We start from the raw sequence: 72,089 nt of genomic DNA on the forward strand, positions 1-72,089 counted from the left end.
AAACTTGGGATTTTAACCCCAAAATTGACCCTAGGGGACCTATTCCCAACACAGAGCTTGAAACAACGTTCTGAGATGAGTTTTAACATGGTATATGAAATACAAAGAAGCTACCCCAGTAGATAATACCATGAACTTGTTAGAGATCAAGTAGACCTTGTTAAAGGAATTTCAGAACACTAAGCCCGAATCTCTATACATTACCGACATCAAAGAAATTTAATGAGTGTAAGGAGAACCAGTATGGGACTATACCTAGAGGTTCAATATATTGCTCGATAGGTTAACATTTAAAATTCTTGACACACAACACAGGGAATGGTTTATTTCAAGACTCCTTCTTAATATAAGGATACCTCTCACTCAGCAGAGAGTGAAATCACAGTTAAAGACACTAGAAATAGTAATGAGACTAGAGTGAACTCCACGTGGAGCACAAGGATTAGTAGGAATGGCACAAGTTCAATTGCAATTAGTAGTGTGGACTCTCTAGTTGCAAGAGGTGGAGAAAGGGGAAGATGTATGCCATAATTTCTAGTGCACTATGTGTCGCAGAGAAGGATACCTGAGAAACAAATTACAACCTATGGCTAACTATGGTGTGATAGGGGCACTAGATCCACTTCTTAGAGAAGGAAAATCAGAATACTATGAGTTATGTTGGAAGTGGGTACATAATCCAAGGTCTTGCTACTTGATGGAGAAATATCAAACGACCTACCACACTCCATTCTATAAGTTATAAAAAAGTATAAGCCATGACATTCAAGCAAGTCACACATTGGATCTAATAAAAGAGAGTACATCTGATGCATACCAAGTCCAAGGAGGGAACTTGTAGGCAGTGGAGACCCAAACATATCAACAAGGAAACTTTCAACCATAGAGAAACACACATGCAACACATCAATAGTGTCAACCTGCGTGCGATGAAGGGTTTGGGACCCACAACAGAGGAGGATTTAAAAGAGGAGGTGGCAGAATACTGACATGCTTCAATTGTGGAGAGATTGGGCATGTGAAACTGTTTTGTACTAAGCCTCGAGTTCAGTACAAGTTATGTGCAGGTACTGTTATAGTGCAAAGCATAAAATAAAGATTTCCCTCATCTTATAGCAAAGATATAGGCAAAAAGAGCAAGAAATGTGCACATGGTCACAACTAAGAGACATGACCTAAAGGACCACGCTGCGAATATCAAAGTAGTCACAAGAGGAGGAGCACACACCAAAGGTGATGGGTGGTGAGAGAAACCAGAGAGCCCACAACGCTTACTACATTCTTTGCAAAGAGGAGAAGAGGTAATTAGGAAAGCAGTACCACTTCCTAAGTTCGATGCGAAAAAACAAAAGGAAGTTATGTTTGAAACACAGAGGTATTGTGATGAAAGAGAAGACCCAAAAACTTCAAGACCTTGGCCAGAATTGATGATCCGGATTTAAACAGGAACGCAACAAATTACAAAGATAACCATATACACAAAGATGCAGCGGAAATAATACTTCATTTCATTAATGGAAAATACTGAAATATGCTTACAACCAGAAATGGAAACAAACTAGCTAGGGCGATGGTAGCTTATCTCTGAGAAGAGATGTGATGGCTACATGCCTCTGAACTGTGTTACAATGAGGCTCGAAGGCCTATTTATTGTTGAGAAACAATGAAAAACCCTTAACATTCCAAAACCTAACCCTAGGAGATGAAACGCCAAACTGTGGGCCCCGTTTGGGGGTAAGTTGGTACATCAACTTCCCGGGGTCGTAACTTTGGCATATGATCTTCGTTTGACGCATACAATAGCTCATTAGAAAGATCTATCCGAGCACGATCATTCCATGGACCCATGTTGCCCCCGAATTCCCAAAAAAACGTCGTTTAGGGCCTCAAAACGGTTCCGGAAGTTCAGGACCCGAAAAACTGCTAAAAATAGTAAGTTGTGCTACAATTAAGGAAACTGAAAATGCTGAGAAAGACAATGGTGGGGGTCCAGGTGGACTTGGCAGGTGGCCACCAATATCCACCTGGATCATTCCTCCCCCCTTAGGAAACAATGGTCCCCATTGCGTTGAGATCCTCCATGAGATGAGGAAACTTCTGCTGAACTTGTTCCCTGGTGAGCCACTTGCCCTGCTGAAGGAGTTGGCCTGCTTTGACAACTCGATACAGCTGGATATTCTGTTGGTGAGTGTTCTTGATCTGTGTGTCCATGATCCGATCAGTTGCAGCTTGTTCCATGCAATCTGGATTTAATTCTGTGGGTTTGAGCGGTTCTGCAATGTCGGATGTGTCTAGCAATGGTGGAAAGTATGGCCGAAGGCAGTCCACATTGAACACTGGGTGCAGGCCAAGGAATGGGGGAATGCTGAGCTCAAATGCATTGTCTCCCATAGCCTTAGTAATGGTGTAAGGACCATATCGGAGTGGTCTAAATTTCCGATAGGCTCCAGTAAGGCGTTCCTTTTGCAAATGCAACCAGACTTTGTCGCCCACCTGAAACTTGTGTGGCACCCGATGTTGATCATGTCGCTGCTTGTACTTGGCATTTGATTTCTCAAGAATGTCGTGGACCTGCTGGCGAATATGTTGGATGCGCTCAATGAAGCTGGTGGCCTTATCTGTTTCGGACTGGACATGAGCTGAATTCATGTGAGTAGCTGCAAGTGGCATGGCCACATCAATGGGGCACAGTGGCTGGAATCCCAAACCCACCTGAAAAGGGCTATGGCCAGTGGAGCTGTGAAGAGCTCGGTTGTAGCTGTGCTGAAAATAGGGGAGGCTCTCGTCCCATGTGCGTGGATGCTTTGAGTTATACATGTGCAGAATGTGCACAATCATCCTATTGACAACCTCTGTCTGGCCATCAGTTTGAGGATGGAAGGCTGTGGACTTCGTGAGTTTGGTGTCCAGCATTGACCAGAGACTGGACCAAAATGTGCTGAGAAACCGACTGTCCCGATCTGAGATGATAGACTGTGGGATCCCAAAGTGCACCCACACTCGTTCAAAGAAGAGTTTAGTAGTGGCTTCTGCTGTGATATTCTTCTTGCAGGCCACCATAATGGCCATCTTCGAGAACCTGTCGACGACCACAAAAACACAGTCATTCCCATGCTTAGTGGAAGGAAGGCCTGACATGTAATCCATGGAGATGGATTCCCAAGGTCGACTAGGGGTAGGCAACGGGGTATAGAGGCCGTGCTTCTTAATGGCCAGTTTGGCAATGGCACAGGCAGTACATGATCGGATGTACTTCCCAACATCCTGTCGAAGATTCGGCCAATAGAAATAATTTTGCAGTACTGCCACTGTTTTCTCGACCCCGAAATGCCCAGCAGCCCGACTGTAGTGTGCTTCCCAAATCATCTTGGCACGCTCGCTTGAAGGAACACAAAGGTGACCGAGGTGGCATAATAGGGTATCCTGGAGGTGAAAATCTGCAACCTGCCGACCCTACAAGAGTGTCTGGTATGTGTGGCCGAATTCTGGGTCGCTTTTGTAGAGAAGTGGCCAATCAGAAGTCTCGTGCCCACAAGAGTTGAGCACGGTGGTTAGCGCCATGATCGGTGGTCGACTGAGGCAATCTGCAACATTATTGGTGCTGCCCTTTTTATACTTGATATTCAAGTGAAACTGTTGCAAGTATGTAGACCACTTCTGATGGCGATCATTCTGCAATTTCCCTTGGGTCTGTATGAACTGAAGAGGTCGTTGGTCTGTGTGGATGACCGTTTCCTTCCCCAAAATGTAATGCTTCCATTGTCGGCAGGCCTGTACAATGGAATACATCTCTTTATCATAAGTGGGGTACTTCCGGACTGTGTCTGAAAGTGTTTCACTGTGATATGCCACTGGATGTCCATGTTGAGTAAGGACTGCCCCAATAGCATAGTCAGAGGCATCTGTCTCGACCTCAAATGGTTGTTGTAAATCTGGTAACGCGAGCACTGGTGTCGTGCAAAGGCGATCCTTCAACTCCCTGAATGCCTTCTGTTGAGATTCAGACCAAAAGAATTTTGCTTTCGCCCTGCCCTTGGTGACTTGACTCAAGGGCCAAGAAATATGAGAAAACCCCAACACAAACCTGCGGTAGAAGTTGGCAAGACCTAGAAAGCTGCGGAGCTCTGTTAGAGTGGTTGGAGAGGGCCAATCCCGAATGACTTGGATCTTGGCTGGATCGACATGCACCCCCTGTTCATCAATGATGTATCCCAGATATTGAACCTGGGTCATGCCAAAAGTGCATTTCTCCAAATTGGCACATAGCTGGTGTTGCTGCAGTGTTTGGAGAACCTGTCGGATGTGGTGGAGGTGCTCTTCCCAACTCTGGCTGAAGATCAGAATGTCATCCAAGTATACTACTACAAAGGAGTTGGTGAATGGCCGCAAGATGTCATCCATTAGCCTCATAAAGGTTGCAGGAGCATTCGTCAATCCGAAAGGCATGACCAACCATTCGAAGAGGCCCTCCTTGGATTTGAAGGCAGTCTTCCACACATCGGAGGGTTCGATCGGTACCTGGTGATATCCCGACTTTAGGTCGATCTTGCTGAAATATTTTGCCCCCTTTAGTTGGTCTAGGAGGTCATCAATTCGCGGGATCGGGTACCTATTACGGACAGTGATCTTGTTCAGCGCCCGATAGTCAATACATAGTCTCCACGTCCCATCCTTCTTTTGTACCAACACGATCGGGCTCCCACAGGGCGATGAACTCGGACGGATGTGACCTTTCTGCAGGAGCTCCTGAATCTGCCTCTTGATTTCATCATTCTCCAGAATGGAGCGCCGATAAATTGGTCCATTGGGTAGCGGCGCACCTGGGGTCAGATCGATGGAGTGCTTGACTTGACAGTGCAGAGGAACCCCTGCCGGGGAGGTAAAGATGTCCTCGTACTCCTCCACAATCTTGTCCATCTGTAGTTGTCGTGCAGAGGGGCCCCGTTTGGAGGCCGCGACCACTGTCTTCTTCTTTCCTTGAGGGCGTATCATCAGGAAAACAAATTTCCTGGTTTTGGAAATGATCTTACTGCATTGTTTTGCAGTAATCAAAGAGAGGGCGGCAGGTGGTGCTACCTCTGGTATCCTGAACAACTTATTTCCCAATGTAATAATAACAGCACGGGGCCTTGATTCATACACATCATGTCGCTTCCACAAGTATGGTTGTCCTAGTAATACATCACAAACTTCAAGGGGAGCAATGTCACACAATACCTCATCCGTGAAGGGCTTGATGTTGTATGGAAGGCGACACTGCTGGCTCACGCGGAGATCTCGTCCTTGGTGAAGCCACCCAATGGTGTATGGTTGTGGATGTGCTGTGGTCGGTAAGCCCAACCGCTTCACGATCTCTGTCGAAATGAGGTTCTTTTGACTCCCGCTATCAACAATGAACTGTATCGGGGAGCCCTTTACCCACATCTGGGAGTGGAAGAGACGCTCCTCCTCCTCTGGATCTTCGGGTTCATTTTTCTGGATCTTTGCGGTAGCAACAGTGGCGCTGGGGTCCGCATCAATGATCTGCTTCCCTTTTTCATACCCCTTATCGGGTTCTGACTCAGAGTCGGAACATGCATCTGATTCTGAAACCTTTAGCTCAGCCACCAGTGACTGCTTGGCCCGACAATCACTTGTGTTGTGAGTGGAGCTCTTATGGAACTCGCACCATTTTCCAGTGTCCTTTCTCGGCTTCGCGGCGCTGTTCTTTGCTTGCAGCTTCGGCTGGTTGTCTTGGGCTGTCCCGCCTTGGCTTTGTCCTTTGTTCTGTGGTTTAGGGGCACCTTTCCCCTGCTTTGGATTCGCAGATCCAAAGTCTCGCTTCTTTTGTTTAAACTTCTGCTCGACCTTGACGGCATACCGGTATGTTGCACCGAGCGAGGGGATGTTTAGGAATTGTATTTCTTCCTGGATGTACTTGTGTAGGCAGCCACGGTATTTGAGTATCAAATGTTGCTCCGAATCCTTGATACCCAACTTTGTACGAAGGGTATGGAAAAGATTGGTGAACTCCGGCACGTCTTGGTCCCTTCCTTGCCGCAGCGTGGTCCACTTTATGTATTCATCCTCATAGCTCTCGACAGGGTAGTACTGCTCCTTGATGGCATCCCGGAACGAATCCCAGGTGGGTGGGGCAGAAAAGAGTGAGCCAGTACTTTCATCCTTCTGCTCGCAGTAGGTTTCCCACCAGTCCTTGACATGGGGGGCTGCTTTGAGGAGAGCAAAAACAATCTTTTCCCGACTCGAAAATTCATGAACAGAAAAATAACCCTCTAGCAGATTTAACCATTTATCCACGGCATCTGCGTCTATCTGACCCTCGAATATGGGGATTTCAAAATTAACTTGTACCTTAAAGGGTGTGGCGTTTCCAGAGTAGCTGCTGGAAGCCGATGCGTTGCTTCTGGGTAGCCGCTGAAGGATCTGGGCAAAGCTGTCCATCATCGCGTTCCGTTGTCGCTCGAGGGCTTCTTCGAGCAAGATTTTGATGGGATCTCCTGCCCCCTCGTCTTTCTTCTCGTCCGCCATGGGAGGCCGTCGGGATTTGCGAGGCTGGTCTTGCAAAGGTTCAACCAGTTCAAGCCCTAACTCCTTATATCCCGACCTTGTTGGGGACATGCAAAGAAAAACAGAGAAAAAGCAGACTGCTCTGATACCACTGATCCGGATTTAAACAGGAACGCAACAAATTACAAAGATAACCATATACACAAAGATGCAGCGGAAATAATACTTCATTTCATTAATGGAAAATACTGAAATATGCTTACAACCAGAAATGGAAACAAACTAGCTAAGGCGATGGTAGCTTATCTCTGAGAAGAGATGTGATGGCTACATGCCTTTGAACTGTGTTACAATGAGGCTCGAAGGCCTATTTATTGTTGAGAAACAATGAAAAACCCTTAACATTCCAAAACCTAACCCTAGGAGATGAAACACCAAACTGTGGGCCCCGTTTGGGGGTAAGTTGGTACATCAACTTCCCGGGGTCGTAACTTTGGCATATGATCTCCGTTTGACGCGTAAAATAGCTCATTAGAAAGATCTATCCGAGCACGATCATTGTTGGAATGGGCAACATCGGTCCATTCCATGGATCCATGTTGCCCCCGAATTCCCAAAAAAACGTCGTTTAGGGCCTCAAAACGGCTCCGGAAGTTCAGGACCCGAAAAACTGCTAAAAATAGTAAGTTGTGCTACAATTAAGGAAACTGAAAATGCTGAGAAAGACAATGGTGGGGGTCCAGGTGGACTTGGCAGGTGGCCACCAATATCCACCTGGATCAATTGAAAACATTGGGAAAGGAGGAAAATCTAGAGGGCCAAGTCAATTTTTTTTCAATAATGTCTAAGAATGCTAGGAAGTTCTACAACAACTCAAAATATAACAAACCTGATAAAAAATTGTATAGATGAGGCAAAAGAGCCCATCTCATCCCCACTGCTTGAGAGAAAAGTGAGACAGGTAGAGAAAAATAAAAATAAAATGAGAGTTCTTTCTAGCTAACTTGTTCTCTGAAACAACACTGGAATTGAAGCCTCAAGATTCCAGGTGTAAAATATTTGAAAATGTGAAGCTTATGGAGAATGGAATAAACAATGTTATGAAAACAACTCACGAAAAGATAGAAAAGATATTTGAACGCCTTAGAAATCAACCTCTTCAAGGGGGCAACCTCCTTTACATTACACAAATGAACAATTCTTGGATGATACAAATGACAAGACCTCCTTTCTATATATAGGAGTCTAAGGTGTCATAATATAATTAGAGCCGGCATAACAATAATAATGTAAGGGCACAATAATAACAATACTGGGCTTCTATGGGGCACAATAGTAACAATATGGGGACTACATGGGTACAACAATATAATAAGGGTGTTGTACTAATAACAATAAGGGGTTACACTAGTAGCATAGGGGCCTAACATGCCCCTCTCCTTCAAAAAGTGTTGTCCTCAACGCTTGAGTAGTTCTTGATGATTCTGTATAAAATTCTTGTCCTCCCATGTGGAATCTTCAGCAGGTAAGTTCTTCCACTTGATGAGATACTATGAAATTGATCGATTTCATAGCTGTCGGGTTCTTCTTTCTGTGACTGCTCCAGGTTCCAATATGATTTTTCCTTCCTATTCAAGTTAGGCAATATTGTTTGAATTGGGATCTTTTGCAGATTTTGAATGATTGGCCACACTTCTTCGTCCTTCTTCCATTCATCCCTTACTTCATTTATCTAATTTGGTTGGATAATAGAAATAGCACAAAACAATTCTTCCATGTCCTCATCCTTTCTTGAGAGTGCATCTGCAACAAATTTTTCTTCCCTTTTCTATAGATGATGTCAAAGTGATAACCCAACATATTTGTGACCCATGTTTTTTGTTCTTCTAAAGATAATATTTGTTCTAAAAAGTATTTAAGACTATCATGATCCATTTTTACCTTGAAATGTCTTCCCATTGGGTAAGGTCGTCATTTCTTAAGTGCGTGTAGTATTGCCAACATTTCCTTCTCATAAATAGCTTGCTTGAGATGTAGCCGTAAAAATACCCAATCACCTACATCACAAAACGTTTCACTACGATGTTGATCTACCTGTATTTTCATACGATTCTGCACCAAAGTGGCGTTATCCTTTAAAATTTGGAGAACTTGTTATTGATGCTCGATGTGATCTTTCACTGCTTGAACCTTTTTCTTCTTGATATGTCCTTTTATATTTCGAGTTTGAAGAGTGGTAATTTATTCCAATGCTTTACAAGATATGGACGGATTCATTTCTTGATGGTTGATGTGATCTTTCACTTCTTGAAGCTTTTTCTTCTTGATATGTCCTTCTATCTTGAGAGTTTTAGGAGTGGTAATTCTTGCCAATTCTTTACAAGATATGGTCGGATTCATTTCTTCTTTCTCTAGGGTTGGTTCCTGGTGTATATACTCTTCTTTTGATGTTTCTTGATCCTTTTCTTCCTCCTCTTCATAATCTACGTAAAAAAAATTCTTTTCAACACACTTATGACCTTTAGTGCATTTGCTATCACAATTGTAACAAAGCCCTTTTTCTCTTTTTTCTTCTAATTGTCGTGGTGTCACCCTTGTAGGTTGTGGAAGGCTAGGAGAAACAACATGTCCCTTATATTCAATTTTTGAAAGTCCTCAATGTGCTCTTCCATTGAACACTTTTGTTTGAGATTTATCAATTGGCTAAAAGAAGGTGTTTCTCTTTGTATCCTCATAATGTGCTATCATTTCCTTCATGAAAATTGACCACGTGACAAGTGGTTTATGAGAACAAAGCCTTTTACACCATAAAAATTGATTTGGTTCTAAATAATTAGATGCAATACATACCTTTTGTAACAATGGTACACCATGTAGATCAAAATATTTCTCCATCTGTAATATCCAATTTACCAGATCCTTTCCATCAAACTTCCTCATATCACTTTTTCTTGATTTTAGGAGCTCGATCTTGAAATGACTGCAACTTTGTAATTTCGGATCTTCCAGTTTTGAAATCATGACATGCAGTAGCCCTCTGCATCCTCTTTCCAATTTCACCAGTCTGATCGAATTTATATTCTCCAAGAAAGAGTTATTCACAATCTCCCAAGATGACCTGATTATATACCTTTTCAGAAGAGCGAAATTGTACGAAGTTCCACGTGTCACTATTTTGACCTTAGTATCTGAAAAATATACACAAGAAACTATAGTCTGTCCTCTTTCTGCAACTTCTTATGAAATTTCAATCTGATGCTGAAAACAAAAGTTATGACGATTTTCCCCAGGTCACCAATTTGGAATGAAATTCGGGAGTCTGCCAAAATGCCAACTTCCTCAGATCATATATCCGCAAATATTGTGCAAAAAGATATGAAATTCAGATCCGAGGTTCATAATGATTTCATCCCAAATGATTTTTTTTTTAGTGTTTGAAACATCGGAGAAAAAAAGTTATAATGCAAATGCCACGATGACCTGTTTGGAGCAGCAAAACCCTAGAATTCAAAGCTCTGATACCAAATGTTATGAAACCAGCTCACAAAACGATAGAAAAGATAGTTAAATGCCTTATAATTTAGCCACTTTGAGGGGTCAACCTCTTTTTCATTACACAAATGAACAATTCTTGGATGATACAAATGACAAGACCTCCTTTCTATATATAGGAGTCTAAGGGGTCATAATATAATCAAAGCCAACATAACAATAATAATGTAAGGGCACAATAATAACAACAGTGGGCTTCTATGGGGCAAAATAGTAGCAATATGGGGACTACATGGGTACAACAATATAATAAGGGGGTTGTACTAATAACAATAAGGGGTTACAATAGTAGTATAGGGGCCTAAAAAACAACAAGTCCATAGATAATTTGATCATTGTAGTAACCAGAGGAGATGAAGATATCAAAAGGTCTTATTCCATTATAGATTGAGGTGGTCATCATTTTCAGACTTGGACGAGTTGAGAAGATATTCTTTGTTGTATTTTACTAGAGAAGAAGATGACTTATTCCTTCAATGTGAAAATTCTTTATTTGCCTTTTTCCATAACTTTAAGTTGACTAAGAAACAATGTTGGAAATGGAAACAAAGATGGGTACACTCAATTTGCAAGCAATTTTGCAAAGTGGATATTTATAAACACTTGTAGCATGTTAGATTAGAAATAGATTGTCTTAAAAGATGGATCTATAGGTGGTATTCCTCGTGAGAGCACATTTGTTGTCCAACAGGGTCATTTTGATATGCTGCAAGATGCTCATATTGATGAAAGAGCACAAAAACTTGTGCAAAGGTTCCCCACAATTCTAGGTTTAAGAGATGCAAACTTTCTATCTGGATCTTATCTGACACAGATGGAAACCTCAGCCTATGTTTTGAGGATAGAATTTTGGTGATGCTTTCAAACTCATAATACCTAATCAGAGATAGAGGTTCTCTAGAAAGAATAAGTATGATCATGCTACATAAGGTGTTTTCATGTCAAAATAGGAATTCTTATGAGCATGTACCCATATTTTGCTTTAGTGAAGTTGTGTGTTATCACCAAAAAATTCTCACGTAGCCATTTCTAACTAGGTGGATCGAAATACACCATGTGGATTTAATTTTACCATAATAAAATCACTTTCATTGTGGAAAATACTTTAGTAAACCACTTTTATTATCAAAAAAACCCATGATAATAATTAAATAAATCATTATTTATTTAATTTTCTCTAGGAATTATTATTTGATAATTACTCATTGTCCCATTTGACTAAATCCTTTAGGAATATTTAAATAAATCATTATTTATTTGAATTTCCTTATTTTTGTTATTAGAATAATTATTAAATCACTATTTAATAATTATTTTTATTTCAGAGCTTTCTTGTTTCTCACGAAATAGTTAATAAATCATTTTATTTGTTAATATTTCTACATAAAGGAATTTAACCATTTTGAATTCCTTTTCCCTCTCCAACAAATATAATAAAGTATTCCAAGTAGTTAGATCTTAATTTAGTCAATAATATATTAATTTTCCATTTTCGAGATTAACTCCATACTTTGACATATTAAGGAGGGTTTTTCATTCATTCCTCACCATGATCATTGTCATCATCAATATTATCGTCATTTTTTCTTGAGCTCCCACTTGAGTTCTTCACTTTGTTTGGGTTTTTCACATGATTGAGAGAGAGAATATATTTTTGAAGCATCAATGATATCAAAGGACCCATCCCATGGAGGGGGAATCACAAACCAATCTTTAGATATCCTTCGCCAAGTTTTATCAATAAAGACTTATTTGTTTAAAATCGTCTTTCCACTAGGTTATTATTTTGGATCTATCATTCTGTTGCTATTTATTTCAGATCTTGTTTTCAATTACTACAGATTTTCCATTTGTGTTGCAGATCTAGAATGATAGCAGCTATTAACTTGTTGTTAGGGTCACTTGTCACCTAGTGAATTAAGTGAGGGTTTTTGGTACATCTTCTAGGAATTTTCATACTAACATTGTGACAGACATTTCAAGCTACAACCATTCATGTTTTATGCTCTTTTTTTTTTGATGATAATGAAACACAAGGGAAACGAGAATTACACAAATGATATGTTGAGGTGACTATACTGAGTCATGGACTTCAATCTAGAAACTCCACCTATATATTAGTGAGATGGTGGGATTTTTAGGTTCTCACATGCTCTTGTGAAGAGAATATGTCACCAAGTAAGAGCCAGATTTTATCCACTAGCTTGTGGATAGCTTTCCCTCACAAGTATGTAATGGATGAAGAAAGATGGAGAAAGTTTGTACTTGAGGATGATAATCTTGAAATAGGGGAATCTACTAGAGTTGATACAATATTATGAGGATGATGGAACTTGTTATAATATTTTATGAATGATCAATGTACTGGTGAAAGGTTGTAAGTCATGAGGTTTGGAGTCTGGACTATGAAGATAGTAAGCAAAAGCATCGTGAGCCATGGAGTTGCAATATGTTGAGAGACATTGAAACCAAAGAAGATCTAAAATCCTACGATGTGACTACCACAAAAGGAAATGAATTTAAGGATAATGCAAACATTAGAAGTATGAAAGAATATTGAATAACATCCTACAATTCAAATAATGGTAGTTATATTAGGAACGTGTTTAAAAGATGAGGTCATGTGTTTGTACCAGCCAATATATATAATAGTTGTGACACTAGATAGAGTTTTAGACCTCACAAAGAAAATGTCTATGACTTAAGGGATTGTACAATACTTATTGTGAATGATGCAGATAAAATTTTATCTCCAAAGTTACAGCGATTGGTTGAGAATTTTATTGCATCCTTACAAACAAATATGAAATTCCATTATACTCAGCTACATTATTCCTTTGTAGATGACTGGAATAGGGTTCATTTTATGATCACATTTTTCACAAAGGCTTCAAATCTGATGCTTTTGGTTGATGTAAGTTCACCCACATATTTGGAAACAGGTCGACAATTTGAGACAAAGTTTCATATAATTTCATTTTACGACGTCAGGGAATGGTTTGAAATTCACTTCATCTACAGGTTTGGAAGCATTTGTAGAGGTTGATATGGGACATTAGAACTAAGAATTACTTAATGGACGATGAATTTTAAACCCATACACTTTGCAAACATGTAACCATCAATGAGATTAGATTCAAGGAGATCATGTGCGCTATGAAACACATCACCAAACAAGACAAATTTAAATAGGGTAACCACTTAGATTTAGCAAGTCTTGGTCGCTGTCGTTATGAACGTGTTTCAAAGGCCTTGAAGTCCTGGGTTCTTATTATACACCTATAGTTGAAATCATGCTTAGCACACTTGTATGAAGGGAACAGGTTCTTGGTGTATTAAAAGAGCCCTCCCCCTTTACGAGAATTGTTTTTGGGACATCCTGACTGATATGAATTAAAACCCATCTGAGTATATGTCAAATGATCATTGACTTAATCAAGGAGAAACATATGATCTGTAAACAAGTTCATAACCAGTAGATATGATGTGGGTTGGAGCGATTTTAGTTTGGCTTGAAGAGAAGAAAATGAATTTAGAAGATTTGTACAAAAAACAATACTTATATATTTATATATATCTATGGAAAAAAAAATCCTCATTATTTAAGGGTTGACTTGTAATGACGAATTCGTTGGGGCATAATTGAAATTAACATTGGAACTAGGGCTAATCTTTGTATCCTTTCATTTTGATATATATTTTAGGAGTGTCTTTTGGAACCCTTTGTTGACCATGATTTGGGGATTTTCCATCCTTTGGAAGGCTACGACCTGAAGTTTGAAGGTCCACTTGCCCACCTTTTCAGTGAAACTTGTGGTTCACATTGGCGAAGTAAATAAATGCACACCTTGGGTGATTCATTAAGGTTGGACAGTCCTCCTTGAAGCCCACATTTTCCACTTTAGAGTGGTCTTGAAGGCATTTTCCCTTGTTTAGGGATTTATTCCACTCATTCATTATGGAGATGTTGGATTTCCATATGGTGGAATGCAATGTTGAGAGGCCTTTGGAGGCAAGATGCTACTAGTGAAAGCCCTTCTTTGATAGAGGTGTCCCTTTTACAAGGGTTATTTTTGATGTAAACTTGTACATGTCGCATGAATAGCTCATATTGATTTTAATGTAGATTAATTAAATTATAAAGGCATTTTTCACTGCCAGAGGCTAGATTAGGGGCTTAAATCCCAGTAAATTAATATTTGAATTTAAAGTAAATTAAGCATATTCTCTATATATAGAGATTCATTTCCTCTCATTTTCTCATGGGTGGTCTGGAGGGGAGATTCCTTAGAAAGTCTAAATTTTTTGAGTACTTTTTTCTTGGAACTAAGGTGCCTTTATTGAAGAGACTAATAGTGGATGCTTTCTCAAATTTGATGGATGACTCATGGCTATGGTTTATGGATGAGTATTTATTTACCTAGAAAGTGTTTTTTTTAAAGTATTTATGGATTTGTTTATTAAATGTATTAAGTGAAAATGTGTTTATCAAGTGGTGGAGGTGCATTTTCCTTATATGGTTTCTGAATAGATCCTAACTTGTAAAAGTTATGAAGGTTTCTATTGAAAAACCTTCCCTTTTTGTCTTAAAAGCTTGTTAAAGGACATAGGAGGATCTTCCAGGTTTAGTAAAGGACATACCTAATTATAAACATATAGGAGGATCACCTAGGTTAGTAGTGGACATCATTATATATCACCCAATATCCATTGTTTTCATTCTTTAGAAGAGACTTGGTTGACCCCATATGCCCAATGAAAAAACTAGTCTTCAATCCTCCCATACACTCCATATTCTAAGACCATTCCAAAACCATTTTGTTTGATTTACTCTTTGTGCTGCCTTTAGCTTCAATACATTAAAATCTTAGAAATATTCTTGTGGTCTATTCCACCAAGTATAAAGAGCTCACCAGATTTAAAGGTTTCCATTGGCGCAATATGGAACAAATTATTTGAAGTTATTACTCATTCCTAAAGAAATACTACCAAACAAGTTAGACTCTTGACATAAACTTTGTTCTTATAACAAAAAGATATTACATCCCAGCATAAATATCAATACAAAGAAATTGATAAGATCCATAAATAACTCAAGAAAATTTAGCTACATGTAGTGGAAAATTTAAATCCAACCAGCTATGGCTTGTGAATGTGTATCTAATGAAGAAATATAGTCACTCATGTAGTGATGAAACCTGCAAGCAAGAAAGGTGTGCATGAAGAAGGTCATTTTTTAGTATGATGACAGGGGCATTGAAACAATTTTTTGGTTCTATATCAAGTTGGTCAAATTTGATTCATTGAATGTGAAGTGGAGGAAACAGAAAAGAATCCCATGATTGGGATATCATCTAACTTGTAGGAAACACATATTTTGGTCACACCCTAGTACCCAAAATGTCAAAAATTTCCAAAAGGTATATGAAGCACCACTGGTCTATATATACAAATCCAAACTTGGAAACAACATATGGTAAAACTTTGGAAATTCCATATAGTACAACCAAAAATGTTTTCAAGGCATCTCAATGATTACTTGTGACATTTTAAGTTCCTTTTTGGAAGTTTTCAGACCCACCCCAGTGCCCATGAGGGGCATGGGATCCATAGGGAAGTATCACCATGCCCACACCAATGATTCTTTAAGACAAAACAAAGATACAGAATTGACGTCTAAATATTTTATTGCCTTGGTAATTACTGGTAATATTAAATTAATTAAAAGGTAAGATAAATGAGAATGTCAACTTTCACTCAAATATTTAACATTGCCATTAATTGCTTCAGGATGTTTTATGGTGGTTCCAACCTCATAAGACTTCATATGGGAAAGTATAATTTCACATGAGAGTATGAGGTTGGCATTGATCAACCAACTAACTCCCAAATATCATGTTCTTGGAATGCATATTAAGGAATTTGATTTTTGGCCTAGTCTATAATATGGAGAGAATCTCTTTTGTCTGTGACAATAATTTTGTGATTTGGTATTACAAAGTGGGCTAATTTTATCGGTTGGTTGAGATACGAGTGATTGGAGCGTCATACATAGGTGTCAAGTTGATTCCATAGGCTAGCCACCTTTGTTGCATCCCTAACTCAATGTCCATACTTGGTTAGATACCATATTCAATACCAATGAGTTTACAATGGGTACAAGTTCACTAGAGAAAGTGATAATCAATCATCAAGCCTATAAACTTATACACTTTCTTATCCTATATGAACAAGTCTCATGGAGGAAGGAGGGAACAATGAGTCAAGGAGTCACTTCACTTGTGGAAGTGAAGGAGAAAGGTTTGTAAGGGAGCTTCCCTTTGTCTATGTAACTTCCTGGAGAAATGGTTGTATTTGAAGCTCACTTTTAGAATATCTAGGAGATAGAGGGATTGTTCCACCCTAGGCTTAGGCTTAGAGGTCAAAAAAGTCAACGACTTGTGGGAGGACGGAGTTTGAGAACATATTCCAGGTAGAGTTTTATAGGGCTAATTATTAGGGGTCAAAGTAAAAATCAAAATAATCCTTGGAATCTATGAATTAGCATTGGTCACTTCGCAGATTGGGCATGATGTCCCTCTAGTCATTGGTGAACCTATGGATTTTATATGTTGCATCAATTTTCAACTAAATAAATCAAAATTCCTTATGAAATAGCCTCTTATTGATGAATTAGAATGGTGTTGGAATCCATTTGTAATTAGTCTTGAAATCTAATGTAGACATAGATGATTATGCCCTTTTTTATCAAGAGAATTGATCCCAACAAATGTTTCTTTTGGTCAATTGTATACAAGTTGAAGGTTGAGAATTCGTTATGTTGTACCCACTTATCATTTTATCTTTTCAAAAATAATATGTGTGTGTGTGTGTGTGTGTGTGCATGTATGTGCATGTCTCTGTGTGTGTGTGTAGGCGGGTGTGTGTGGGTGTATGCATCAAAAAACAGGAGAAAGGAAAAAAAGGATGTATATAGACGCAAATATTAGTGTACTGTTAATTTATTTTATAAAGTATACGCTATACATGTTTTTGATGGAAGCATAATTTTTAGGACTGGAGACTTTATAAAAGTGGAACGCAACAATATAAGTATGGATGGTGCACCATCCCTGTTGGGCGCAGGATCCCCCAAGGGAAGTTTTGGGGCTTAAATCCTAGTCTTTGGTTAAAAGTTCTAATTCTGATGTAAAGACTCCACATATTATCGGCGCGGAGCGCGAAGTTGTAAATGAGACATAGGGTTTTCCACCCTCAATTTTGTAATGTAATGTCAACTTTAGAGATATACCCATGGTCCGTGGACCATGGGATTGTATAAATAGAGCAAGGCTCTAAGAAGAATAATAAGAGAATAGAATTGGATGGAATGACGAAGAATTGAGTCTTGTCTGAAGTGTAGAGTCGAGTCTTTGTGTCGTAGAGTAGGAAAAGGCTCTGCAGCTAAGTGTGCAGAGGCCTAGTAGTCCACAGCTAAGTGCACGAATCCCTGCGGCTGAGTGCACAGGGTGAGTCAAGTTTGTAACTACTGAAGCATTAATAAAGAGAAGTTTTACAGTAATTATGTGTATTTATTTCCTATTTTCTATATCAAATATATTGGGTATAAATTGCATTTCTATTGTCTATATGGTGCGCAAACATATATAATTGTGTTGATTAAGTAAAGATGAGATAAGGTATCTGTTTACACAAAGTTAACTAACAATTGTAAGAAGATAAGTAAGATACACAGTGTAACTTGGGGAAAAAGCATAGATCGCTGCCCTAGCAGCGTGAAAGCATCTCAGCCCTTGGTTAGGGTTGCGCAAAAGGTGATCCTAACATATCGCAAAGGTCTCATAGGTTAGGATAGTGTGCGAAGTGACTTGCATGAAGGTAGGTATAGTTGGACTAAATCAACCCCTCAGATGTCTCCAGGGTGTGGAAACTTGGTTCCAACACCCCCCCATACTACTTCGGGTGAGACTTAAGTCCGCGCACTGTGGGCTAATGCCAAAAGGGCTAGTAGTGTAGGTATTTGTTTAGCTAATTAACTCCAAACCTAGGTCACACCCCCTTAAGCCAACAAATGGTTCCATTGTCGGGACTGGAATCTGCATAGAGATGACTGATATTGTATCATTGGAATCCAACTAAGAAGGAAATTAAAGGTTTGTTGGAGAGGAGGATTTACGAGTTCACGACTGTTGTAGAGGTAAATCCCCTATGGGGACAGAGGTGATCCCTACTAGCCCAGACCGGGTCTATCAACAATCATACAACGCTACAGTGCAAGTTCCTAATTGAAAATTAATAGACCAGTGATGAAGGCCTACTTGGATTCCAACGCTAGTGCTTGTAGAAGAGGTGGTGCTCCCATTCCTTTGCTTCGACAGATCACAATCCCCACGATCTCCGCGAATGGACACCTGCACATACAAGAAACGATGCAAACACAAACATAAAATCCAACATATTCAACTATATATCAGTCAGAAAGGATATAACTCATCATCATCACAAATAACAATAAGAGTGGGACCATAACCAATAGTCGTTCATTAACAATTCATCAAAGAAGAATACTACCAAAGTTCTGACGCTAGATTCTCCTTTGGCTGGGTAGTCAGCAACACATGTCTTGCAAAGCTTGTTGGGAATAGGGACAAGCCTCTCTCTCTTTGGTTATTGGACAAGAATCTCCTTGCTTGGATTTGGCCTTGTGGGAATTAAGAAGGCTCTTGCAGCATGAAGCTCTTGGAAACTTGACAATTCTTAATCTCTGGAACTATCGAACTAGCTTTTGCCAAGGAAAATGGACAAGCTTTTATAGATGGAGGAAGGGGAGTTGGGATCATCCACAATAATCATGGGATTGGCCATATCATAAAGGAAGCTTCCATGAGAGGTGGAAAACCACTTCCTCTCTATGGAAATCCGTAGCCAACCCACCCAACTCAAGATAGATTCAGTCCAGGAATTTGTTAGGATGAAACTTCTGCCGTTTGTTTGTTAAAAAACACCTCTGATTATGGTTGGCCCGGGTGCAACTCTGTGACAGAGCACCAATTGGTGCGCCCTATTTGGAGGATTTTCCCCTTGGCGCGAGGGCTGCACTATGGAACCGCGCCAATGGAAAAAGAGCTATTTTTTAGGGTTTTTTAGCAGGAAATGTCTTCAAGGAAAACAAAGCTCATGTTCAGGGGAATGCAATGCAAGTGTTTGTAGGCCATGTCACTTCTCATAGGTCTCGGAATGGGTCCTCCAAGATGTGGGAGAGGGGTAGTAGGGACGGTGACAAATTGCTGTGTAACAGATGCCCCCTAAAGCATGAGGCCCGAGAGAGAGAGGGGTGAAATGCTTTATGAGAACATGTCCAACCGAAAACACTGCTGCCAGAAAAATTGCATGGAGAAGTACAACTGATATCTCAAATACATGATATATGTGGTATGGGCGCAGCCATCCATAACAGAGTACACAATAATATAGATCCAAGGTATGGGCACAGCCATCCAGTGAGGATCGATAAATAGACTCAGGCATGGTCGCAACCATCCATTGAATGAGTCATGTAATAATAATAATAATCCACAAAACCGCAGCCTGGACCTTAACAGACAAAATCCAGGGTCTTGCGCTCCATCTCGATTCGAACAAAGTATAAGTTCAAGCATGCGAATATAGGAGTCGAAGTCGAACATGCAGGAACATCGTTTGATTACCAGCCAATGGTGAAAGCTGTTAACAGACGCGAGAGGTACCACCAATAATGACAATGGCCCTCAAGGTACTATAGGTACAGTCTACGGCATACGAATCAGTGAGCTGGTGTCGAACACCCGTAGAATCATCCAATTGGAGGCCAATGATGAAAGCCTCGCGTTGAATGTGAAGAACCTGCCATTGAGGCATGCAGGCTCCAAGGCACCAGAAGGGAGTCTCTAGATCAACTTCCTCGATAATGAGCTGAAGTCGACAGGAAGTGACCTTGATCGAAGGTGGGCCATAGTGTTTCCCACATCATCGACACGAGACAGAGGAAGATAAGGTTGTTGTGAATCAGGACTATGTGAGTTATCAGAGGGAGATTGTTATTTCGTAGAGATCAACTTCTCTTGAACATATCGTTGGCACGACAGTGGACTTGGCAGTATTTGACATCAATCGATCAGAGATCATGGCGACAAGGGAAAGAGCAGATGAGAGGTCAAACAGCATCACCCAAACCCACAGAGGAAAGTGAAAAATGAGATGAGATGTCCCCACCCAGACACGAATGCAGAAAAGTGCCATGTTCAAGAGCGACATACTGCCGACACGACAATGATTGTGGTTCTATTTTCCCCACCATTTCTGGCGAGTACCCCAGTTATTTTTACCAACAAGATTGACAGGGATAGCATATGCTTGTAAAGTGTCATTTCGACGAAATCCAATGTCATCAAGTTTTAACGAGTCTGACAGAGGAAGAACTCGACGTCTTTTCATCTTTAAAGAGTTTGAAAAGACAACAGAAAAGTAAACTCTAGGAGTGTCCTTTTTCGTAAAGTTGTGTCTCTCGAGCCCGAAAAAGTAGAAAACAATGCTTGAAAGAATCGCTCGACCATTACGATCAAGGAGCACTTTTCATGATTAGTGACTTCGACCTGAAAAAGTAAAAAAGCGATCGAAATCATGTCGTTTCGTAATCGTGAACGAGCCTGAAACGACAAGGGCCCGACAATATTTTTGTCTTTACACGGTCAGAAAAGAGTTTAAAGATGACCACCTCTTATTTACGTTTGGCGAGTCAAGAGGAATAACTCGACGATCTTTTCACATTTAGAGAGTCAGAAAAGAGCTGAAAGATGACTCCAGAATGAATTTTTCATGTATTTACCGAGTCTGAAAAAGTATAAAATACAACTCGTTTCACCGTCTAAGTTGCATAAAAACCTGATGTGTTATCATGAGCACCACGCAGATTAGACACCTAGGGTTCATTAAACTATTACTAGGATGGACTCGACGACAGGTTTATCATTGATTGTCTATGGCAGCTAGTCACTCTTGAACATCAACACTTTTGCTTCTTGTCAGGTTGGGACATCCATACATCGTCATTTGGCCTTCCGCGGGTTTGGGTTATCATTCTAGCCTCATTTCATGTGATTCATGCCGTCTCCATCGTGCCTCTAATCCATCGGTGCCTAAATTCTGCCACACCCCCTTCCTGAGTCGCGTCGCTGATATGCTCAAGAGTATAATCCTTCTGCAGTTTACACCCTCGCCTTCTCCTCTGGTACTCTGCTCTGCCATCTACCACTTGTTCCTTATCTCGTGTCATTGATGGGGGAAACATTATGGCCCTCCTGCGACGGTTCGTCTCCTGTCGACATTAGCTCATTATCCAGGAGATTGACTTAGATATCCCTTTTGGTACCTTAGAGCTTGCATGCCTCAATGGCAAGTTATTCGCACCTGATGGTTGACTTTAATCATTGGTTGTCAATTGGGTGATTCCACGAGTGTTCAACTTCAGCTCCTTTTTCATACTTCGTGGATTGTGCTGGACAATACCTTGAGAGCCATTGGCATTATTGGTGGTTTCTCTTGCGCTTGTTAACGGTTTTCCTCATTGACTGGTAATCAAGTGATGTTCTATCATTCTCGACCTCAACACATCTATTCGCATGTTAGGATTTATACTATGATCGGATGGGTTCAAGACCCCAAACTTAGATTACACGTGTTCGGGATGCGTGGATTGGTTTTATGATTACATGACTCATTCATGAATGGTTGCGACCATACCTGAGTCTTCATGGATGGCTGCGACCATACCTTTATTATTATCATGGTCTCAGTAGCTGGGTGGCTGCGTCCATACCACAGACCCATTTCATATGTCTTTTGGATGGCTGCGCCCATGCCTAAACTACATGTAATTCATTATCAGAGATATCAGTTGTACTCGCATGCAGGTTCTTCCAGATGGTGTTCCAGTTCAGTCAGTTTTGTAAAGCATTTCACCCCTCCCACTCTCTCGGGCTTCACACTTTAGGGGTAATCTATTACACAGTAATGTAATTTGTCATTGCCTTCATCCCAGTCTTCCTACTGTGTCATGAGTTCAAAATCATTCATGCTCATGCTCTCTGATGTTGCCAAATGACACACTTTGCCAAAGTTTCTACATCATCGTGTCTGTTGTCCAAATAAACACGCTGATGGACACTCCAAAACAATCCAGAAGCACTGCCATCGCGGAAGTACACGTGATTCCCGCGATGGCCGATTTACATATGATAGCGCAAATGTTGATTTTATTTTCCAGCGATGACATGACCTTCTCCGTTATGCAGTAGCGATGTCAGCACGTCAGACTAGTTATGTACCCGTGATGATCCAGTTTGGGCGAGTTTATTCTAATAGTCGGCCTTCCAGATGACTCTAGACCTGGTTTTTGGCATTGTTTATGTCACCCTCCCTTCTCTGGCATTGCTATTCCGTCATTTGTGCTACCTTGCTTGGAGATAAGCTCATCTTCCCACCATTCATGGAGACTCCTTCTCCTATTTAAGCTTTCACCATTGCTATGAGCTGCTAGTTTTGGAATTCTTAGTCTTTGGAGTGTTGTTGATAGTATTGTGAGCTTGATAGATAGCTGGTGTGACAAGTGTGGGATTGTTTGAGAGCTTGAGGAAGGTTGTGAAGTGATTTTATCTCGCGTGAAACTTATGAGTGAGAGAGACTTGTATTGGGAGATCCATCTTCAAGGGTGAATGCTTGAGGAGCATGCTGGCTGGACCCTCCTGAGAAGGCTTGTGACGTCAAGACCTGGGTTGTAAGCTTACTCTATTTTATATTTAATACAATCAATGATTTTTTCCTATGTCTTGTATGCAATGTACTAGATAGCTCATGATTTCTTGACTTTATGGGTAAATAGTTCTTTGTTGTATTCAGTTATGTGCTTTGTTGTATTTCCTTGCTTTGTTTCAGGTTGATTACTCATTAGGAGAAAGAAGCTGGAGCAGTGCAACAAAACTCCATCGACCACCGGTTGAGGTAGGCCTCCAACTTGAACTATTTAAGGAGAATTGTTGTTGATTTGTCCTTGTTTGTGACTAGACCCACTCTAGGGCTAGAGGGGTTGCCTCTGTCCGCAGAGGGAACACTTTCCTGCTTCACAACGACGTAGGAGAATAGGAAGTCGTGACTGACAAAAGAAGAGTGATTAGATTGCTACCTATACACAGATATCCATGAATTCTTCTTCGCGTCGTTTCCTATTGAGCTGTACGAGTGCATTGTGAAGCTAGCAGATAGCCAAGGAAGGTGGAAAATCAACAATCCTATTATGTGGACCCCAGAGTTAGTGTGAAGGTTGGAAGCATTGGAGGATAAGATTGCGTGCGTTGTTGATCATTGGCTCAATTAGATTGTAGTAGGATTCATTACTGAGTTTGTAGTTGACACCTCAGTTAGCTACAACGAGGCAGAGTGACGCTTTCTCAAGGGACCATGAGGTAAGTATGTAAATTATCTTAATACTTGGATTAAAATGTTATTGTGCGAAAAGATGGTTATGCAATTACTTTGATGTTCGGGGCTACGCAAAGTGGAAAATCTTATAGGAACGAAAGAAATAAGGGACCAGAAACTAGCCCCTTGATTTCATCTCCGCAAGGGGATGAGGAAGAACTCGCGAAGGTCTCACCACAAAGTGCGATCCATTTTATAAGGCAAATAATTTTGTGAATACCACCCCCACCCACACCACCACCAATGTCACTACCTTCACCTCCATATTCACCCGTACCACCTCCGCCACCACTGCGAGTCAATATGGCAGCACGTTAAAGTTTCTTGTGTTCAAAGGATTGGGAAATAAGGATCCAGACCAATTTTGGTTCATGGTAAGAGTCGTATGGGAAGTGCAGGGAGTTATAGATGATAATATAAAGAAAGTGACACTGGTTAGTGCCCTGCAGAATCGCGTGCTGAACTGGTATATTAAGCACTCCAATGATAATCCAAATGTGGGAATCGTGGGTATCCAAGAAGCACTAAACATAGAATTTAGCAGGCCAAAGTCTAAAGCACAGTCGATCATTGGATTCATAGAAATTACGATGCTACCAGGTGAAACTCCTTGGGAGTTAGATCAGAGGTTGAAGTGTACAATTTGTGAAGCTAATATGAATCTGATAGATGGAAACCATCGCGAATGGTTTGTAGCATCGCTAATGCCACATTTAATTAGTGCGCTATCGCAGCAGAAGTTAATGACTCAGGCAGAGGCCTTATAGATCGCGATGAGGCTTCATGAGACCCCAATGCGAGATCCTAACTTAGGAGTTCAACATATCCACATGCAGTTGAAAAACTTATGCCTTAAGATGCAGAGTCTGAAACAGGACAAAACAGCTCGACCAGAAGTGCGCGAAGAGGTGTGGTGTGTAAAATGCAAGGGTTGGGGTCATGATAAGGACCACTACCTGATGTTTGCGGATTACCTTGTGGGGGGGGGGGACTAGTGACATTAAGGATGGAAGCACAAGTAGGACCTAGTGCGATGCCTGCCTTGTGGTGCATGATTTGTCAAATAGGGGGAAAGCATGCTACAAACAACTACTATTTGTTACAGAAGAACACACAAAATTTGTAGCAATTGCTCTGTAATTTTTGTAGGTCAGTGGGACATTATGAGCATACTTGTAGGAGTTATGAGTTGATGATGGATAGAACTCCCACCTACAAATTTCAGTTGAATCACGACCCATAGACCAAAATGTAGGAGTGGCGCGAATCGGATTTCAGGGGCGCGGACGAAGCCGAGGCAGAGGAGGACCTGGAAGAGGTCACGGTCATTTGATATGCTACAATTTCGGAGGGATAGGACATTATGCCGGTGATTGTATGAATCCAACGTGGTCATCATGTTTATATTACACCTTGTTTGATCATGAGACAAAAGATTGTCCTATGCTAATAGCTAGGATACATGACAAAGGAGTGCTACCACCTCCCCCGACTCTGAACCTGAAGATGATGAGGTCTGATCAGTGCGAGGAAGATCCAAATGTGAACATTGGGCTCCGAAGTGGAATCGTGACTGGAAATGATAATGGAAAACAACCCAAAGATAGTACTTTGGTTGATGAAGCTCCAGGGAAAGAAGCGGAGTTTGATTTGGAGCGCACTAGGGAAACCTTCATGGAAGCTAAGAAGATCTTCACTGATGCCTCCACTTCAAGAAGCAAGGATAAATCGGAGCCTAAGATGGACCCATCTATGATCACGACGTTCCTAGGAACATGCATGAAGTTACTACGTGATAGTAAAGCTGTAAAAGGATTACAGGAACTCATTAATAGATGGGCTGGGACCGTGCCATGAGAACTACTCGTAGTTCGGAAGATTGGAAAGCATAAGACAAGGACAAGAAGATAAATGACTTTAATCGTGTAAATTGGAGAATATGAAATGGACCAATTTATATTGGATTTAGGGTTGGATGCGAATGTTCTGTTGAATCATACATGGGAGCGAATGGGGAGAACTGTGCTACAATGGTCTCCTATTCAGCTGTGAATGGAAAACCAGTAGAAGATAATACCCATGGGGCGATTGCAAGGACTCACTATCGATATTGAGGGAGTGAGTGTGCTAGAAGACTTTGAAGTGATAGAGATTGTTGATGACAACAATCCCTATCCTGCACTCTTAGAAATTGATTGGGTCACTGACATGAACGGGGTGATTAATTTGAAAAAATGCAAGATGATTTTTGAAAAGAAGTCACTATGCGTAGTTATACCTCTGGACCCTACTAAAGGATTGTGCTATATAGAGTCGGTTCACGACTATGAAAGTGATGATGATTTGGACTGCATCTATAAGATAACAACGTGAAACTAGGATTGGGTGAATCCCATTGTGGATGAACAACTTGCATGGGAGCGCGAGAGCTCCTGCACTTCATATTCAGATGAGGAGACAGAGTGATGGAAGAACCGATTACATGAGGTAACCACACTGAATTGTAATATGATGGCAAGATCATTGCTCTACATATCAACAAAAGTAAGAGACCTGCCTACTTATGATGGGCTAAGTGAGGTAGATGCCTTCTTGGACAAATTTGAAAGGGAGGTGCTAGAAAAGCAACGCTTCCAGGTCTTGAATTGGGTACTACGCACTACGCTTGTGAGGTAGTGGGGTACGCATAAAGGGAGCTTTGGTGACTGGCACAAATGTAGAAGGATGATGCACATGCATTTTCGGAAGCCTAGAGTGCGATTGGTAGGTAAATATAATGGGCAAGATTATCCATGCGCACATCTAGCTAGGTGGATACAAACATATGGAAAACAACCTACATGGATGCACATGAACTCCGCGCTGAGAGGTATGGTCAATAAGCGTGTGTTGTGGGGGCAGATGTATAGTTGGATCTTAAGGTTTGATAGGTAGTATGTGGAAAGAACAATCGCGTAGAAGGATATCCACGCGGAAGCAGTTGATAAGGTGTGCAATGCACTGAATAAGGTATGCAACGCCAGCAAAGTGGTTGGGACTTGCATGTACTCGGACATACACCTTTTGGTTTGGATGATAGAGTAGAGGTCATAACACGTAAGGAGTATATCATGTCTAATATGCACATAGTGATGCTCACAGGGGTAATGGAGTGCGGAGCCCTAGAAGAAAGGATCGCATTGTTAGAAGAGCTCGAAGACGAATGGTTGGGACTTGATGAAGAGATCTAGTAGGGTGATCTTAGGCTCTAAGAACTCATGAATGAAAGAGTTCGGTCGAGGGAGAAAAGTGTCATGCCGGAAGTGGAAGTCAAGAAGCTTAAGGAAGGAATAAAGAAGGACTTTCTTGATAGAAAGATCGTAGTAATAGAGAAGGATGCGCTCGATTACATTGACAGACTTGGGGACCACCGCTGAGAGTTTCTCAGTTCACTACATGGGATGGGACCATATGTTATTCAGGAAATCACAGATGGTGGCGCGGTGCGGTTGGTGAAGTTAAATGGTGAATTCTTCCCAGGAAAATTCTATTGCAATCGATTGAAGCTATACACAAGTGGCCCGACCAGTTGACTAGCTGTAGGAAGGATAGTCTTAGCACTCCAGGCAGCTGAAAGGAGGCGTGGGACTATAAAATACTCTGCCCGAGAGCTACGCGATGTCAGGACTGCACGCAGTATCGAGGTGTCACAGGGTCCACGACAGTGCAAGGGTAGTTGTGCTGCTGCATGGGTTGGCTGGAAAGTGACAGTTATAGTCACTATTCACGATGTGATGCTTGGTTTGAGACCAAATGGAGTGGGTGATGGACATTTAAGGTGAACTCTATGGGCTAGATTTGGGAAAATATGCCGCTAAGGGAGCATTAATGGACCATATTTGGGGGGAATGGTTGAATTCGAATTCAAAAGGCGCTATAAATTGCAAAGGGCTGCCCAACAAATAACACTTGGCCATTTCAGAATTAAGCTATTACGCGCCCAGAGATTTATGAACCCAGATCTTTTTGATCTTTTGAAGTTGAAGGCATTGTTTGAGTACTTACCTAAGCCGTTGAAATATTTGTGGAACAACAATATGGCAGCGTCTGAAGAAGCCATGGATATCAGATAGATGACCACTTAAGAGGCCGCGTAGGCCATGACGATAGGATATGCCCCAGAAAGTGCCTGGATAGTCGCAGAAATCCCTAAATCGCCGTGCACATCGAGACCCAAGAAAGATAAGAAGCCTATCATACCAGTGCGCGTGTCCCCTAGAAACCCGCTGAGAACTAAACTTACCATGGAAGAAAAGGGGAAGGCGATCAGTTTGGAAGCCGATGAGGAGGAGGAAGACCTTGAGGAAATCCTGGTGGAAGAGGAGGAAGACGAAGAAATGGAGGAAGAAAACCAAGGTGCGGACCCTCTGGCCAGGTTGCCCACGTATATTTCTCCATGGAAGGGGAAAGCAAGGGTTCCCAAGGAACTAGATGAGAGAAAGAGCTCTCTGTAGACTCCGCTGCTATCTGATGATATCATTTTTGTTGGAGTGCACTTGGGATGGGTGCTTATTCTAAAATTTGAAGACTGGGATCTCATGGACCACGAGAAATTCCCACATTTGGCAACTGTGCAGCTAATGCAGCCAAAGAAAAACATAGTGGTGGGAGTTATAGAGTTGGAGCCACACAAGTGGTTGCGATGAGTAGAGAAAGCATGGTTGTTAAACCTGCTCTGGGTGTCGCATTACCATCGCGCCCCAGTGACTATCTTTGTGAAGACTCATCCATAAGATATTTTGTATCTCATTTTTGTATAAATACCTCCCCATAGAATGTATTTGGGGTTGGTGATTTTCTTTCTAGACTACGCTGTAATTTTTGAGACTCTCTAATACAAATGGTTGTTGAAGTTCATGGTTTCCGCACCGCCTGAATGTGTAAATGATGTTCTGGGACATACTACAAAATTCTTGTGTCATTCAATGGAACAATAAGTTATTGTAAACTGTGTTTTATGTATTCTGTGCTTACAAATTTCATATATGTTCCATAATCTTAGTAACAGAGAAGAAGAATAGCCCAGGATTTGTTTTAATGCACCCTGTGCTCAATCTCTGATATTAATTATGTTTTCTTCAGGATTAGTCATAAATATGAATTCTTAACTGCTCATGTTTGCACTAATTCCTTCACTTTGAATACTATTTAGGAACTCTTAATTGCTCCTAGATAATGTTCATACATTTTCCCTCTGCCAGCATAATGAAAGATTCTTGATTTCCTTTCATTCCCTGACTTCATTCCATCGATTTCCAGATTTGAAAATTGTTCCTAGACTGCTTATCTTTCCTTGTGGCACTACTATTCACCCTAGTAACTCTTTCAATAGTACACCATCATTAACTCCATTGCCCAATAGTATAGACTGTTTTGGGCTTGCATCCCAGTTCTGCCTGAAATCACCATCCAACAAACTTAAAACAAAACCCTGTGCATCATAACTAGCTTAAAATACACCAAAACAAAGCTAAATTATAAAGAGAGAGCCCTCTCTGGTTGTAGGTAGGCTAGGACCTGCAGCTAAAAGATTGGTTAGTGGCTACCTCGGCTGTATTCCCTTCAAGAGGCAGGGAACAACCTGAGTGATAACACTCCTGTCGAGGCATCCTACCCATGCAGTCTGGGACTCATGGGAAGTACCTCTAATCTTATCAATGACTGGGGAAATGAGGATAGGGACCATAGTAGTACCGATGGACACTTCATTGTAGCTACCATACTCCATATGCTAGGATGACCTTCATTCATTTGGGACCAGTGGTAGGAGTTGTACCCACTATGACACTAATTTTGGGTCGGTTGAGGACTGGTCTGGGACCAATGGTTCAAAATCTGAGACTAACTTTGAGTCAGTAGAGGATGGTATGATACATCCTCGATCATTGATCTAGAATCAATGATACTAGTCTGGGACCAGTGGTAGGAGTTGTACCCACTATGACACTGACTTCGAGTCAGTTGAGGACTGGTCTGGGACTAGTGGTACAAACTCTAAGGCTAACTTTGACCCAATGGAGGATGGTATGATACATCCTCGATCATTGATCTGGGATCAATGATACTGGTCTGGGACTAGTGGTAGGAGTTGTACCCACTATGACACTGATTTTGGGTCGGTTGAGGACTAGTCTAGGACCAGTGGTATGAAATCTGAGACTGACTTTGAGTCAGTGGAGGATGATATGATACAACCTCGATCACTTCTTCCTCTTCATAATTCAGACAAAGCAAAGTAGAGCAGAACAAAGCAAAGCAAAGCAGATCAGAATAGGGAAAAGTAGAACAGAGCAGATCAGAACAGGGAAAAACAAAACAGAGTAGAGTAGAGCAGGGGCCAAGCTGTATAGGGCAATGCATTTGATGGATGAATAGTAGCAATAGACAGACGAATTGCAGATGGAATTTTCCTTAGTTGAGAGGGAGTGTTAAAATTGGAAACTAGGGCCAAACTCCATGTGGGTCATCTTATTCATGGTTGATAATATTTTTATTAGATTCCTCTCATCGAGAGGTGTAGGATTGATCTAAAGATCATCCGTTTCCGATAAGTATTTATGGAGATATGAATTTATTTTGATTATGGAATAATTATCAAGCTAACCAACAACTCATGTAGGCTCAGAAGCCCAACAGTCGCATCTATTCAATCATCAACATTTGTGTATAAATATAGGAGGAATTTTCCTCATTTTCACTCACTCATCTCATCACATCTCTCTCTCTCCTAAGCATAAAAGAGGCTCTTCTCCTACTGTGTAGAAAGAGACTCTTCTCTCACATGTGTGGAAGAAAGATGCAGAATTTAGGGCTGCAACTATAGATCGGAATTTTGACCAGCATTGACCATCAGACTCTCTCTTTTAACTGTGTTGTAGGTGGAACTGACTCTCCTCTGAAGGCCACATTTTTTTGGTGAAGGAATCAATTCAATCCGATGGTTGGTTTGCAAGATATTGTATGCCCTAGTTTGGCTGAAATAGGGTTTGCTGCTGCTGATGTAAATCAGATTTATGTACTATTTCTCTCTACTGAATTATTGAAGATAATGAAATATTTGATCAAATGGTGTCCCCACATTGGGGTTTGTCCTTGGCTAGCCGCCACATCTTGTGTCTCTTGTCTTGGCTTGTTTTCTATCGATCATTTAATGTTCTATCTGCACTTTATTTTATGCACATGTGATTGCTAATCTGTGGATAATAATAACAAAGATAAGTAAATTGCTCTAAGCATACAACATACCGTAACTTAACAACATGGAAACGTGTTTGGATGTTGAGACAAGTCGGAAAAATATAAGAGGGCTTGTAAAACTATCGACATTTGGTTATATGGTGTTCTCTCTATTTATGAAGAGTTTGTTATCTTCAGTTGATGATACCCTGATGGAATATACTTTCTGTTCAGAGTGACTCTTGGTGAAAACACAACGCTTTCACTTTTAACTAGTACCGCCTACTCTAATAGGTTTTTGGATTGAACCTTGTAAGCTCAATCAAATAGAGTAAGGTGAGGGGGAAAACCTTAACAAGTATGTCAGAGGTATATATAATATAATTCTATGAAGGTACAACCTCTTGTACTCTCAATAAGTTAGGATCCCTCTTTTGCCTCTAAAATAAATAAGTTCCTATGCATAGATCTTTGAAAAAAATAAAAATGAAAATGAAAATAAATAAGGCAAAAGAAGAGAAAGGCTTCCTGCACAGAGAGGTAGATTAAGTAACTTCATCGGGGTATTGAATAGGCTCGGTGGTAGTAAAGTTACGCTTGTGTTCCTGCGTGACTCCATTGGGGTAATGTCCAGGCCTATTGGCAGTGGAGCAACACCAGAGTTGAAACTAAAACTCTGTTAGTCATATTACTTGTGCATCAATATATCCCTCATCCCCAATTGAAAAAACTCAGTTTACTTGGATTGGTATGTGTGCTGACTGATCAAGATAATGGTAACTAAATCTTTCACTCAAGCTAGTGAGGAAGAAATGACAATAAAAAAATTAAACAATAATTCCGGAAGAGTTAGACTCGCTTTCACAAGACAATGTATATACAGAGAGTTGGAGTTGTACCTGTGTGTCAGTAATGTTGTAGTGACTACAACCACACTCCAAAATTTTGGCTCGCATGAAAATTTCAGAGCCTACCATGGATCCTGTGATCGATCGTTCCTTGGTAACTTATTGTAAGTTGATAAGCTCAAGCCCCCTCATTGATCTTAAGAGTTGTTCACATTCTCATATTTATGCAGAATGTGTCATCTTTGGGCATCGAGATTACCATTTTTCATCTAAAGATAATTTTTTCTTCTTCAAGAGGAAACCTTTCTACGTATGAGTTGTTCTCATTACATAGACATGTTTCACACTCACTTCACGCACTCTTGTCACGAATATTGTTGCATCAAGAAGAGTATATTTTATATGTTTTGGATGATCTATGTTGTATCACTAATTGTTCAAGTGTGTGATCATAGTCAAGTTCTATCACTATTTACATTAGTTTCATTGATCTCACACTTAGCTAGTTTCTCGAGCAACCTAACCTCATCCAACTTTCGAACTGCACACTTCACTTCTGCAACCCTCAATATTTTTCCCTTGCATGTTGGAACTGCATAATGTGCAAAGACCCCAGCCTCCCTTGGCATCCAAAATTGCGCAATGGTTTCCTCCAGTGTCTTTCCCTCAGCTGGAACCCACTATCTATAGAATTTGTGCAGTGTTATCCCTCAGTTGCCCAGTCTATCTTACAACCTAAAACGACGCAGATGTGTCCTCCCAGGACCCCATTCTGTAATGTTACCTTGCATTCAGAAACTATGCAGTATTGTCCCTCAACTGCCCAGTCTATCTTACATTCAGAAACTGCACAGAGGTGCTCTCCTAGGACCCCATCCCACAACAATGTCTTGGATCTCAAAACTACGTAGTGTTTTCCTAACTGTCATGTTTGCCTTGAATCCAGAAACTATGTAGATGTGCCTCCCAGGGCCTCATCCTTGCAGCAGTCACTGGATGTTGAAACTGTGCAAATCTATCTCTCAGTGACCGCAAGGAAAGATGACATGCTAGATGACTCTCAAGGAGTTGAGGAGAGAGACCAAGGAACCAAATTATGATTGGGACTGCATGAAAACTCCGTCGGATGCATAACCATATGGAGGGTAAGTATGGTAAGTAAAGTACACCTTTTTGAAGTACGTCTCTTAGTGTAGCTTGAAGTAATGATATTATTCTATCTTCAATGACATGCATGAAAGTCATTCCATATGTGTCCTCTATGTGTCTTTCTCCTTGTCACTTGTTTTACCAATGGCCATCTTTTGGCATGTTGATTGCTTTGTCATGCTTATGGTCTTGATAGGGAAATTTTCAAGGTTGATCTTTGTGTGTGTTATGTTCCTATACCAATAGGTGTCATAATATATGAATGGATGAGATTAAATCTGTAATATGTAGATACCTTTGCTTTATGCAAATGTTTTCCATATTTGTAAAAAATAAAAAAATAAAAAATGTAAAGAGGGTATTTCCTAAAAGATAAATCAAAGGACAAAAATAATGAAAAAAGTCAAAAAAATGAAAGAAAATGAACCCCAAGGAAAAACGAAAAAGACCATGAAAGTGTGCAAGTCCAAATGCCACTACTATTTTACTTTCTGTACAATAATGATTGTGTGCAGCTTGTTATTTAGGCCACAATCCATGGTAACCAAACAATTTAAACTTGGTTGTTCCATGTTTTGAATTTCATGCATATAGATAGAGAATAAAATCTGACCAAACTGTTTAATCTTGGCAGATAAGTAGATAGGTAGAGTTAATAAAAGGAGCTCATCAGTTTAATCTGAGCCCTTGGATGTAATAAGGATAGACTTAAATAGATTTATTATTGTAAAAGAAAAGAAAAATGTTTGATAAGGGTTTGGCAGCTTAAGTGCACCCTAATAAAGAATTGAAAAGATGGTAGGATGAGTAGATGGGTAAGTAGTTGGATGGTTACATAATTATGATGAATAATTAGTTGACACCATATCATTTACTTTCATCATCAAGTTATTAAAGTATGGATGACAATGGAACAATTGCAAAGTCAAGTGATTAATTTCCCCCTATTTATTTTACTTTTCACTAATTTCCCACAAGCAAAAATCAAAGTGCCTAAAACTTTAAGTTAAAGAGGCTTAGAGAATTTCTCTGACTTCTGGAGGTACCGGACCCTCGGCCCAATAACTATAAGGTTTAAGTACCTCAACCCCCTTACAAACATTCAGTCCCTCCATAAACATTCATATCACCTAAAAATCCCTTTTCCTAAGGTGAAATTACCATTCACCTAGGGAAAGTAATAAACCTTACCCCCTATGTTTACATAAAAACCCACAAAGAGCATTAAGCATAAGTTATAATGTGTAAACTTAAATGCACAAAACAATGTGTCAATACATTATACTTAGTGCAATTTGTTCTCATTTCCATTTCATAGTAACTTTAATTTTTATTATACTTAACTCCCGAAAATACACCCCTTTACCGTATATTTAATCAAAATCCCATGTGTTAAATATCGCTCCCCGATGGTTTGAAATATAAACCATAATAGTAAATAAATAGATAGATTAATTAATCAATCTACGACTAATTAAGAGCCATAACCCTTTACCTTACAAAAAAGGATTAATTGATCAAACCATGATTAATTAATAACCTTCATCCAATCACATCACCCCCGACATAATTAAGCTGCCCTAACCCGCAATTAAAATCTCGTCGGGCCCCTCCATTAACTCCTCGATTGAATCATACTCCCGATAACCATACGATCTGACCCCTTTAGATCTAATGGCTGTCGCTCATATCAGGCAGCCTCTAACGTCGACCTTTACCCGCCCAATGTGAGCGGTTTTACTATTCATCCCGCTGCTATGTGTTGCTCAATGAATGGCATCGGGTAGATATCTCCCAATTCCGCCAAGTCCCCAAAAGCGATGCAATAGAATCCACTTACCGCCTCCGCTTACCACCTCCACTACACAACAAAACGTCACTTCCTTCAAGTTGGAACCAATTTTAGTTTTCCATTATACCCGCCAAAATCATTGACTTTGCAGATAAACAAAAAATACTCATTGTTTTCGTTTTTTACTAAGAAAAGAACCTTTTGTTCTCCATGCAAACACATAGTACGTTTGAGTTGTCAACCTGCGACCAACCGTCAATTTTTTATATTCACCAAACTCCAGACCACTGTGGAGACCTATGTGCTCTCTGCAAATATTGTGCCGTTACTATTAATCCATTCAAGCAACCAAAACTAGGTATTTACCCTATTTGCGAATGAGAAACCCTAATTTTCATGACAAACCTGAGCTAAATTCATTTAAAAATTAAGTATTTTAGTAAGTTAAGCTGTCTGATAGTCCTGAGATACTCTGTGATAGACCAATTGTTCCCTATTTCCCTGAAATCTTTAGCCCCGTCCTTGAATCCACAAGAACCAAGGATGGAAAGCCCAATTGTATTGAATGTCATGCCCATTACGACTCACCACAGGGATTTGGACCACCTCCCACTTTCAGACAAAGGCTTCCAGATTAAAGACACCTCTGTCGACAAATCCCCTTTGAAACTCTTCTGCAAGTATAGAGACCAGTACCTGAACCATGTTGAATCCATTGGACTTTGGGAATTAAGGTTGCCTAAATACCAGTTCCCCAGAGTGCATGCATTCCCAAAAATTGTACATTACTTCGACATGAACTACAAACCTATCCAAAGGGAAATAAGAGCCCATGACCAGTCCATTATGTTTACTATCACTGCTGAATCCATTAACCAGATGCTTCAATCGCAGCCAAGCCAAAACCTAACTCCTCTCTCCATTGGAGACATGTTGAACAAATATCCTACACTCACTTCAACCAAATTAGCCCAATTATTCCAGATTTTTATCAGAGAAGAGCAGTTTGTCCCAAAGGACCCTCCTCCTTATATATCAACCATATTCTCCAACCGTCAAGATATTATAGATATGATTTCCAGTATACTAGGCTGCACCACTAGTGAATTCGTCGATGAGATTGTAATATCCATCATGTCAATCTATTCTCTTAGCCAACCACCAGCCATCATATTTGACTATGCAAAGTTTATTGCTAATAGAATGCACGATCAATTTATGAGGTTAGAAAATGAACGAGTGTTCAAATATTCTTCATATCTGTATCATTTATTCTTGTACTATCAAGTTGACAGGTTTCCAATTGCCCTCCAAAAACTCGATACTAAAGGAAACCCCAGATCAGTGATCTTTTGGACTTCCCTAATTCATCAGTTTGATTCTCAATACTCCTACACAGACTTCATAGACCTCTTTGTGTATCCTGCGACAACCATGCTGCTAGGAAACCCTCCACCCAGGATCAATGCAGACATCAAAATGGTCTTGCAATTTTCAAAGCAATACAAAGTAGGGGATTAGTACTTGTACCAAAACCATACAGAGGTCAAAATCTATGGATGTGAGTTGCCACCTTACAAAATTCCAAGGTATCTCCCCATGAGATTATTTGCTTTGGAGTACTATAGGAAAATGATCAATTATGATGAGGTGCATTTTGTTAAGACCAAGAAGAAGGCCCAATTAAGAATAAAAGATCATCTTGGCCCATTCATTTGTAACAGTAGAGAAGCAGGAAAGGGTGCAGATCAAATCCTCCAAAGATTCAAATTAAAACAAAGTTTCATGTGGACCTATGATCCCCACAGCTTCATTCTAATAGGAGGCAAAAAAATAAGCTATCTCCTTACATCCACCATAGGATCCCAAAATTTGAATAGTATGCCGATAAATCTGAATGGAGGTTAAACACATTAGTAGATCAAGATAGTACACATGTTGCAGTTGACAATGTATTGATGGATTTAGTTAGGAGGATTGATGAAGATTTATTTGTACAGGTGCCTGGAGAAACCCAATCTCAAAAGCAGTCACAAGAACACAGTGGAAAGACTTCAGAGCAAGTAGGGCCATCAAGCCAACCAAGATCATCACAGCAGGCAGAAGATTCCGAGCAACTTGAGATTTCAGAGGAGCTCAATCAAACAAAACATAATATGAGGAATCCCCCCATTTTACAGACTCCTCTAAATGAGGAGAGAAATGGCAAAGGTTAAAGCCATTTTTTGAACAGGAATATACCGACAAAACAATAGACAACACAGTGGGAAAAAGAACTGATAGTATGCATACTACACCTTCAGGAGGCACACCATCTACCTCACAGTTCCAAGTACTAGAAAGGGAGTAGAGCACAGAGGTATCTTCCTTCAGGGCTCCTTCTGGTCAAAGCCAGGATATCAAAGAAAAATACAAATAAATCAAGGCAAGGAATGAAAAACTAAAGGCTCAAAACTATGCTCATTATCTCAGACTGGCTCCAATGAGCCAAATAAGGCTGATGTCAGCCTTTGACATAAAGGAAGGAAAGGTGCAGATGAGCTTTCTTAAGCCGGCTGTGCAAAAACCAAGATCAATTGCTGACTATTTGAAAACTAATTTTGAAGTTTTGGTAAAATATATTCACCCAATTGATGAAATAGAGTTACATAAGCAAACAGGTGAAATGGTCTACTCCACATTGACCAACAAAGCAATCACAACTCATCAACTGCAGAACTCATTGAATAACACATCAGCATAGCTTCAATTGGAAAAAGCCTCTTCCCAAGCCAAAGACACCAAAATAAAGTCCTTAGAGGACTTGATCATAGAACTGGGACATGATCCCAAGGATGTGAAAGCGACAGAGAAATTAATAAAGAAGAAAAATGAAGATATAGCTACACTGAAGAAGAAGCTCAAGATCCCTCCTCTTCACCATCCTCAAATTAGTGAAGTTATAGAAAAACAAAAGGTGGAAGAACTTATGGACCTAGTCCTTAATTTGAATGATCGATTAAAAAAAAATCAGAAAGAATTGGAGAATGTGATGCAGTGTAATCAGAGTGAGTTGGCCACCGCTCCTCATACTGTAATACCTACAGTTTCTATAGCAATACCCTCCACCCTGGAAGCTTCCTTGGCACCAACACTTGCACTAGTAATGGCACTGCCAGTAGTAGGTACTACTTCAGCCACAGGTACATCAACCAGTCCAGGGAGAACAACAGAAAGAGCAAATGAATTGGTTAACGCTATGGAACAAATGAGCATCCAGGCCACAAAACTAAAGAAACTCAGAGACCAAGTGACAAGTTTGGAAACAAGTTATTAACTTGCACAGATTCAGAATAAAGAAGAAACATGAAAAAACCAGAGGATGGTGGAAAGGATTAAAGCCCTTGAAAAATACTTAACAATGCAAGAACCATTGGGAGATATGAAGGATATTTTGTGGGTCAATATCATTGATTACATCAATGATATTTGGCCTACTATTCAGGGTATTTTTGGGCAAATTGAATTAGTCAAAAGAGCCATGGAAGCCATACAAAAAACAAAAGAAGAATTGGGAGACAAGCCTGAGGAAGTAAATTAGTTGATAGATTTTTTGACCAATAGAAACAGGTACCTGTTATAGAAATATTTGGGAACTGCAACCCCAATCACATATGTCCATAAACCAAGGGCTTCTAAACCCCTAAAAGTGTTGTTTCATACTCTAAAGAAACAAGTTCAGCTGATTACATCATCTCCCAGAAGTTCTCCATGAAAAACTACTCAGAACTGGTCAAAACAGGACCATACAGACTGCTCCATGCATAGGGTGTGATGCATCTCACCTATCACACACAGGGGGTGCGATGCATACTGGAAATCCCTTTTGTAGGGTGCGATGAGCGAGAGCAAACAAATGGTAGAAGTAGTTTGCTAGGTGGAAACCCAGAGAATCTTCTAGAAACTGCCCATATGACACTTGCCTCTCTGAATTTGCCCAGGCATGAGTAAGAGATCTGAAATATCCAAGTGGAACCAAGAACTATTAGTGAAATGACACTAATCAAAATCCCAGAAGCTGACTCACTCTCCTAAAAACATCTATATATGGATCCCTCATCCAAGAGATCCAGAGGCTGGAATTTTCTAATTTGCAAGGAAGTGCTGTTGGTTTCTCTTTGAAGACATTGTTGGGTGATGTTGCTTTGTATGAGGTGAAGAGGGCTTTCATGCTGGGAGGATGATGCTGGATTAGACAGATTGGTTGTAATCCTTTCTTCTACTACTTCTATAATAAAGCTATTTGAGTTTTCCTACATATGTTTGTATATCTCTGAATCTTGTTTATGTATGCATCTATATGGTTAATGTACATATGATCCTATATTATTTATGGTTATAGATCTCTATGCTTTGATGGTATTTTGCTGCCTTGACTCTACAGGTGTTCTTTGAAGCGGGACAAGCGAGAAAGGAGTGGCGAAAGCTTCATCAAAGGAGAGAGGAAACAAGCAAGGAGACTAGTGAAAGACTGAGGTTGGTGTTCTCTGCTTCTCTCTCAGCTATCTCTCATAAAGGAAAACACAAGTAAATTTAATCTGTTTGTTTCTAAGATAGCTACCCATCCTAGTGGGACTAGCAGTTCTGAATGGACACTAGTTTTCCAGATAACAAAATGGTGACTCCACTGGGGAGCAAATAGTTTGTTTGTTTTGTTACTGTTGTTTGCTTTATAAACCATAGACGAAGCTTGAAGTCAAGCCAGCTAGCCTTCGAACTGATTTTGCTATGCAACTGCAAAGTAGATCAACGCTGCTTCAGTCAATCTCTGGGTTTGTTTATGAACTAAACATCTAGCTTGCAAACATCATAAGTTCCCTGGTGGTAGCTCAAATAACCTCATTAGATCAACCCCTATACTTTGTGTTTACTGACAATCATTAGCTCAGCCTAAATCCCCGAACTTAGCTGCAAACTATGAGTGAAAACCAAGCACAGTCTCGTCCCTAGATCATCGCACTGTCTCTTCTAGGAAATCTAGATGCATCGCACCTCCCATGTGTTTCAGGTGAGATGCATCCCTGTTTCCCTATGTTACAGGTGCGATGATTGACTAAGACTGTTTCTGCCTTCAGATTTTGGTTTTTTCTTCATTGTCTTCAGCTTTATCGGTAGTTTTGCTGTCTGTGATCAGTATATCTCTGTTGGAACCATCTTCCTCTGCATTATCCAGCCTCCATCAGAAGGAATTGTGAATGTTTTTTTATTTATTTTTCATCATTTACAATTCTCCTTTGCAAATAGTAGCTTAATCGAACTGTCGTCTTTTGATTTGAAAGTGTCGCAGGTGTCATTTTCAATCAAGAAAAAGAGTATTACAAAGCATTCCTCTTTTAGATAGCCGATTACACTTTTTCCATTGTATTTGATTTGAATAATTAGTATTTCAAGTGTCGAAAGCAGTTTAAAATTCAAAATCGCAAAGTGTCGTCTTGACCTTACTTTCATTTTTTGAAAAGAAAATTGTTAGTATTGTCGCTTTGGAAAAAGATAGTTCAGATCTCTTTGCTTTCTTTTTGTCATTCTCACATTAAGGAAATTGAAAAACAATACATGCATGTGCATTTTGTTATCGGGAAATCTAGTGTCTATGCAGAGCTGCTAGTCCCACTAAGGCTAGTAGCTACCTTAGAAACAAACAAACTAAAACTACTTTCGTTTTCCTTTATGAGAAGTAGATAAAAGGGGAAAGAAGGAGACCATCCTCTGTCTTGCGCTTGGTTCCTTGCTTGATTCCTCTCCCTTCTGATAGATCTTTGCCACTCACTTCCTTGTCTACCCAGCTTCAAAGAGCACCTATAGAATCAAAGCAGCATAACACTATCCAAGAACATAGATCTACTATCATAAACAATATAGGACCAGATATATATTGACCACACAATGCATATATCATCAATCATACAAGAATGTGGAGGAAAACTTGAATAGCTTTATTAGTAATCAAGAATAGCAAAGAGGATTACAACCAATTGTTCTGACCCAACATCATCCTCTCAGCAAGAAAGCCCTTCTTCACCTCATGAAAAGCTTAGATCACCCAAAATTATGATGTTACACCAAGAAACCAGCAGCACTTCCTTACAAGATACAAAATTCCAGCCCCCTGGATCTCTGAGATGAGGGATCCATATATAGATGTTTGCAAGGGGGGTGAGTCAGCTTTTGAGATTTGATTAGTGTCCTCTCTCTGATAGTTCTTGATTCCACTTGGAGATTGATGATCTCTTACTCATCCCTGGGCGAATGCAAAGACGAGAAGTTTCTGGAAGATTCCATGATCCTCCACCTTGCAGATTGACCCTGCCATTTGTCCACTCTCACCCATCGCACCCCATAAAAGGGATTTTCAGTATGCATCACACCTTCGGTGTGTATTTAGGTGGGATGCAGTGCACTTTGACCATGGAGCAGGTGAGATGGTCCAGTTTTGACCAGTTCTAAGTAGTTTTTCATGGAGAACTTCTGGGAGAAGATGTAATCAGTTAACCTTGTTCTTTTAGAGGTTGGAACAAAACTTTTAGGGACTTAAAATCCCTTGGTTTATGGACATTTATGATTGGGGTTGCAGTGCCCAAAAATGTCTATAACAGTTGCCCCCTAAGGCATGAGGTCGTTAATATGTTGATGTCGGGTGAAATGCTTTATCATGAGGATCTGAAGTTTTTTTGAGTTGGAAGGTGACCTGTAATAAGATACAATACAATACATTATCTTCATAATATTTTCATGATCTAGCTGAGGCGGGCATTCCCATGCTCAGATTTATAAATTCATTTTCATGTACATAAGACAGACAATCATCTGAGTGCAAACTGATGATTCTGGTAGAGCCATCATCCTTTGGATTGGATGATTATCTGTGCAGTAATGATGTACATTTGATGTCTTTAGTTTCCTGAATATATGTCGTAGCCCGGATGGATGAAACTAGATTCGGGGTCTTCAATCTCGTTTGATCTTCACTTAAAGTACAAGTCGATCCATGTGAGAGATATTCTGGAGTCGAACATGGAAAGACATCGCCTGATTACCAGCCAATGATGTAAGATGTTAACAGGTGCGAGAGGAATCACCGATAATGATGATGACCCTCAAGGTACTACAGTATAATTTACGTGGTGTGAATACGGGACTTGGCGTTGAACACCAAGAAAAATCTTTCGGTCGAAGGCCGTTGATGTAAACCTATCGCCAGAAGTGAGAAACTTGCCATTGAGGCATGCAAGCTTCAAAGTATTGAAAGGGTTGTTCCTAGATCGACTTCCTGGATAATGAGCTGATGTCGATAAGAAGCGAACTATCATAGGAGGGCCTTAGTGAATCCCACATCAATGACACGCAACAGAGCAAATGATTTTAATGGAGGTGAAAATGATCTGATGATATAAGGTTCAGGGTGACTGTCATGAAAGGATGGAGTGTAAATGTATTGCAGTGGATGAGACACAGGTGAATTCTCTAAGCGACTTCTCTTGAACATATCGGCGACACTGACATGATGGATTGGTAGTGTTAACCCCAAATATGGATGGTGTGATGGACCCATGGTGATATGACCAGTGAACGGAACAACCCAACCCGACTCGGATGCGGAGTGAAAGTGTCATGTTCAAGAGCGACTTGCTACCAATAAAGTTTCTTCAAGTTTTCTTCCCAAATTTTCCCCAGTCATTGCTGACCAGTACCTCTTTATTTTTGTCAAGCTTGAGGAGGATAACATATGCTTGTTCTATAATTTTCCCTTCGGGCAAACCCATCGCTATGTTTTAACAAGCCTAGTGATAGTGAAACTCATTCTTGTCTGTATGGATAAGTTTGTCGCTATTGAGTTTTAACGAGTTTAACGACAAAGATAACTTGGTCCTTTTCAATTTTAGAGAGTCTGAAAAAGGGACGTAAAGAAAACTCCAATAATCCTTTTTCGTCATATAATCCCTTGAGTCCAAAAAGTATAAAACAATACAAAAGGGATGAATTTTCGGTACTTTTAATGAGCTGAACAAAACAAGTGCTTGATCTTTTTGTGTAATAACCCCTCAAGTCCAAAAAGATTAAAATCTAAAGGAGGGATAGCACTTCCGGTCACTTTAACGAGCTGGAGAGTCCAATTTCTCAGCAATCTTTTCATATTTTACGAGTAAGATGAAAAGAGCTTAAAGGAGACTCATTTCTTGAGGAACGAGTGATAAATTCGGGTAGCAGCTGATTCCAGGTAAGGTTTGGAATTTTCCAATCACGACAGTGTCATAAGGATGGCTAACAGGATCACTCTTCGCAGCTGTTCCTCAAAAAGGGTAAACAATCAAATGGAGGTGAATGATCGGCCAATACAGAGTGGAGGTGATGATGAGAACATGACCAAGGCTTCAAAGGCTGATGATAATACATTCACGATGGTTATTTACCAGAAAATGGTTCATTTTTTAATGAGATTAAACTCTGGTGAAACAGTTGCCCTTTTCTTTTTCAATCATGTAGTCGTCAGGTTCGGCATTCCACAGGCTATAGTCACAGATCATGGATCGCATTTTCGCAATCACATGATGGTCGAATTGGCTGCCAAATTAGGGTTGTCCCTCGACAGCTCTACTCCATATTACCCGCAGGCCAATGGACAAGTTGAAGCAATCAACAAAGTCCTAAAGTGGATGCTACAAAGGATGATTGGAGTCCACAAAAGGAGTTGGCACCTGATCCTATACTCAACCTTGTGGGCATACCGAACATTGGTAAGGAATGCAACCGGGTTTACACCTTTTCAACTGGTGTATAGCCTAGAAGCAATATTACCAGTTCAGTGTGAAATCTCGTCCCTCAAACTCGCAGTCGACCTTCTCCCCGAAACTTCAGAAGAGGAGGATCGTTTCTTGGAACTAATCCAATTGGATGAAACCCGTCGTGATGCCGATTTGGCTAACGAAGCCCATAAGAAATGAGTCAAGGCATAGTTCGACAAAAATGTCAAACCCTGTGTCTTCTCAGAAGGTGACTTGGTCTTACTTTACGACCAGGAATCCGATAAATTGGGGGCAGGTAAGTTCAAGTCTTTATGGATGGGCCCCCATATTGTTAAGTGTATATTAGAAAAAGGAGCCCACGAGTTAATGGATTATGATGGGATTCCACTGGCGCAACCTCGTAACGGGTTGTACCTTAAGCGTTACTATGCATGATTCAATGTGGTAACCCATATGCTTTTGTTACATTTTTGTTTTCGCTAAGGGTAATTGTTTTGGAGCGAGTCGTAGTTCGCGGAACCTATCTTCTGCGGCCTGGGCCATTTTTTATCCAAGCGGTGAGCTAGTAAGTTTCAGAGGGGTATGTATTGGTCGGTCAACAAATAACATCGTTGAATATAGCACGTTGATAGAACTTCTCTCTGATGCCATCACACATGGAATAAGCCGACTTGTCTTCAGGCTAGACTCACAGCTCGTCATACTACAACTCACTGGTATCTACTCCGTCCGAAATCCAACTATCTATCGCATGTTCCTAAGGGTCAAGATTTTGGAAAGGAAATTTGATTTTATTCAATATTAGCATATTTCCAGAAACTTAAACACATTAACAGATTCATTGGCAAATTATGTGTTAGATAGACATTTGCAACATTTATAAAAAGAAGCATTTCATCAGTATTTGCATCAGGATCATGTAACTTAACCAAAATAAAGCTCCGAAAATAAAAAATATATATAACTGTTTATGGTTTACACATAATGTTCTGTAACCAAGACAAAATTGGTCAAATGACCCAAAACTCAAAATTCTAGGGGGCACCCTAGTCTAATGATGCTGGTGATAACAAGTCACCGCCTGTGCAATCATGCGTAAAAGCCTAGTCCATCGACTCGGCACACCGGTAGTATGTCACTGCAACCTCAGGGGCAACTCATCAGTCCTCACGTTTGGAATACCAAGAGTGAGGCCTTTGACCTGATCCTGCAATGCTGAAAGAGTCTCGGCCACATCAAGGTCGCAAAGGATAGCCCTTCCCACAACCTCTCCTGCTGGAGCGGCAGCTGGGACTCTCAGGCGTACTACTGGCCAGACTGGTCCAAAATCTGCATGAGCACATGAGTTTTGATTAGTCCTAATAGAAGAAATCACAAGAACATTATAAAGAGAAACGATAAACAGAGATATGGTCAGAGAATTTACAGATGACACCCCACTGCTCGCCAGCCGACAATACCAAATCTGGGTCACCCCGGAAATCCATACCGGCATATGGATACTCGGAAAAAACCATCTCCTGATGGTTGAACCACTCGAAAAAGGTATCAGAAAAGGAAACCTGGGACTGACCAGCATGTCTGGCCATAAGGTCGACCCATCTCTACATCCGTGGCTCAGTCGGGTGAGGTAAACCAAGTGAAACATACTGCGGCTGCATCAACGAGATCTTTTCCAAGGCGAAAGTTGTCAAGATAGAACCATATCCAAAGTTCTTCAATCTTCCATTTTTCACCTTGGTCAGTTGTTCTTTCATCACAGAGAGTACTGCATCACACCAGTTGAACACCTTTGGTTTAAGGCATTCCAAGGCGTACTGCATATAAGACCTGTTGGCCATGTGAAGTGCCGCACTACTATCCAGTCTAGCAAAAGTAAATAGAATGGTCCTTAGGGACCTGTCAGTGACATCTCGGATATTGATCTTGCTGTCCTTACTCGGTTGAGATCCCTCTCTGCAATACCTGCGAATGTAATCTCTCACAGATTCACCCCCACGGGCCGAACCTGATAATGAGATAGGGGCACCCCGCCTCAATAAGCCGGTCAAAAAATAGATGTCCATGACAGTCAAGGGGATGGAATTGCCCCTAATCTGGAACACCTGGGTGGTAGGATCCCATGCATCAAGAAAATATTGCAACAAGTTGATTTGTTGCCTCAGTCTAGAGATGCGGAAAAACTTGAACAGGCCACAGTTCCGCAATGCATTTACCGTAACCGGATCATGTAAAGTAAGCATGTCCTCTTCTTCATGCTCACGTTCTCGCCATGTAACAGGCATTTTTCTCCAATGAATCTTTGAAACAAACAAGAGAAGAGTCAGGATCCTGATTTGGTGAAAAAAAGGAAAAAATTTCCATGAAGAACTGTGCATAAATTTCCCTCTTTGCGCCCATCGCACCCCAGCAGTGTTATAGGTGGGATGCATGCTGACTGGCCCATGGCCAAGCCAGCATGCATCACACCTTTCTATATAGAAGAGGTGCGATGGAGCCAGGGTGAGTTTTTCAAACCCTAGAGGCTCAAAAAAACCAGAAAACATGCTCAGGATTCAAAAAGGAAAGGATGAAATTGAAGAGCTCAGGTTTAGCTCCTACCTGGTCTAGACGGTGCCAAGAATCGTCCACAGAATCTCCCGGAATCAGCTAGTGAAAATCAAGGGGGAAAGAAGGAGACCAACCTCTGTCTTGCGCTTGGTTCCTTTCTTGATTCCTCTCCCTTCTGATAGATCTTCGCCACTCGCTTCCTCATCTACCCAGCTTCAAAGAGCACTTGTAGAATCAAAGCAGCATAACACTATCCAAGAACATAGATCTACTATCATAAACAATATATGACCAGATATATATTGACCACACAAATGCATATATCATCAATCATACAAGAATGTGGAGGAAAACTTGAATAGCTTTATTAATAATCAAGAATAGCAAAGAGGATTACAACCAATTGTTCTGACCCAGCATCATCCTCTCAGCAAGAAAGCCCTTCTTCACCTTATGAAAAGCTTAGATCACCCAACACTATGATGTTACACCAAGAAACCAGCAACACTTCCTTACAAGATACAAAATTCGAGCCCCTTGGATCTCTAGGATGAGGGATCCATATATAGATGTTTGCAAGGGGGGTGAGTCATCTTTTGAGATTTGATTAGTGTCCTCTCTCTGATAGTTCTTGATTCCACTTGGATATTGATGATCTCTTACTCATCCCTGGGCGAATGCAGAGAGGCAAGTGTCACAGGAGAAGTTTTTGGAAGATTCCATGATCCTCCACCTTGCAGATTGACCCTGCCATTTGTCCACTCTCTCCCATCGCACCCCATAGAAGGGCTTTTCAGTATGCATCACACCTCCCATGTGTATTTAGGTGGTATGCAGTGCACTTTGACCATGGAGCAGGTGAGATGGTCCAGTTTTGACCAGTTCTGAGTAGTATTTCATGGAGAACTTCTGGGAGAAGATGTAATCAGTTGACCTTGTTCTTTTAGAGGTTGGAACAACACTTTTAGTGACTTAAAAGCCCTTGGTTTATGGACATTTATGATTGGGGTTGCAGTGCCCAAAAATGTCTATAACACATTTATTAAGACTGCATGCTGAAGTTGATTTAGGAAAAGTGCATCTAGTGTGTCCTCTCTGCTCTATGTTGAAAGAATTTCATTTATCTTTCCTTAGTAGCTAGGATTTTCATTGCAGAAAGAAAGTAAATGACTTTTTATCATCTTAGATTGCATATTTAGGAATTGTATATCTACATCACGCGGTGAACCTTAAAGGCAAACTTCTTAAGAAAGATCAACTATAAAATAAAATTCAATGAACATAAAAACGCTTTGGAACCTAACACACAACATTTAGAAGTCTAGGCTAGATACATATTCCGACGTCGTAAAGCCTGGTAACTATCACTTTCATCGTAGGTTGGGTGATTCCTCATATTTGAGATGACAAGTGCGAGTACGGACTTGTGCTCCCACATACCATCGAGTATATATTGGGAGACCACAATAGGCTACATCCTTTATCCTTAGGAAGCCGTGTCTGTTGCTCTATCGATCGCAATGCACTGAACACAGCATTCGAGAAGATTAACTGCTGTACCGTAAAAAGTATTCTGCAGTTTTGCAATTGGTTTGGTAATCCCTCTATCTAGGTTTCCAAAGTAGTCGCTTTTGTTCCTTTTTAGACTCTTTAAAAGAAAAGGTCCATCTGAGCGCTTGTCACTTCAGGCTCATTAAAAATCGAAGACGACTAGAGTCATCTTTAGCTTTTTCTCGACTCTTAAAAATTGAAAAAGCAAGTTGTGTCAAAGTGTCATAAAATTTATTTTAATCGGAATAATGTCATTTTTCCCTCGTTGGTCTTTAGGTTGAGAAATGGAGTCTACCAATCAAGGATTTCCCCTTGGGGGAAATCCTAGTCCCTTCTCCTCTTGGGGGGATGTTGGTGCTCCACACATGGCCACATTGTCCCTTTTAGGACTCACAATTGGCTTGCCTGTATGGCTTTTTTCTACCTCTGTCATTCAAAACACCGCAATTCCTTAGCAATCAAATCAGCAACCAGATGAAGTTGCTCCCCCACCTTCTACTTTGTTTGTTTCTCCCTCTCCTTATTCCTCTTCGCTTGGTGAAGCTAGTAACACTAAAAACCAAGTAACTGAGAAGAAGAAGAAAGGGAAGGAGAAGAAGAAGAAGAACCCAATCGCAAAAGGGGGCAACCGTGGCGAAAATCCACACATTGCACCTTCCAAACCTAAATATCCATGTGTCATTTGCAAGGGAGACCACTATCTTGAGATTGTCCCTGCATCCCACGGATCTTGAGGGATTGGTCTCCCTGCTTGCAAAATCCGGTGTCTTCAACCACTGATGAGGATGTTGAAAGCATACAGTCAACTAGTGAAAATGAAGTTAATGGACAAAAAGGAAGATCCAAATTTACTTGTAGAGTGTGTGAAGGTGATCATGCCCTCCACCATTGTCCTTTCTTAGACAAAGCTAAAAGAGTCTTGGATAACCATCCTGCATCACCGCAGTGACTTCCTCCTGGATACAAGAAACTCTTTCCGAGTCCATCGCTAGTTGAAAATCCAAATGACACACCATTGTTGTCGGTCGAAGCACCTATCATTGAAGATAAACCCTCTAAGTCCACACTGGACCAAATTCAACAGGTCGAGATGGCAGTCGACCCAATCTTGTCTTCATAGGGCCCACCTTTAGATGATATTATCACCAAGGAGAATGATAACGACACCATTCAAATTCTCTTCGTAAACATAGACTCCGATGAGAATAGGGGCAATATACCCATTCCTTTACCACAAGAAGGAAGTTCGTCAGAGATTTATTTGGCTATTTATTCAGTCCCACCTCCAAGCAACCTAGTCGTTTCCTTCGATTGGAATCTACTAGGCAGACCCCGCCTACCATCTAATGTACCATTCCAAATCATAGTAAAGATTACAGAATGATCATGGTTGGTGCTATTATAGATGAAGGGGCTTTTGTGAGTATCATTTCCTCAACTGCTTGGAAAGCGCTTGGTTCATCATCGCTTCTGCCTAAGATTCGAAATCTAATATGCTTCAACAAAGGAACCAGTCGACCATTAGGGATCCTTCCAAATTTACCTATAATTTTGAGAATGAAAACCATTCATCTAAATGTGATGGTAGTCCAAGGACCTCTAGATTACAATCTCCTCCTTGGGTGTGACTACATTTATAGCATGGGAGTTATCGTTTCTTCACTCTTTCGAGTGATGTGTTTTCCACATGAAGGCAGAGTGATCCAGCTCGTAGACCAGCTTTCGTTCACTGGTTCAAACAAAACTATTAGTCAAATACCATCCCTAACTAGTCTTTTCACACAAGGAATGTCTCATCAATCTCCAGTCCATCCACCTGATGATCGCGAGTGATTCGGTGATTGTGACTGAAACCCAGGAGGCATGCGCCCTAGTCTACTTTAGCATAAAAACCCCAGATATAAGGTAGGTTTCCGCATAGGAATATGATTGGTCTGATAATCCTGTCCGTTTAGGATATGGATCATTTTGGAAAAGGATTGCTCCGTCAAAGGTTAGGTGATTGGAACTAGAATCACCTTCGTCCATTTCGATGGATAGATCCAAGGAAGTGTTTTGTCTACAAATATGGATGAAACAATCTTGCTAATGCAAGAAATTCCGTACGGTAGCCTAGAAACTCTATTTCGTTATACCTGGGGGCATGCAAACCTTTTTGCATGCAAGTGAAAAGCGACCATTTATTTTCTTAGTTTGTAGGCTCTCAACCCTTTAGACTCATAGGTTGGTCGTTCCTAGCTTACATAACGAAAGGCTCAGGAGCAAAGTCTCGAATGGGGAAAGCTCCCTAAAAAATGAACCTATCGAAGAGACATCCGTATTATACGACTAGCACGAGCAGTTTTACGCAAAGTTCAAGCTCGTTAAAAAATAAACCTCGCCATGAGTAGTTTTACGTGAAGTTCAAGATCATCAAAAAATAAACCTAGCAATCAGCAAGTGTTTCCATAGAGTTCAATCTCATTAAAAAATGAACCCCACCCCTGGTAAATAACCATTTTGACCGCATGACTATCAGGTTTTGAACCTTGGTCGTGTTCTTACCATCACCTCCACTATTTTTTAGCTGATAATACACCTACATTTGATTGTTTACCCTTTTGAGGAACAACTGCGATGAGTGATTCTATTAGCCACCCTCTTTCCACTGCTGTGATTGGAATGTTCCAAACCTTACCTGGAACCAGTTGTTATCCAAAACATCACTCATTCCTCAAAAAATGAGTCTCCTTTAAGCTCTTTTCATCTGACTCGTAAAATATGAAAAGATTTCCGAGCAATTGGCCTCTCCAGCTCATTAAAGCAACCAGAAGTTCCATACCTCCTCTAGATTTTAATCTTTTTGGACCCGAGGGATTATTAGATAAAAATATCGAGCGCTTGTCTTGTTCAGCTCGTTAAAGCTATCGAAAAGTCATCCCTTTCGTATTATTTTACACTTTTTTGAACTTAAGGGATTACATTATGAAAAAGGACCACTGGAGTTGCCTTTACATTCCTTTTTAGACTCTCTAAAATTGAAAAGGACTAAGTTGACTTTCTCATTAAACTCATTAAAACAGTAGCGACAAACTTGTCCATGCAGACAAGAGCGAGTTTCACTGTTGCTAGGCTCATTAAAACATAGCGACGGGTTTGCCTGAAGGGAAAATTATAGAACAAGCATATGTTATCCTCCTCAAGCTTGAAAAAAACAAAGAGGTACTGGTCAACAATGGCTGGGGAGAAAAGGGAAGAAAACTTGAATAGCTTCATTGGTAGCAGGTCGCTCTTGAACATGACACTTTCACTCCATCACCGTGATTGAGTCAGGTTGGGTTCTTTCGTTCACTGGTCATATCACCATTCGTCCACCGTACCATCTACCTTGAGGTTAACGCTACCAATCCATCTCAGTGTCGCCGATATGTTCAATAGAATTTGCTTAGAGAATTCACCAACCTAGCCAACGTCTTATCCACTGCATTACCTTCACTCTCCATTTTTCATGACCGCCACCCTGAACCTTGTATCATCAGATCATTTTCACCTCCACAAAATCATTTGCTCCATTCCGTGTCATAGATGTGGGATTCATTAAGGCCCCCCTATGACGGGTCACTTCTTGTTGACATCAGCTCATTATCCAAGAAGTTGACTTAGGGACAACCCTTTCAGTACTTTAAAGCTTGCATGCCTCAATGGTAAGTTTCTCACTTCCGGCGACAGGTTTACATCAATGGCCTTCGACCGAAATATTTTATGTGGTGTTCAACATCAAATCATGAATTCACACCACATAAATTGTACTACAATACCTTGAGGGTCATCATCATTATCGGTGATTCCTCTCGCGCTTGTTAACATCTTACATCATTGGCTGGTAATCAGGCGATGTCTTTCCATGTTCGACATCAGAATATCTTTTCACATGGATCGACTTGTACTTCGGGTGAAGATTGAACGAGTTTGAAGACCTCAGATCTAGTTTCATCCATTCGGGCTGTGATATATTCAGAAAAATAAAGACATCAAATGTACATCACAGCTGCACAGATAATCAACCAAACTAAAGGATGATGGCTCTACCAGAATCATCAGTCTGCTACACAGATGATTGTTTGTCTCATGTACATGAATATGAATTTATAAAGCTGAGCATGGGAATGCTCGCCTTAGCTAGATCATGAAAATATTATGAAGATAATGTATTATGTTGTATCATATTACAGGTCACCTTCCAATTCGAAAAACCTCGGATCCTCATTATAAAGCATTTCACCTGACATCAAAAGGATTTACGACCTCATGCTTTAGGGGCAATTATTATTGACATATTTGGGCACTGCAACCCCAATCACATATGTCCATAAAAAAAGGGCTTCTAAACCCCTAAAAGTGTTGTTTCATACCCTAAAGAAACAAGGTTAGCTGGTTACATCATCTCCCAAAAGTTCTCCATGAAAAACTACTCAGAACTGGTCAAAACAGGACCATACAGACTGCTCCATGCATAGGGTGCGATGCATCTCACCTATCACACACGGGGGGTGCGATGCATATTGGAAATCCCTTCTGTAGGGTATGATGAGCAATAGCAGACAAATGGTAGAAGCAGTTTTCTAGGTGGAAACCCAAAGAATCTTCTAGAAACTGCCCATATGACACTTGTCTCTCTGAATTTTCCTAGGGATGAGTAAGAGATCTGAAATATCCAAGTGGAACCAAGAAATATCAGTGAAATGACACTAATCAAAATCCCAGATGCTGACTCAGTCTCCTGAAAACATCTATATATGGATCCCTCATCCAAGAGATCCAAAGGCTGGAATTTTGTAATTTGCAAGGAAGTGTTGTTGGTTTCTCTTTGAAAACATTGTTGGGTGATCTTGCTTTGTATGAGGTGAAGAGGGCTTTCATGCTGGATCAGACAGCCTGGTTGTAATCCTATCTTCTACTACTTATATCAATAAAGCTATTTGAGTTTTCCTACATATGTTTGTATATCTCTGAATCTTGTTTATGTGTGCATCTATATGGTTAATGTACATCTGATACTACATTATTTATGGTTATAGATCTCTATGCTTTGATGGTATTTTGCTGCCTTGACTCTACAGGTGTTCTTTGAAGCGAGACAAGCGAGAGAGGAGTGGCAAAAGCTTCATCAAAGGAGAGAGGAAACAAGCAAGGAGACTAGCGAAAGACCGAGGTTGGTGCTTTCTGCTTCTCTCTCATCAATCTCTCATAAAGGAAAACACAAGTAACTTTAATCTGTTTGTTTCTAAGATAGCTACCTATCTTAGTGGGACTTACAACTATGAATGGACACTATTTTTCCCAATAATAGTCCCAGCTTGATGAATTAGAAATTCAGGACAGAAAAACAACTATTATTGAGGTAAAGAAGGTTCTTACTAAAAGGAATCTGATGCTTAATTTGGAGAAAAGATGTCAAAGCATTCAAGTAGACATCGACAGTTTCATGTTAAAATATGGCATTTTGAGAGAAAAAGGACTTCATAGTCCTCTAGTCATACATAAAAAATTAATGACACAACAAGATTACATCGAAAGACTGAATAAACATGCCAGGAGCCAAGCTAGTTCTTCAGGAGTAAAAGCATTACCTGCAGGAAAGGTACTTTATGATGGCCTGGAGAATCTATTCTACATAGAACATGAAATCAAGCACTTTTTCACCATCAAACCCAATTTTTCCAAATATACAGAAGCCGATGAAGTCTATATGCAAATGATCAGGATAAAATTACCAGATAGTGAATGGTGGACCAGTTTTACAGATTTACTATAAGTTACTATAGTAAATCTAGAGGGTAAAGATGATCACCAAGTGAAAATAGGTAATACAGGATTAATCAAAACATGTAAAGAGTATCAGTAGGTCAAATATAAGAGTGAATCCAACACATAAATATCAAGGCAACTGCAAGAGCCAAATTCGAATTCTAGCAGCTAGCACATTCACAAATAAAGGGACAACAAGCAAACAGACTTCCATCTTTCTCTATCTTTGTGTTGAGGATATTTTTTGTTTCCTAGATTAATTCTCATATAGTTATAAGATATTTTGTATCAAATTTTGTATAAATACTTCACAAGTTGAAGTAATTAGGGTGGATTAAAATACATTTTTGTAGACATATTATTTTTGAGCCAAGGAGCTTTGTACTCAGGACTGGACTGGTTTTGCTGGAAGTGAAATAAAGCTGAGGACATTTCACTGGATTCTTGTGCGTAGTTGGAACAAATAAGTATACTTTTCTCATGTTTAAATATATTTTTCTCTTAATGTCATAAAAAATTCATACGTGTTTCTTATAAAATCTTAAAAGCAAACAAGGAATGATATCACCAGAAATAGCTTAAGTGCTCTCTGTTTTAACTATTTGATTTATTTATGTTTTCTTCTAAACTACCTTGGTTTGGAGATTCTTAATTGCCTCCTTACTTCCGTAGTTTACCCCGCTTTTGGCCCATGATAGTATAGGATTCTTCATTTCCCTTTGCTATCAGCCATCCTTCCCTTCCTCATATTAATCCCTGTTAAGGATTCTTCATTGCCCTTAGCCCTAGTTAGGACACTCATCCATTTAAACCTAAAGATTTTATCTTGCTACGTTAGCCTACCCTGTGGACTCTTACCTCATTAATAAATCAAATCCATTTAAGCTTTTCTTGATTGACTCCATAGCCCAATGGCCTAAATATTTGCTCTGCCCATCTGTTTTCTTAATTCCACCACCAAATCAAAACAAAACGGCCATGAACACTAAGAGCTAGCCTAAAATATTATTCAAACAAAGTTAAATCATAAAGAGAGAGCCCTCTTTGGACTTAGGTTAGCTAGAACCTGAGTCTAAAAGATTGGTTTGTGGTTACCTCGGGCCATTCCTTCTTTGATAACTTCTAAGGAAGAAACCTGAGCGATAACATAGTTGTGATGATACTGGGGATATTCAAAACCATCAGTTTTAATAAACCTTTGAGGAATTCAAATTTTCATTTTTAAGCATCGTAAAGGGTTAATAGAAGTTATTTCTTTAAAATTTCATAAAAAACAAAAAGGTAATCATAAAAAGATCGAAATCTGGCTTTAGGGAGAACTCATTATACCAGGGCCAACCTTGATCCAAATCCTCCCCCCGTATTTGAAAATCCCAACCTTATTCCGAGGATAATCAGAAGATAGGAAAGTTTAGTAAGCCCTAGGTCTGTTTTTAGATCCAATTCATGCCCGTTGAGTGGTTATTCCTTGAAGACATCCATTTTGATGAGCATTTTGGTCTTTCTCTGTTTAGAACCATGTCTGATAGTGAATTGTTGAACATAGTCCCAGATCCAAAATTCACCAAAGAACTTGAAATCCAAGGAGCCAACTTGTCAATTAATTGGAACCTTCTGAACTCCCCTCAGTCATCCCTTATCACTGACAGAATCCCTGAACTTTTTGAGACAACGTCAACATCTTTTAGCTTACCATCGTTTCCCCACACTTCTGAAGATCATCCCTCCACGTCATCTCCATTCATACCTTCAATTCCTCATCAACCCATCACTACCCCTCAAACAACCATTACCCCTGTTACACCAACTCCCCTTGTTGTCCCAAATCCTCTAGTTACCCCAACTCCTACTCTCAATCCTGTGTAGCTTAGAGCCATGACACTCAGATATGCCCCCCTTGTAATGCTTGCTCCTCAAGGTGCCTTACCAGCAGATTATCAAAGTAAAATTACCTCATTTGATGGCACTGGAACATACACAACACAACAACACACTAAGAAAATGATAGATTATTTTGAACTGCATGAGATTGACATAGGAGATGTCCAAATGAGAATCTTTGTCCAAAGTCTAGCTGGAGAAGTGAGAACATGGTTTAGATCTTTGCCCCCTCAGAGCATAGATAGTTTAGAATTCCTTTACCAACAATTCCTTAATAGGTGGGAGAAGAAGAAGAACCCCCTTCAAATTCTATCTGAATATGAAAACCTTAAAAGGGGACCAAATGAAACTGTTCAAGACTACTGTACTAGGTTTAACAATGTGTACAATGCAATCCCTCTTGACCTTAGGCCTCCACTTGGTTTAGCTCTGATTAAGTTTCCAGATGGATTTGACATAGATATGGCTTTTCAACTTAGAGAAAGGAATCCCCCTACACTTGAAGATATGAAAAGTGTAGGTGTTAGCATAGAAGCTAATCAGATATATAAAAGGGCTAGAGTTAGAAATGAGAGAAGAACACCTTTGAAATATGAAACTTCACCCTTTGATCAGAAAATAGATGCTTTATCCAAAGGAATGGAAAGATTGTTGGACAAAATAGAAGTTATTGAAAGGAAACCTCACTGGGATTACCAACAAGCTAATCCAGTAAGGAATCCAAACTTTAGGAAAAACCAGAACCAAAACCCTGGTAAAAATGGTCCTGGTCAGAACATTAGGCCACCTTTCTAAGAAAATTATACTGAGACTTCCCACCAAGAAGACCCTAAGATAGACACTCATATCAACCTTATGGGCTTAGATAATGAAGAAATTGTTTTCTGACTCAGGATGATCAAGAATTATACATGCTTCAACAGTTACAAACTCAAACAGGAGAATTTTTTGACTATAATCAAGGGTATGACTCTGCTATTTTCAAAGTTCATAAATAGTACAACTTGAGAAGCAAGAAGAACATTGATATTTCTAATCAGAATAAAAAAGCAAAACCTAACCAGCCTAAGAAAGAAAAAGCTACAAATCAAAATCCTCAAGTTACAAAACCTTACAGATCCTTTATAAACCAAATCAAAATCCTCCTAGTCCCACCATTGAAGATGTAACAGATTACCAGCCTTCTAATAAGAAACCTTCCACTTCAGTTCCCCTCAAAGGAACAGTGGAACAGCCTTCAGAAAACATAGTAGAAAATCCAAATGAGAATAATCTAAACAATGGAAAAGAAAAACATACTACTCAGAACTTTGGCTCTAAAACTCCAAATTTTCAAACAGAGAAAGCCCCTCTGCCTTTCAATTTGGGAGCAGAGGTGGCCAAACTGTTAAGTTATGGTATGTTCTATGCTTATAACAATTTACTTCTTTTTCTTATTATATTCCACCGATTAGCAATCACATGTACATAAAGTAAAGTGCAGATAGAACATTAAACGATCGACAGAAAACAAGCCAAGACAAGAGACACAAGATGTGGCGGCTAGCCAGGGACAAACCCCACAATGTGTGGGGAAACCCTTTGATCCAATCTTCTTTTATCTTCAATAATTCAACAGAGAGAAATAGTACAATAAATCTGATTCATATCAGCAGTAGCAAACCCTAGATCAGTAGCATCAGCATTAGCGGCTTCATTATCAAACTAGGGCAGACCATATCTCACAAACCGACAGTCGGATTGACTTCATTCCACCACCAAAAGTTTCAGCTTCCAGAGGAGGTTCAGATGAACCTACAGCGCAGTTCATATGAGGAGATATTCTAGGCCACGCAAGTCAATCTTTACTTCTGCAGTTGCAGCTTCAGTTTCAACAGTTTCCGGCTTCAAACTAGGGCAGTCGATATCTTGCAAACCGTTCGTCAGATTGACTTCATTACACCACCAAAAGTTGCGTCTTTCAAAGGAGGTTCAGATGAACCTACAGTGCAGTTCCAAAGAGAAGATCTTCTAGGCCACGCAAGTCAATCTTTACTTCTGCAGTTGCAACTTCAGTTTCAGCAGTTTCTGGCTTCACATGTGTGAGAGAGAGAGACCCATTTCAGCGCAGTAGAGAAGAGACTCATATCTGCGCAGCAGAGAGAGAGAGATGTGATGAGATGAGTGAGTCCAAATGAGGAAAAGTCCTCTTATATTTATACACAACGTTGGTGGGTGAATAGATGCGACTGTTGGGCTTCTGAGCCTACATGAGTTGTAGGTCGGCTTGATAATAATTCCATAATCAAAATAAATTCATATCTCCATGAATACTTATCGGAATTGGATGATATTTATATCAATCCTACACCTCTCGACGAGAGGAATCTAATAAAAATATTATTAGCCATGAATAAGATGACCCACATGAAGTTTTGCCCTGGTTGCCAATTTTAACACAAACTCAAAATTTCAGTACCTCTGACAGAATTGGTTAAACATGAAACTTACAGATCTCAAATTAGTAAATATCTAAACTTAATTGAAAATGAAGACTCTGTAAATCTATTTGATGACCAACCTGAATTAATTTTCGGCCCAGATGTTAATGGAAAGTCAATTGAAGGAGGGATACCACCCTTCTACATCAGCCTTAACATCCATGATAAAATCCTACATAATTCCATGCTCGACTCTGGGGCCTCACATAATCTTATGCCTAAATCTGTAATGGAAAAGCTTAAGTTGGATATCACTAGGCCTTATAAGGATCTCTTTTCCTTTGATTCAAGCCAAGTTAAATGCTTAGGTCTCATAAAATTTTTTTGTGTCTCCCTAGTCTAATAACCTCCCAAGACCATACTTATGGATATAGTTGTTGCTGACATACCACCCAAGTATGGTATGTTGTTGTCTAGATCTTGTGGCGCCAAACTCTAGGGATCTCTGCAACTGGACACGTCCTATGCTACCATATCAGTCTTTGGACACCCCATGAAACTGTATAGAGAAACTATGATGAAGTATGTAGTGAGTTCCCAGGAAAGACCTTAGAATTTTCCCATATATTCAGTACATTCTGATATTGATTCCTTCATACTTTACAATGCTGAAACTAATCAAGAAAACACTTCAAGTAGTATAACATTAGAACCAAAAGAAATTGCAGTATTAATAGAAAATTCAAATGTCCAAATTCATGAAACATCAGATAAAAAAGATGATCTAGATACCCCAATCAAGAAGGATTCCACTACCCCAGATGAAAATTATGAGCATGAAATCCTATGGAATCTTAATTTGATGGGTTATTCAACAAACTAGGTGCAGGAGCAGGTGTATGGATTTACAATTTAGAAAACGATTATTCAGAAGGTCATGCCTACAGGTTTAACTTTAAATGTATAAACAATATGGCCGAATATGAAGCACTTATGTTAGGTATGAAACTTTTTAAAAGGTTAGGAGCCATTAGGGTCTCCATCATGGGAGATTCTGAATTAGTGATTAAACAAATTAATGTTGTTTATATGAATAGGGATCCTAGACTAGGGTTTTATAGAGGAAAAATCATAGAGATATTAAATACTTTCTTAGAAACCAAACTTGTTTTTATCCCCAAAAAACAAAACATGCAGGCTCACAGCTTAGCCATGTTTGCTAGTACTTGTAAGTTGCCTTTCCAGCCCAACCATCAGTACACTTCTGAGGTTAGGCACAGGCCTTCCATTCCTGACAATTTAAATAACTGGAAGGTATTTGAGAATGATCAACAAATTAACAATTTTTTAACTTTAGAAAATGGGTTTGTAAATACCAACATAGAAACAGACATAGCAGTAGATTTTGATTGCTCTAATGAAGTAGAAATTAACAAACTAGAAGATGATTAGATTAATACATTTCACCCTACAAAGTTTGCTAAAGCAGATATTCGAAACCTAAAATATATGGAAATTGATGAAGTCATTGATGATGAAACTAAAGTCATAAACCTTCTACCCAAAGGATTAACTCCTTTGGAGGACTTATTTGACTCAAACGATATTCCTAAAAAGCCTAAAATGGAACCCTTGAAATTAGACATTGAGGAATGTAATATAGGATCTGAAGAGAATCCCAAACTAATAAAACTATTGAAATCATTACCTCCCAACGAAAAAATGAAATATATGGAACTGATGAAGGAATTCCAGGATGTTTTTGCCTGGAGTTATGAGGACCTGAAATCCTATGATACTAGCATAATACAACACACTATTCCCTTAAGGGAAGATTAAAATCCCTTTAGACAGAGGCTCAGAATAATTAACCCTATTCTACTACCTTCTGTTGAAAAAGAGATCAAAAGAATGTATGAAGCTGGGATTATTGCACCTATTAGGTTCTTTGACCGGGTTTCCAATATGGTGCCCACTAGAAAGAAAACGGGTGAAATTAGGTTGTGTGTTGATCTTACAAATATGAACAAAGTTTCACTTAAAGATAACTATCCTTTTCCAAAGATGGATCACATATTATAGCGGGTAGTAGTTTCCTCCAGAATCTCACTGCTAGATGGGTTCTCTGGTTATAACCAAATCCTAGTTCACCTAGATGATCAGGGAAAGACTGCATTCACAACTCCATAGGGCACTTTTATGTATTTGAAAATGCCATTTGGGTTAAGAAATGTAGGGGCCACCTTTCAAAGAGAAATGGGCATAGCCTTTGCCAAAGAAATCCATGACTTCCTACTCATTTACCTTGATGACCTCACAATATTCTCCAAATCAGATCAACAACACCTGGATCATCTTAGGCAAGTCTTTATTAAATGCAGGAAATATGGAATTTCTCTGAATCCTAAAAAATATTTATTTTGGTTGGAAGAAGGGAAATTATTAGGCCACATTATCTTCAAAGATGGTATTAGGATTGACTTGACAAGAATTGAAGCTATTTTGCAAATACCACATCCTGGGAATATCAAAGAACTTCAAGAATTTCTAGGAAAGATAAACTTTTTGAGGAGATTTATCTCTAATTTAGCTAAGTTAGTTAGATTAATAAACAACATGTTAAAGAAATATTCGACTGTTAAATGGACTCTAGAGGCTAAAAGGTCATTCAAAGATATAAAATTAGCCTTAACACAAACACCAGTCCTCATCAATCCAAAGTTTGGTAGGGAATTTATCATATTTTCTTTTGCTTTAGAACACACATTGCTACAGTCGTATTACAGAAAAATGATCAGGGTTTTGAACAACCAATAGCCTTATTTAGTAAAGCCTTGAGAGATGCACCTTTAAAGTATAACATAATGGAGAAACACGATTTTTCTTTGGTTAAAGCTATAAGAGATTTCAGAGTTTATATTTTGTACTCCCATATAGTAGCTTATGTTCCCAATGATGTGGTTAAAAACATTTTAACTCAGAATGGACCTGATCAAAAAAGAGGAAAGTGGATAGCTACAGTATTAGAGTATGATTTATAAATTAGACCTACCAAATTGATCAAGGGCCAAGGTTTGGCTAAGCTAATGGCTGAGTCAAACTATCAAGCCCTAGACATAAACTTCATTGCAGAAATGGATAGCGAAGAGGAGATGGCGACTCCATAGATCAGCTAAGCCTTTACAGATTCACCATGGTATGCTGACATAATATATGTTCTACAAAACCTTCAAGCTCCTCTAGAGCTATCTAGAACTAAAAGTAGGTTTTTAAAGATGAAATCTTTAAATTTTTGCATAATTGATAATGCCCTATTTTGGAAAAATCATGAAGGCATATTGTTGATTTTTTTATTAAAAGAGGAATCTGATAAAATTTTGCAAGAGTTACATGCAGGTGACTATGGGGGACATCTCTATTGTAAGGCAACTATTGGAAATAATACTGAGAGGGGGGGGGGGGGGGGGGTGAATCAGTATTATCAGATCAATAAAACTTTTTCATTTCATACTTAGAAACATATACACTACTTCAGTTAAGTGAACCCGCGTGTACACGCTACTGTGTTTATTGCAACTAGCGTATATCAAGAGATCTTATGATTCAGTTAGCTTATCTTCAGTAATTGCATCAGAACATCATTAACCATATTAACAGTAAACAGGTGCAGTATAACAGAACATATCATCACACAAAAGCCACACACATGAACACCATGATATAAGGTGGAAACCCAATGTGGGTGAAAACCACCTGCTGCAATTCGTCTCTTTCTTCTTTAATAAGAAACTTCTTTTACAATGTACTGGTGCAGTCCTTTACCAGCACGCAGGCTACAACCTGCAGAGGGCTACAATCCTCTTAGCTCTTGTACTAGCCGATCCATTTACTAGTACGTAGGTGCCTACCTACAGAATGCTCCAACCTTTACTCCCCTTGCTCTTGTACTGGCTGATATGTTTACCAGTACGTAGGTGCCGGCCTACGATCTACCCGGGACCACGTTTCATACATTTTCATACTGGATCCATAAGACAATCACCTTGTAGTACAACCTGCATCATTAATCACTGAAACACTGAAACACTGAAACTCTGTCAACAACACAGTCACCAGAACACAGAGCAGACACAGAACTCTGCAATAACCATCAGACCCATCTGCAACTTCAAATATCAAGCTTTACAATGTACACGCTACTTGGATGAACCCAACCTGCGTGTATACGCCCTTTTTCCAAGGCCAACCCGCGTACAGATCTAAAATTATTTCTTATAACTTTGCAGTTGTACCAGACATCAATCATACTATAACACTTATAGAATATTATTTGCGTCAGTATGCAGATCTAGAACAAGCATAATCAACCATATAAAGATAGTTCATTTCAAACCATTTGAACCCGATCTCTCCTTAGATCTTGTTCTCTATCAACTGGTGATATCTCTCCTTAGCTCAGATCAAGCAATGCATCATTAACCCATAACCTGCATACTGGATCTAATACTTCATCAGATATTCAAGACTTTTCAGATACATTTGCCTAATGATCTTCTTCTCCTTATATAGCCTTAGGCATTGCTCAATACCACAGGCCAAAACCATAGAAATCCAATACCATCAACTTCAAAACTAGGGATCAACACGTCCGTTGAGACACCATGGTCCAAAACCATAGGCACAACTTCCAAGGAATAACCGCCACGGACCAAAGATAAGTTTTCCACATACACGCTCTTTTACTGAAGCCAACCTGCGTGTACACGCGACTTGGTATATAGCGAACCTGCGTATACGCGACTTGGTATATAGTGAACCTGCTTGTATACGCGACTTGGTATATAGTGAACCAGCGTGTATATATTTTCTCTTCATACTTGTAGTCTAATCATCAATTCCTTGCTGCTATCCTTCTGCACTATGATTTGTCATCAATGTGATTTTCCATCAAGGACAACACTTGTCTCATAAGGCCAACAACAACAACTGATAAGATCTTGAGGGCTGGTTTTTATTGACCCACTTTGTTTGTTGATGTGAAGAAGTTTTTAACCTCCTGCCACAAGTGTCAAATTTTTTAAGGAAAAAGAAAATTATTGTCATTACCTTTGAAACCTATATCAACTGAAACAACATTTCAGTAGTGGGTTCATGACTTCATTGGTGAAATTCATCCCCTTTCCACTACCCAGCATAGATGGATCTTAACTGCCACAGATTATTTTACAAAGTGGATAGAAGCCATACCCTCAAGACAGGCCACTGATACAGTCATAATAGGTTTTCTTGAGGTGAACATTCTATCCAGGTTTGGTTGTCCCACTAAAATCATCACAGATAATGCCATAGCCTTTAAATCAAAAATGATGATTGATTTTTGCCACAAGTATCACATAACCCTTGGCCACTCCACAACCTACTATCCCTAGGGAAATGGACTTGCAGAATCATCTAATAAAAGCCTAATGAATATTATCAAAAAAATATTGGAAGACAATAAGAAGACCTGGAATAAGAAACTAGTGAATTCCTTATGGGCAGACGGACTGGCCACAAATAAATCTATTGACACAAGCCCCTATCATCTAGACTCTAGTTTATGGAATAGAGGTTGTCTTCCCATCTTCTTTGGGAACTCCAGTGATGAAACTACTCCCAGGGCACAGGTTGAACCCAATGACATTCAATGAAGGATCAACCAGACTATTCATTTGCAACAAACCAGAGAACAAGTCTACATTAGATCCCAAGTGGTGCAGGAGAAAATTAAGAAAGCATTTGACAAAAGAAACAAGGCAGAAGATTTTTATCTAGGAAACAAAGCACTGAAATGGGACTCAAGAAGGGAAGATAAAGGGAAACATTGGAAGTTTTACTTCTTGTGGAAAGGTCCTTACATTATTTATGCTTTCAGAGAAAATAATTCCTATTTCCTTAAAGAATTGGATGGTGCATAAGTAGAAGGAGGACCAGTCAATGGTCAAATGCTTAAGCACTATATAGATCCCAGTTACTGATTTCATTAACTACTTGTACATACTATATCCTTCATAAAATTCAGTGTGGATTGGATGGTAAACTTTGGAGTTGAAGCCCGAAGAGAATGCCCTAAGATTTAAAGTTTTACTATCAATAAATATCAATAAAGTAGCAAGGTAAAGGAAAGTTGCAGGGTAAAATCACAGAAATTCAGAAAGCCATTGATTTGCTAGTTCTTGACATTTCACAAGGAAATGCCATCCCCATGTGGAGCCACTCTTATGCTCCTATACCAATAGGTGTCATAATATATGAATGGATGAGATTAAATCTGTAATATGTACATACCTTTGCTTTATGCAAATGTTTTCCATATTTGTAAAAAATAAAAAAATAAAAAAATGTAAAGAAGATATGTCCTAAAAGATAAATTAAAGGATAAAAATAATGAAAAAGGTCAAAAAAATGAAAGAAAATGAACCCCAAGGAAAAAATAAAAAGACCATGAAAGTGTGCAAGTCCAAATGACACTACTATTTTACTTTCTTTACAATAATGATTGCGTGCAACTTGTTATTTAGGCCACAATCCATGGTAACCAAACAGTTTAAACTTGGTTGTTCCATGTTTTGAATTTCATGCTTAGAAATAGAGAATAAAATCTGACCAAACTGTTTAATCTTGGTAGATAAGTAGATAGGTAGAGTTAATAAAAGGATCTCATCAGTTTAATCTAAGCCCTTATGTTAGGGCCTAAATCTACCTCAGGTTGAGAAAGGCGGGATCTAGAGTAACATCAAACCATGCTTAACCTGGTAGCTAGCCCTACTGGGTAGGGAGAGGGCTCTGTCCTTGCCAATCTCAGAAGAATATGGTTAATGGAGCTTGATATGACTGATGTAAAGACTGATTCTAGGCTAGGTATGTGATCCGAGGAGTTTGTTTGAATTGAATTTTGTTTTGTTGGCTCAAATGTGAAAGGCAGATTTGGGTCTGAGGAATGGAAACGGTCTTGCAAAGATCTCTATGGGGCGAGGTAGGAAAATGGTTTAGTACTTCAAATTGAGTGAGATGGAGAGATTTTAGACTGGTGAGGAGTTGGAGAGGGCATGAAAGTCTCAGGGATCCTCTTCAAACAGATGAAAACATAAATAACTAAACAAACCCTAGGTAGAGCACTGCAACATCAATGAATTCTACCTTTATCCTTGATTCATTTAGTTAATATAAATAGAGAGAGATGATGGCATACATAAACACATGTCAACTTGCATTACAGAAGGAAAAACGTTACCAAATCAATTTTCCACAAGAATCTCACAAAGTGCTGCAAACCCTGGTCTATTCCTTTCCCTTACTGCAAATATGAGTGTACAATAATGCTCAAAGCATTCACAAGAGTCCAACCTTTTCCAATGAATGAAAAACTACTAGATATAGGCAACGAAAAACTCAAGCTAGGCTTTAGTGGTTGAATTCATGAGTTTAGGAGCTATTTCAACAAGATCTAAACTAAGAACTAAAAAGTAGGCAATGGAACAACATGCCTCTAGAACCTAGGAAACTAATTCATTCAGTTGCAAACTACCATTTTATGATGTATCTACCTCCATGAGTGAAAATTTAGCATATTTACATCAAAATATGTCAATTCACATCAAATTAAATCATGATTTTGACTATTAGAGAGAGAAAAGTCAAACTGAGAAGAAACTGGTCGAAAAACAAAGTTTTCTGGCCAAAATGACAAAATTTCATCCTGCGCTCCACACTAATTTGGAGCTGATTTTGGAGGCCTTCCCATGCACCAAATTTTCTCCAAGTGTGATTTTTGGAAATTTCTACCTATCTACTTTCCAGAACAAGTGTAATTTCTGAATTTGCTCTCCATTTGCCCCTTCAAAAATGAGTTCTCCCAACACTGCTTCTTGTGTGGCCAAAAAGGGGCAGAAAGGTAATTTTTGAGGTGTTTTTGACCTTTTTGGAAGCTCCAAACTTGTCAAAATTTCTTGGCCATGTGAGGTCATTCATATTTTTCCATGAGGAGTCCAAAAATGCTAAGTTTTCCTCAAAAGGAGGTCCCTAGCAAAATCGCGTGCCAGGTGGCGTGGCGCACCAGACAGAAAAACCTATTTTTTAGTTCAAAAATTCAAAATTTGCAAATTGTTTCCCAAATTTCTTGAAATTTGGGCTGAGTGTCCTTCATCAAGTGCTGTGTTGGGCTAAGGAAGCCTTAGCCAAGATCTAGAGTCTATCTTGCTCTTTTCTCTTCCTCAATTCTTTCCTCAACTTGGCCTTTAAAGTCCTGATTCTTGCTTTGCAACTTTTATTTCTCGTCAAATAGTGATAGGCCATGTGCCTCAACGTCTTCTTCTCTCTGTTGGCCTTCCTCAACATCTTTTCCAAGTGTATGTTTGTCCTCTCAAGCCAAGATTCACGATCAACTTGAATTTCTTGCTCAAGTGGTGTCAACTTGGTTTTCCTCCTCTTGGCAGCTTGCCAGTTTTCCCTTATGTTTTGGAGCTCCATGATGGTTTGCTGATTCTCTAACTATTTGCTCCTCTACTCCAAATAGTTTATTATCCACTTGGCTCTTTCCAGGTTGAGAGACAAGCCATGAATATCATATTGCTACTCCCGAAAGATCTCTTTGAGCTTTGAGCTCAAATTAGTGTCATCATCCTGAATAAAATTGAAATCTGTCTCTTGATCTCCTGAAGGTCCCTCATCATGTAATGGCTTCTTACACTTGTCCTGTACCTGCTTTGTTGTTGGAGGAAATGATACCCCTTCCACCCTGGGTGGAGATAATACTCGTTTTGCTACTGCAAACAATCTCCTCGTGCCCTTTTAGTAAGTGACAAACATTGGCACACTATTGTTTTGTGTCTCATGCACCTCTTGCTGATGTGAAGGCTCTCCTGCCTCATGAAAAATGGATGGGGGCACTTGAGGACCTGCAAAGACCTCATGTGAAATGAAATCCTCCCATGAAACATTTAGTAAACTGAGCTGATGCAAAACCACAATTTTGATTAGTGAAAAGTGATAGATGTTGTTATACTGCTGATGAGGAGGCTTCCTTGCACTAATGTGGTCATTTTATCAATATTCCAGCAAATGAAATAGGGGAGGTTCATCATCCTCACCCTAGTAAAATGCATCAACAATCTGATGTGATAGGTGTATAAGCGGGAAAATCTGCCCTCACAGCTGAAATATTTGATTATGAGTTTCATTAGGGGAGCATATGTGTCCTATAGGTACCTGAAAGGGAAGACTATACTGACATGTCTCTAAAAAATAGCCTTGATATAAGGCTCATAATGATCTCTGTCCACCAGCTGCCCCTTATTGCACTACTCACCTACATTTGGAATACCGGTTGCTTGAGCTATAGTCTTAGGTGTCAAGGTGAATGTTACACCTACCAAATTGACTTGGCCATTATGAAGATGGAGCATAAATAGTCTGGCCGGCTCATGGTGGTATTTGACTCTTTCCACCATCTCACAAAATTGGTAACAATATTGGTGTTGGAAGCATGTGAGAGCAAGAGGATAAGCCAACAACTCAGCAAGTGAAGTAGGTTCCTCCCGGTTATGTTTTCAACTCTTGTGAGGTCTCTTTGGTGCATGAATTTCTTTGGAAGAGTCACTGAAAATTTCCTCATTTCTGTCATAAGAAGAATCTGACTCCATATTTTCCAATGCTTTAGTTTTCTTAGATGAGTATGAAGAGATTTTAGAGTGACAATAGGTATTTGCTGCTAAAGATATGAATTGATGAGGGACTGTGGAGGGACTGTGTATGAGGGGTTGGGGATGCTGCTGGTAGGGTTTTTGGGGAATGAAAGGGTTTAGGGAATAATATTTAAGGTTTAGGATTGTTGATTAGGGTTTGGGATAAGTGAAGGTAGGGATTAGGGTTAGTAGTTTTAGGGATATGGGGAATAGGGGATAGGTAAGTGTTGTAGGGAAAAGTATCCGACTCGGATGACCCTATCCCACTCTAAGGGTGATAGTTCCTTAGCAACAACTGTAAAACAAACTACTTAAGGTTTACTTCTTTATGAAAGCAAAAGAGAATGGAGAAAGCACTAACCGTTGCCTTGCGCTTAATGTCGAATCCAAACTCTTCTCTTTGACCGCTTGCTCCTAGCTCTTTGTCCTTCTGCTCGCCCAGCTACGATGAGATCCTGCAAAATAACAAAGAAGGAAACTACAAGAGGCATGCAATCATAACTGGTTCATGGATTAGTGTAAACCAAACATACAATCATCACAATATATAATTGAAACAAGAGCACATAGAAGAACCTCAATAGCTTTTATTAATGAAGAAATAAAGGTTCTGAGAGTATTACAACCATTGAAGGCTCCAACCCAGCAACACCTCCCAGCAGAAAGAATTGCTCTTCTTCACCTCTCTCAAACAATCACCCAATAACTCAATAGTGAAACCAACAGCATATCATTACTTTGCACAAAATTCCAGCCTCCCCGAGCTCATAGGAGAGAGCTCAATATATAGATGAATTGAGAAAGGATGAGTCAGCTTGCAACTGATGTGTAGCTGCCTTGTGTCCTCTCTCTCTTCAGTTGATCTTCAGTTCTTGAGTCCACTTGGAGAACCTTGCTTCCACTTGGAGAAACAGAGCCTCTGACTCATCACAAGGCGAAATCCCTGATCCAAGTGTCATTTTTGGAAGATTCCAGAGCAATGACTCAGTGTGCCACTTGTCCCATCTCGCTCAGCGCAGGTGGCCTTTGTTCTACCTGCTTTGCAACGCAGGTACACCATGGAGGAGTTGAGTTTCAGCGCAGAAGCCTAGTGGAGCACCTGCTTTGATTTCAGGATTGCTTGTTTTTGAGTGTTTTCAAGTGGAGAACTGATCTGAGAGCTGTTGGTTTGCTGACCTTGTTCCTCTAGGGGTAGGAACATCATGTTTAGGGACTTTGGATCCCTTGGATTATTGACAATTCATGCAAGGCACAAAATTGTTTATAACAGATGCCCCCTAAAGTATGAGGTCGTTTATCGGGTGAAATGCTTTATTAGGAGGATCCGAAGTTCATTCAATCTGCTGAGAAGTGTCCTGTAATAAGATACAATACAATACATTATTTTTCATACATTTTCATGATCTAGCTGAGGCGGGCATTCCCATGCTCAGCTTTATAAATACATTTTGGTACATAGAACAGACGATCGTCTGATTGTAGACTGATAATTCTCTGCTGAAATTATCATCCTTTGAGAAGGATGATCATCTGCTGCAATGATGTACATATCAAATGTCTTTATATCCTGAATATATATCGCAGCCCGGATGGATGAAACTAGATCCGGGGTCTTCAATCTCTTCCGATCTTCACTCGATGTACAAGTCGATCCATGTGAGAATTTCTTGAAGTCGAACATGGAAAGACATCGCTTGATTACCGACCAATGATGTAAACCGTTAACAAGCGCGAGAGGAATCACCGATAAGGATTATGACCCTCAAGGTACAGCAGTACAATTCACATGGTGGGAATAAAGGACTTGGTGTCGACCACCATGCAAAATCTTCTGGTCGAAGGTCATTGATGTATACCTGTCGCCGGGAGTGAGAAACTTGCCATTGAGGCATGCAAGCTTCAAAGTACTGAGGGGGGTGTTCCTAGATCAACTCCTTGGATAATGAGCTGATGTCGACAAGGAGCGATCCGTCAAAGGAGGGCCTTAATGAATCCCACATCAGTGACACAGAACGGAGCTAGTGATTGTGATGAGGTGAAAACAAACTGTGATGTATGATTCAGGGTGGCGGTCATGAAGTGGATGAAGGATAATGTATGGCAGTGGGTGGAACACGGTTGACTCTTTACAGAACCACATCTCTTGAACATATAATGACACTGATGTGATGGATTGGTAGCATTACCCCAATTGTGGATGGTGTGGCGAAGACCATGGTTATGAGACCGGTGAATGAAACAACCCAACCCGATGTGATACGGAGGACAAAGTGTCATGTTCAAGAGCGACTTGCTACCATTAATGCTGTGAGGTTCTCCCAATTTTTCCCCAGTCATTGCTGACCAGTACCTCTTTATTTTTGTCAAGCTTGAGGAGGATAACATATGCTTGTTCTATAACCTGCCCTTCGGGCAAGCCCATCGCTATGTTTTAACGAGCCTAGCGATAGGGAAACTCGTTCTCGTCTAAAGACAAGTTTGTCGCTATTTAATCATTTTAACGAGTCTAACGACAAAGAAAACTCGGTCCTTTTCATTTTTAGAGAGTCTGAAAAGGTAAGAAAAGTTAACTCCAAAATTCCTTTTTCGTCTTCTAATCCCTTAAGTCCGAAAAAGTATAAAACAATACAGAAGGGATGAATTTTCGATTTCTTTAACGAGCCGAACAAAACAAGCGCTCGATCTTTTTGTGTAATAATCCCTCAGGTCCAAAAAGATTAAAATCTAGAGGAGGGATAGCTCTTCTTGTCCTTTAACGAGCTGGAAGGCCAAAACTCGGCAAACTTTTCATATTTTACGAGTCAGTGAAAAGAGCTCAAAGAAGACTCGTCTTTTGAGGAACGAGTGATGAACAGGGATAGCAGCAGATTCCAGGTACAGGTTGGAATTCTCCAATCACGGCAGTGTCACAAGGATGGCTAAGTGAAATCACTCTTCGCAGCTGTTCCTCAAAATGGGTAAACAAACATATGGAGGTGAACGATTGGCCAAATGAACGGATGGAGGTGATGGCATATAAACACGACCAAGGGCTTTTAATATGGCTTTCAAAGGTTACATTTCTCGAGGTTGTTTACCGGTTCATTTTTTTTGGATGAGCTTGAACTGTAGGGAAAGATTGCTCACAACTTGTGTTTATTTTTTAACGAGCATGAACTCTGTACAAAACTGCTCGATTCTTGCGTTTATTTTTTAACGAGCATGAACATTGCTAAAACTGCTCGATTTGTTTTGCATGCCCCCAGCATCATAATAACGCATGTCAAAGGAGGGTGCCCCCCAAGCTTCATTGCATTCAACTTGGTGGTTGGAATGAAGGTTTACCTTTGAGTTTTGAAAGGGGATTTGTTTCATTTTTTAATGAGGTTGACATAGTAAAAGAACTATCCTCATGACCCCTTGTTTCATTTTTTAACGAGGTTGACACGAGATAAGAACCGTCCTCGGTGCCGACAAAATATCTAGGAATCTTCCGAATCCAACCAGAAGATTGGATTAGATTTCATTTTGTAGGTTTCCATCGTGGCCACTTCCGCCAGATTACTTGGAGGCGGTAGGGCGAAAGTACCCATTAAGGCAGGGTCTTTTAGGAGACCTACTCCGATATTTTGAAGCCAATGATTCCTTCCATGGATCATTGGAATGCTTCCTGTAACTTGTGAACTGTTGGGGAGAAAAGTTTGTTGGTCGACGATTGTAATTCCTTCTTGGAAGGGAAATGCAATCTTCCTGAAGTAGGTCGACACAACCGTGGCCATGGCATAGATCCAGGGCCTTCCTAGTAGGATGTTGTAATCGAGGTTTCCATCAATTACTTCAACATCAATTCTTACTGTTTTTCCCCCCAGTTCAACTTGCAAGTTACTTAAAATCCCGTATGGAGTGTATGATCGTCCATCAAATGCTTTTAACGTCGTTGACGATTTCGACAAGGGTGGTGAGCCTAAATCTTTCCAGCAACTCATCGACATGAGACATGTAGATGCCCCCTCATCAATAATTGTTCGATGAACAGTTTTGTTGAGGGCTTTCACTTGAATAAGGAAAGCTAGTTGAGCTGGTAACTGAGGGTCATATCCTTTATGATCAAAGGCCACAAGATTGGAATCCATTGGGCCAATCCCACCTATTGCTGATAATAACGCTTGCTCTTGGGAGGGGCAATTTTGTGGTACTTCAAGTGTCGACATAGTGGACGGCGATTGGGCCAGGTCCTTTACTATATTATAATTCTGTGCTTCTTTGGCACGAGGATTAAATGTCGATTTGTGTACTACTCCCTTTGGCGACTTTATCATTGGCTCAGGAACGATGGGTGGCACAACTTCGGTCAAAGTTGTTGTTGAACTACTAGGTCGTTCGTTAACCTTGTTTTTCGACAGCTTTGGATTCCCGTAATCTTTATTCCTTGTCAAAGCATTATTCTGTTGTTTTGAGGTAGACAACATAAGCACTTGGGATCCGGAAGCATTTTGATTAGCAACAATATTTTGACCTGGATTAGGAAACGGATCAGTCAATACTGCTGGGGTTTTTGAACTCTTAAAGAGTTTCTTAACTTCAGCTATATGTGGACAATCTTTCGTCCAATGATCCTCATCGCATATATGACACCCTGCCGGGGGTTTCCTTTTTCTTTCTGTCTTTTTCTTCTTGCCCCCTGGTTGCTTCAGTTGTTTGCCCTTGTCGGTCGACATGGCATTTACTTCTGAGGCAAGAAGCTTTTCATTTGCATTTTGACTGTAAATTTTGTGCTTTCCAATCACGTCATCGCCGGCGTGAGAGTCATTGTTTGATTTAGGAGGAGGAGGAATTGAGAATTC

The sequence above is a fragment of the Pinus tabuliformis genome, chromosome 8 (assembly GCF_031772625.1).
Source record: "Pinus tabuliformis cultivar Carrire ecotype Pingquan chromosome 8, CPIR1, whole genome shotgun sequence".
Taxonomy (NCBI): domain Eukaryota; kingdom Viridiplantae; phylum Streptophyta; class Pinopsida; order Pinales; family Pinaceae; genus Pinus; species Pinus tabuliformis.